This window comes from Argiope bruennichi, chromosome X2 (assembly GCF_947563725.1).
Source record: "Argiope bruennichi chromosome X2, qqArgBrue1.1, whole genome shotgun sequence".
Lineage (NCBI taxonomy): Eukaryota > Metazoa > Arthropoda > Arachnida > Araneae > Araneidae > Argiope > Argiope bruennichi.
Window position 1 is genome coordinate 132775671 of NC_079163.1, and position 72089 is coordinate 132847759.

A 72089-nucleotide genomic window follows, 5' to 3' on the forward strand; every position below is an offset into this window, starting at 1 on the left:
TTCAATCATATTTTTAATTAAAAATTATTACTTAGTATTAAATATAAAATTTATTAATTGTAATTAATACTTAATTTACTAATTTAAGTAACGTGTGATTTAATTAAATTATGTATTTCAGCTTACTTCTTAAATTTGATGTTTATTCAAAACTATTTATTTAATTTCTTTATTGGAGTAAACGAATTTCTGAAAATTTTGATATAAATATATATGTCAATTTTTTAAATTGTACTTTTTAGTTCTATATTCTACCAGTAGATGGCGCCAACAGAAAACTGTATATATGCAAAGTCATGTCGCAAGCAATTAAAAATGATTTGTATGGAATAGTGCATCATCATATACGAATATGGAAATTCAAGGTCACTTTCATGAAGTGGAGCGGCAACTTCACACTGTCCATTGAAGTTACCGCTCCGATAATTTTCAGTGATATGCAATTCAATGATACGATAATTCCAAGAATAACCGTCCATTCACTTTTCATTCACATATTTCTAGGGATGACGAATATTTTAAGAGCGGTTATTACGTAACCAATATCAAAAAGTCACAAATACAAGTGATCAATACTTTTCAAAGAGGGGTGTGATTCAAATCCTTGATACGATCTTACTGATGATATTTCGATTACAGGTTTTGGATCACGATAGAAAGTAACAATCGATACGATATCACTGAAATTTGCCGCAGAGGTCACTTTACTGGAAAGTAACACTCGATACGATCTGTCCAATGGAAGCTGTCGAAAGAAATCTGAGATTGGATTGAAAACTGAACGGACCGGTTATTGGAATTATCGTATCGTATCATTGAATTGCATATCACTGAAATTTATCGGAGCGGTGATTTCACCGGAAAGTGCGAAGTCGCCGCTCCACTTTACGGGAGTGACCGATATTCGTATTTGATGATGCACTATTCCATAAAGATCATTTTTAATTGCTCGTGACATAATTGACTTTGATTAAATGTATTCTGTTTACTGCTGGTGACATCTATTGTTAGAATATAGGACTAAAGTAAACATTTTAAAGAAATGACATATATTTTTAACTCACCTTTTCCAGAAAATGGTTCACTCTAATAAATAAATTAAATAAATAGTTTTGAGAAAAAAAAATAAAATTTAAGAAGTAAGCTGAAACAGATAAATTAATTCAATCCCACGTTAATTAAATTAGTAAATTAAGTATTAATTACAATTAATAAATTTTATATTTAATATTAAGTAATAATTTTTAATTAATAATATGATTGAAATAATTCAAAAAATCGTGGATTATGCATCTCTACAGATTTCTCCTTTTCTGTTTTGTTCGAGAGCTTCCATTGGACAGATTGTATGGATTGTTACTTTCTATTGTGATTCAAAACCTGTAATCGAAATATCACCAGAAAGATCGTATCAAGGATTTGAATCACACCCCTCTTTGAAAAGTACTGATCACTAGTATTTGTGACTTTGTGATATTGATTACGTAATAACCGCTCGAAAAATATTCGTCATTTCTATGTAGGACAACTCCATCAGTTTTGGCAGTGTGCCAAAATTTCTACTTCCGACCGGTAGTAAACTCTTTCAGACACCCGGCGAATAAAATGCAGAATATCTTTTTTGTTTATGTTTCGTGTAATTATGCTATTGGAAGCTTCTAGCTTTTTATGTTTTGAAATTATCGTGTGCACCTGTACCTTTCGGTGAAATCAGTTTTATTTCCGGTCAATTCAGGATTTTAATGTTATAGTAATACTTATTATTACTTCAGCCATTTTATTTGTTTTCAGGCACTTAGTGACTATAATAAATACATTTATTTTCGTACATATTCATTGCTATTTATTTTAATTAGAAGAAAATTTCCAAAATAATAACTAATCAAATTTAATACATTGTCATGCACTGAGTTTTTGAATTGGAAGTATGAATATTCTTTAAATTTTTTAAGCATTGCTTGTGACAATTCTTTAGAATACTCATGATGGTTATATTCTCTCACATCTTCTTTCATTTTCGAAGCTCTATTTTTATAAAGTTGGTGGAAAGTAATGGAAGAGCTGTAATTTTTATTACTTTATTGCTTAATAAACAAAATTTTTCAACGCCTTCCGGTTTAATGACTGAAATTTTTCAAAACCAAAGATGAGAAAATTAAGAAAATTTGCAAATTTTATCTTTATAACCTGTCAAATGGAAAGTGAAATTTTTTTCTGTAGAGACAAATATTTGCATGAAAGTCAATTTAAAGTATTAATATAAATTCTTATCAGTGGTTTTGGAGAATTACGATTTCTTCAAATTTCCACATCATATCAATGGAGATATTTTATTGTAATTCGAGGAATTTTATCGATCTTCACTTTAATATTCATACTAATCAAAATATTTTTTCAATTCTCTATCTTAAAAAATCGCAGCTAAACTTAATGTTAACAGAAATAGGGATGGCGAATATTTTACGAGCGGTTATTACGTAACCAATATCAAAAAGTCACAAATACCAGTGATCAATACTTTTCAAATAGGGGTGTAATTCAAATCCTTTATACGATCTTACTGGTGATATTTCGATTTCAGGTTTTGGATCACGATAGAGAGTAACAATCGATACGATATCACTGAAATTTACTGGAGCGGTGACTTCACTGGAAGTAACAATCGATACGATCTGTCCAATGGATGCTCTCCAGCAAAACAGAAAAGGAGAAAATCTGTGAATGGATGGAAAAGTGAACGGACCGGTTATTGGAATTATGGTATCGTTGAATTGCATATCACTAAAATTTATTGGAGCGGTGACTTCACTGGAAAGTGTGAAGTCGCCACTCCACTTCATGAGAGTATCCTTGACTTTTCGATATTCGCATTTGATGATGCACTATTCCATACAAATCCTTTTTAATTGCTTGTGACTTGAATTTGCATATATTCCGTTTACTTCTGGCGCAATCTATTGGTAGAATACAGAACTAAAGTAAACAATTTAAAGAAATAACATATATATTTAATTGAAATTTTTCAGAAAATAGTTTATTCCAATAAAGAAATTAAATAAATAGTTTTGAAAAAAAATCAAATTTAAGAATTAAGCTGAAATAGATAAATTAATTCAATCACACGTTACTTAAATTAGTAAATTAAGTATTAATTACAATTAATAAATTTTATATTTAATATTAAGTAATAATTTTTAATTAATAATATGATTGAAATAATTCAAAAAATCGTGGATTATGCATCTCTACAGATTTCTCCTTTTCTGTTTTGTTCGAGAGCTTCCATTGGACAGATTGTATGGATTGTTACTTTCTATTGTGATTCAAAACCTGTAATCGAAATATCACCAGAAAGATCGTATCAAGGATTTGAATCACACCCCTCTTTGAAAAGTACTGATCACTAGTATTTGTGACTTTGTGATATTGATTACGTAATAACCGCTCGAAAAATATTCGTCATTTCTATGTAGGACAACTCCATCAGTTTTGGCAGTGTGCCAAAATTTCTACTTCCTACCGGTAGTAAACTCTTTCAGACACCCGGCGAATAAAATGCAGAATATCTTTTTTGTTTATGTTTCGTGTAATTATGCTATTGGAAGCTTGGATGGCAGATATTCGTATTTCTCGAGAAAGAAGTAAATGAGCATGTTTCGTACAACACGTCACTTTGAGGGATTGAATGAAAATTGTTATGAATACTTTAGAATTTAAATATATAAAAATACGTGTGTTCTTCTTTAGTTGATGTTTTAGGTATGATTTGCATATAATATTTTCTTTTATATGTTTCCATATTAATTTTTTTTTTGATAGAAATCCATTAATGATCGTTGAAAGAAAGTTCCAGGAAATGTCCCTTCCACCACGCAAAAGAATTACTTAAATTGTTCATTACATGGTATTGATTAGTATATAGTATCATATTAGAATAAGAATATATTTTAAGAATTTTTTATCGTATTAAGTCTTTTTCTATTTTATTACGAATAATATTTTGAAATTGCATTATAAGTACAGCTTATCAATTCTTTGCATTAAAATCTGTTTCGTTTTCAAACTTTTGATAAATTCACCACTTAAACACTTTCATGCGACTAGTTATTTCAAATTTATTTTATAAAATGCAAATATATGTTACGTCAGAAGTAAATGTTGTTATAGTCTAAACAATTAGTAGCAATCTTTTATGATGCATGTGAAATGAGAAACTTAATTTATTTTGAGACTTATAAAGAACAAAGTGTTAGGTAGTTTAAATAAACCAGACATAAAACATTACCGAGGGTATCAGTGTTTTCGGAATTGAATTTTATCATTTTTGCAATTGATTAATTTTCTTTTATTTAATAAATTTACAATACATGTATTATCTCAAGCCCTTTTTGCATAAATTTATTCATTTTATTGTTCAATTAATTATACTTATTTTACTTCATGATGTTTATTTTTGATATAATTCATTATTTCATGTTTAAGTCTTTTCATTCCAAGTCTGTGTCATGTCTGATAGAAGCTTGGATAATTTCAAAGTATATATTTGGGTCTTATATAAATTTATATTTATAAATTTATTTTAAGTGGATAACTATGGATTTTTGTCATGAATCGGATTATTTCAATCATTTTTATTACCTTTTGATGTTAATAATAATAGTAATGCTTGGCTGGAGGCATTTTTATTAAAAAATCATGTGTTGAGAAAAGGAACACTGGTTAAGCATCTTTAAAATATTCAGAAATGAAATATTTTTAACTCTGAAAGTTTAAATTTCCTTTGTTATTTTGATAAGTGGATTTTTCAATTAGTAAACAAATTTTCTTGGAACATTTGAAGTTTTTTATTTTTGAGTGTATACATATAGTTTTTGCATTTATGAAAGACAGTTGAGAATTAATGAAAATTATGTGCAAACATAAATAAAAAAATTATGTTATAACAAATTACTAATAGTATTATTTTGTTTTATGAATAATTCAAGTTTAAAAATCATGTATACAGTATGTTTTATTTTAGAAGATAGTATGTTTATACTGACTGAAATCTAAAAATTTTATTTACTTCTCCTGTGGCATTTAGAAATATTTGTACTTTCCTAAATGGTGTATAGATGAATGAGAGATGCAGTTTTTGAGAACTATTTAAAATTGAATTTTGATTTCTTCTTCTTATTTTCCTAAAGTCTTATATCAATTTTAATTAAACATTTTGAACCATACCATCTGTAATGTTAGAGGTTAACCTTCTACTTTTTGGATTGGTAAATTCTGGATTAATAATGCTTTTTTCATGTTACTGGAGTAGAAGTGAAAATGAAAATACAATTAACATTTTTTTGTTTATAAAACTTCTAAAAAATGCCATTTATATGATGATGATTCTGCTTGTGTAATTTTGAAACTTCTGAGGCTCATTCCTCTCTTTGCATTATAGTAGATATGATTGTGAAGGGGAGTGGGAGAGAAAGCTTTAGAACTTCTTTCTGGTCTCGGTAAATTTAAATAAAAAGTGCCATTAGAAAAGAAAATTCTCTGAAAAGTGTTTAGAAAAAAAAAAAAAAAAAGCACCTATAAACTTATTGAAATATGCTCTAACTTCTATATTTTTAATAGTTTTTGATGTCATTTATTGATACAACTTGACTGAACATAAATTTTGGTATAATTGCTATAATTATATGATATATTTGAATTTTTTGCATTTTCTCATAAAATGGGTTTATTTGTAGATTCAGTTAGATATGTCCTGTGCTAAGGAATCATAGGATTTACATGGTTTATTTGTGATGAATAATCTGAAATTTTGAAATTCTGCATTTAAAAAAATGAATGTTTTAATACGAGTTTATTGCCAGTTCTTTTTCCGTTTCATATAAATGAGAGTTTTCATAATGTGGAATTTTTTTTAAAGGTTTAAAAGACATCTTTAAATATTTTTGAATCATCAAATTTTCAGTTTTCAGATTAGAACAAAGATTTGAAGACTGATATAGGCTGTCTTCGCGAAGTTAATAATGAACATTTTAATGGAGTTTTAGAAAACAGTTTATGTTAAAACTTTATAAAATTGGTTCAATAAAAGTGATGAAAAGTGAAGAAAATATTTAGTGAGTATTAGTATATTAGTTATTGTTATTTCATTTCCTGATCCACAAAAAAAATTTAAATGGAACATTTCTTTTTATTTTGTAATAATTGTTTTTCAGGACACTAGTCTACAATGATCATTTCAGATGTTTTATTTGGATTCCTTGTATTTATTTATTTTAAAGTTACAGCATCAGAATTACCACCTATAAATATGGATAGTTTGGGAAGCTTACCTTCGTTTAAAGATAAAACAGTGTCATCCTGTAGTGTATGCAGAAATCTTGCAATATCATTTCTAAAGGTATGAATAAATTATATTTCCAACTGTTAAAATTTTAGGTTGCTGTTAATAGTAGATTAAAATTTTCTGTTTATCTGTCGAAATATGTATTTCTGTATGTTGTAACTTGTATTTATTCAAGTACTTTCTTCCATTTTAAAAAGGTGTCATATTTTCATATTTTACATTTAGATTATTTTCCCTGAATTTTTTTCCAGGGAAAATTGACATTAAATATATTTGCTGAAAAATGTTTTTTCTCGTTTTGATTTCTTTTTAATGCATTGAATTATGAATATATAATAGTTTTTTTAAATATTATAAAAGCAGAATGAAAGATAGAATTGAATGTGAAATAATTATTATACTGAAGGATATAATTTTTAATTTATTGTTAGATTTCTATATTTTACATTTAATTGCTGTTATTAAAATAGTATCTAGCTTTCTTATGGTGTATATATAAGAAAACTTATCTTATTGAGACTAACTTGCTCAGTCTATGAAAAACTTTTTTTTCAGTGGTTTATAAGAGTTAAAGATGACTGGTCTCTAGTCATTGCATATAGATCAAAATGAATATTTTTTTTGTTTTAGACTGGCTGAAAAATGTTTCTGCAATGTCGTTTGTAAATGTAATATTCATTGTACTTCAGCCAAATTATTTATTTATATGCACTTTAATAGCTCATTATTTTTAAAATAATCCAACAGTTGAGTTTTAATTCCTTTTCTTTTGTAAGTTTGATCCTTTTTGTCGATGATAAATTAAATCAATTACTGGAGCTAAACCGTTTAAGAATTTCATTTCATTTTGAAAGTTTATATATGTTACTGTGTTATCAAATATCATGGAAATTTCATTCCTCACACTCGTATAGTTTTCACTTTGGTGGATAGAGTATGGCAGGGTTTTATATGGCATTAAAATTTTTTTTCTTGTTTTAAATTTAAAAATATTATGAATTTTTTGAATAAAAAAACATTGATGAATATTCTTTTAAAAAGAGTTTATCATACATATTGTAAAATTGGGAAAAAGTCTGCATATCTCTGTACTAGTATTATTTGTTTATTAAATGCTTTTGTCATCATTGTGATCAAAACTATTTTTGACAATGTATTTGTTTCATTTTGATATTTTATATTGAATTCAGCTTAACTGGAAAGACATCTCATTTGTATTCAAAGTAACACATTATATAACATGTAACTTTCTGTACTTAATGAAGCATGTTAGAGCTTTGTTAGAATGAAAATTTTTACTCCAACTTCAACTTCTTTCAAAAAGGCAACAAAATTATATACAGTAAAGTTTTCAGTGCAGTTTAAAATGAATAAATATGTAAAGAAATGCTACACAATTTTTTTTTTATTTAGACATTAGTTTATGCATTAAATTGCATAATATTTTGGGAAAAGTAAAAGTAGACTTATTGTTCTTGCTGTTTTCTTCAGTATTCATTCATGTGTGGCATATTATTCATTTTTTGCTATACTAATTGCAAATATTTGATGTTCAAATTTAAGTTTTTAATTAGAAGTTTATTCAGTTTGAATTAATACAATTTGTCATTCTAATACTTCAGAAAAAAAAAATAATCTGAATTTAAAATTTTTTTTTCAAATTTGTTAGTAGTGAAACAGAATCTGAATCTAAATGGAAATACTGGAATTATTAATCTTACGAGAATTATGACAGTATGTCTGTTTCATTTTTATCACAATATGAAAGATGTTTCTGTGTTTAAAACATATATTATTTTGTCTTCCAAATTTTTTGCATTTTTTAAAGCTAAATTCCCTGGATTTTTATTCTAGGCAGTTGATGAAACTACTAGACAAAGTTTTGCAGGAGGTGATGCTGATTGGGAAAGAGAAAAACTTGGTGCTTATGAAAATAGGTAAACTTTAAAAGAGTGAATGAAAAAGATTTTGTGGGGTGTTGAATTTTCAAATCTTAATGTCAGTAATTTTTACTCATTATAAATATGTTTATTTTCGTATAGTGAATTACGGTTTATTGAAATTCAAGAAAAGTTATGCAGTGATATTACATCAGGAAAAGACCAGGTATGCAGTTCAATGCCTATTAAAAACTTTCATTTTCTTTCGATTATGTAGGTGAAATTTTTTCTGAGTTGTAGTTTCTTCCTTTGTAAGAAACAGAACATTTTACACTTTTTTTTTTCTTTTAGCTGTGAATAAGTTTAGTGACAGTTCTGTGTTTGTCACATGGAATTGAAATGACCACAGACTTCTTTATATATTGATCGAATATCGGTAGTAGGGAGTTTAATTAAAAAAAATGTTGAAATTATATTTAATCGTCGAATTCATTTATTTTTTGAAAGTGTGCGAATATGAAATTGTTTTAGTTTTGCAATGTATTGTTACGAAATTTCCGGGGTTCGTTTGGATAGTGGGAGTTATATGGTGTGGAGCAGCAGGTGGCAGTAGAAAAAGAAACAACGACGTTTATTTACACGAAGACACACAGGACAGCACAAGACGACAACTATACACAGCACAGAGTTGACAATTATCTTCAGCCGGGAGACGTGCAAACAGCAGCACACAACAAGACTCTACTGCAGATAGTAGCGCACAGCTTAGTTCAGCTCTAGCTTGACTCCGTCGCTGCTCCGCTAATCCTTGGAAGACCAGTTCTTCACCGTTGATCCCGACTACTCTTCTCTGTCGCTTCCGACTATTCTTCTCTGTCGCTTCCGACTATTCTTCTCTGTCGCTTCCGACTATTCTTCTCTGTCGCTTCCGACTACCACTACTCTGGCAGCTGCGGCTGCCTCCTTTTATAGGTCTCAGGAGGCGGGGACTTCAGTCAGTCTATACAAAAATGTAAATCCAGACTTCTTCAGTCAGTCTATATGTAGATATGTAGATCCTGAAGTTAGTATTCTTAAAAGTTGTCACTATTCAATACATCTAATATCTATGTGTAAGAAGCAAATTTTATCGCCATTATTCTTTAAACTGAAGATTGTTAACATTTTTTTTTTTTACGAAGATGCTTCTTAGGTATTCTTTATAACTGATAATGATTTATACTTGAGCCTAAAATACATACTCATGATGTATTTACTTGTGGCAGATTGCCACAAGTAGTACATCCGTAGTAGCTCCGTAGCCACATAATATAACCACTAGACAAGAGTAATCACCCTTGTCCAGAGACTGTTAGTTGGCTTATGAAGCTGGCACCACATACTAAACATTTAGATGAATGTAGATTACTCTACTCTCTCTGAACTTATTTTTTCTTGTGCTCTATGAAAGAACCATGTGCTTTTCTAAATTATTATAGCTTTTTATTTAATTCTTTCTCTTTGTTATAAATCTACACTATCAAAAGACAATAAACTCTTTTATTGCTCTAAATTGTTGTAATTAAATATCAAAAACATCTTAACTTTTTTGAAAAAAAAATGAAGTACAAAATGTTATTTATGTGTTTTAAAAAAATATTATGTGGTTCGCAGAGAAAGATAAAGTGTTAAGGCTTTTCTAATATGAATAATGGATCTGTATAATAATTCATTAATTTAACTTTTTTGTTAATAAGCAATGATTATGAAAATGTATTACCTTTTTAATTTTGATTTGGTTAATATTGTATAAAAGTTTTAATCAAATTTTTGTATCTTAACTACTAATAAAATATTAGTTATGATGAAAAAAAGTTGGTAAATTGCTTTAAAAAGGAAGCAAATTACTTTTACTTATTGCTCCTTGCCTTCTAAGGCTTGGATATTTTAAGAGATGTACACTTTATCATTGTCTAGCGATTGCTTACTGAACAATAATTATTGCTTTATCTATGTAAAGGAGAGGAAGTTGTGGAGCTTCCTCTCCTCCTTTACAGAAACATTTTTGTTACCTATTAATAACTTTCCTGGGAGAAAAAAAAAGGGGGGGAGGATTTTGATTTATTTTAGGCAATGATAAAAAGGTAATTTTCTAAGTAAATTGTATGTATTGTAAGTAGACCATATAATCATTAGGAAAATGCCTTTTTTATATTTTGATGAAGAAACCACAGTATGTTTTGATTCTAGTCATGAAAATATAAGAAACTAGACTAATTGCACTAAAAAGTAATAAAAAATATCCAGCACAATTTTATAGAAAAGATTTTTAAACAAAATACGAGTACATAATGAAAGCAATTGACTACACTACAGTTTGATTTTAAATTTTTACCTCATCCTCTGTTTTTAACGAATATTGTTCTTTCAGCAGATATAACAATGGAATGATACGATTTATTTTTTGAGCGAGTGTCATTTTTTTGTAACACTTTTTAACCATTCAATGAAACATTTTTCTAAATTTCAAATTTAAAAAAGTTTTTGGCACACAGTAGAATTTTGACAAATGAAAAATACTTCGATTTAAAAAAAATGTCTAATCATTATTTGCATGAAAAATAAATTGAGTATCCAGTTTGATTCAGTAAGCAATGAAGTGTTAATTTGGAGTCATGATATAGAAATTGATGGTTATTTTGAAAGTTAAATGAATATTTTTAACTTCAGTTTTTATGATAAATGACTATTCTTAATAATCGAGATTCTCTTCATGAGTTAAATGTAACTTTTTGTTTTGTTTTGATATGAAATTGATTATACTGTCAATGCTCAGCTTGTTTAAGAGCATACAAGATAAGAACTTTATCAAATAAGGGATTTCAAATTTGTGCCTTAATTTTTTCAGTGCTATAATCTTGCTGAACTGCATGAAGAAGTACTAGAAGACTGGTTTTATAAAAAAAGAGCACAAAATCTTGATTTATTCCAATATTTATGTATAAATGAGTTAAAATGTAAGTAGTATGGCTTTTTAAAAATATGCATGTTTTTTCTTATAGAAACTTGAATGTATTTATGCAAGCCCCTTTTTTTCTCTTTAAAATGGGTTGGAAGATGGATACATAGTTGCAGAAATTCTGTCCCAATTTCCACATATACTACAAAAAATCTCAAGTTTTCATTTGAAAATTAAAAATTGTCAAGTAAAGATGAAATAAACTTTGCAATGTATATGAGAAAATAATACAAGGGATCAAAATGTTACAATCAGATCAAACCAGAATAATTATTTTAAAATTATAGATGGATGTTGTTTTGGTTTAGCTGACAAGTACATATCCATAAAAATAATTCTTTTTATGTTTCAATAACCTTAAGTTTTACTATTCTGTTATTAAGTGGTATTTGTAATTAAAACATGATATTTTTGTTTCTTGGATAAATTAGCCGTAAAAATTGTTAATATAATTAAAATAAATTCTGTAAAATTATTTTCAAGAATGCATGTTATGTAAGTGATTTCTTTTGACAAATCTTAATACTGAAGCGAAACAAACGGCCCATAGTGCGATTTGACATAAAAAATAAGTCAAATAATAAGATTAAAAAGAAAAGAGTGAAAGCTTATTTGAATTTTGAGGCCTGTGCGTAAAATATTTAATGAACAGAAAAGATGAAATTTTCAAATAATCATAAGCGTACAAAGTTTTCATTTCTTACGTTTAAATTTAATTAAATCATTTCTTAAATTGTCGGAATTTAATTGAATTAATGTAAATAATCTAACTTGGAATATACTTTGAGTCATAATGTTTGAAGATAGTATAATTTTGTGGACTTTTTTTTTATGCAAATATGTAAAAAGGACTTATTTATCCTTTTATATTCCACATTAATTTGTTGTATGTACAGTACTGTGCAAATTAATTGGGACAAACAGATTTTTTTAAGAAAATTGTTCCTTTCTCGGGGATTTTCTGCCTCAAACCGTTTTCAACTATATTTTCTTAAAACGTGTGACTGCCCTTGATTAATCTAAACCGGTTTGACCACGTGATCATGACATGTTGAAAATTTTTTCCCTTCAGTTGCTGTAAAAAGTGGTCGCTTGTGCGAATTGTCTCCTTCTGAAGTGTATTAAAAAAATGGATATCACTCCCAGGGAAAGGGCTAGAATTGTTACCCTTAGTCAGCATACTTCTATGGCTGTGAGAGATATTGCTGCAGTAATTGGAGTTGGAAAATCCAGTGTTTCTAGGATTATTTATCAGCAAAAGAATTTTGGGGTAGTGTCTCCAAAATGAAAGAGTAAATGTGGACGCAGACGCAAGGCACACTTCGAACAGACACATTTCTTGTACGAAGTAGTACAATGCATCCTTACAAAACAAGTAGAGATCTTCAGAGAGAATTTTTAGCTACTGGTGTGAGCGTGGATTCATCGACAGTTCGATGAAGGCTTAGTGAAGCTGGGAGATTTGCAAGAAAACCAATAGAAAAACAGTTATTAACACCTGCAATGAAGAAACAACATTTGGATTGGGATAGGAAATATCAATTTTAGACTGCACAAGAGTGGAAGAAGGTTGTATTCAGCTACAAAACGCATTTTCTTGTGCAAGGGTTTCCACCAAGATTTGTCAGGCGAAGTGGTGGAGAACCCATCAGGGAACAACATCTTATTCAAACAGTTAAGCACCCTCAGAAACAGATGTTTTATGGTTGTTTTACTTCTGGAAGACCTGGCAGCTTAGTACTAGTTGAAGGGATGATGAACTCTAAACAATACATTTCTATAATAAAAAGTAAAATTGTGCCTATGATGCAAACGTTTGCTGGTAGTGTTGGTATCTTTCAACAAGATTTTGCTCCATGCCATCCTTCTAAGCTAACAACGAATTTTTTTCAAAAACAGAAAATAATGGTTTTGGATTGGCCTGGTAATTCTCCTGATATAAATTCCATCGAGAATTTGTAGAGCAATGTAAAGAGACATCTGAGTAAAATGGACTGCTCAACAAAGAAAACAATGATTGAGAATGGTATAAAAGTTTGGTTTCGTGATGAGGATATCAAAAATTTATGTTCTAATTTAGTGGAATCCATGCCAAACCGTGTACAGGATCTCATTCAAGCTAGAGGAGGACATATTTTGTATTAGATTGCTATACTGTGCATGTAAGTTTACCTATACTAATTAAACAACATTTGTGAAAATTTTTATGTTTGTCCCAATTAATTTGCACAGTACTGTAAATATTACTGACACGTTTGTAAAATTGTTAATTGCTTTAGTATTATTTGCTGAAAACATCCATATATGAACTCAAATTTGAAGTAGTTAGTGATTAAAGAAATGTATTTTATAGTATGAGAAAAATCAAATTCCCCAATTTTTCTTAGGATTGCTTCGAAATAGGTAGATTTTATTACTTCCATACAATTTAAGAATGTGTACATAATTGGAAAAAGCTTTTAGTTGCTTCTTTCCCATGACACTTTATTAATAATAAGGGCCTATTTGCACTTCACCGATTTGATTAATTTTTATTGCCTGTGTAGACCAATAGTAGGACTTCAAAAGAAAAAATTTTGAGATGCGCTTTGCCGACAGTTGTTAAGAAAATCTGAATTTGAAAGATTCACACAATTTATGCATTCTGTTTGTTTCACCTTTTTCATACAGCTTGTGGTCAGTGATAAGGGCTCTGTTGTATTAGTTTGAAATCTTTGGATCAAATCTCATTGCTGTAAATTTTGTATTTCATCTAGGGTTTGACGGTTTTCAAACCCGGTTTTAAAAAACCGGTTTTTTAAAGTAAATTTATCACATTCAGAAATCGGTTTTTAAATCAAGAAAACCGGTTTTAAGAATTCATATTATGTAAAAATTAATTTTGAACTTATTTGATTTGCTATTCATTCTATGCAACGGGCAGCAAACACATTTTTTCAACGTTGCAAGTTGCGTTGGCCAGTGCTTGTGCACTGCACAGTTGCGCCTCGAATTCTTCAATTTATGTTTTTCATGAACATCCCTTTTCACTTTTTTTTTCTATGTGAAACAAAAGTTTGATAAAGTTCATCGCTTGGTTCTCGTCTATCTTGCTTATGTTTTGTCTATCGGTATGAAGTCGGTGCTAATAGAAACGTCAGCAATTTGACTGGCTCGTTTCGAAGAACGTGTGAAAGGAATAAATAATTCCCCGTTTTCTGCTTCCTGATCACAGTATTTAATGATATCGTATAAAATTTACTTCGTACCACTCTTGAAAGTTTTTTTACTACACCACTTGAACTAGCCATATCAATACGAAATATTCAATTAAAATAAAATTGGAATTTTAAATAAAACACAGGGTGTTAAAATATTCCATATTTTCTTTCGCAATGTTTTAACATAAATTATGTCTTAAGCAAGCATCATAATTAGATTAAGAAGTGTTTTTTTCAAAATTCCTAGAAAATGTATAGATTAGATTATTTTAAATTGCATTAATATTAATAGTTAAAATAATAAAATTGTAAAATAAACGTCGAAAATATTTATTCAATAACTTTAATTTAATTTTTAGATAAAGTTTGAGAAGTTAGTCGGAAGTTTGGGATAATTTCAAAAAGTTCGGGATAGACAAGGCAATCTGAAATCATTGTAATGAAATGTTGAGCTGCAAAGGACCATCTACGAGCAATCTACATAATCATTTGAAAGCAGTTCATAAAATAATTGTCGGATATTATATAATTGTTTAATTTCTTGAAGACCCTGAAGAAAAACTTACAAATCCAAAGACACTGAAAGCTGAATTTTCATTATTTGAACAAACGAATAAAAGAACAAAAAACTTAGATTTGTAATTTGATGCCAAACTCAGTAACTAGTGAACGAGTATTTTCAATTTCAAGCAATATTGCGTCCAAAATAAGAATGAGACTTAGCCACCTTTCAGTGGATATTTTGTTTTTTTTAAATCTTATTTTTGTAGGAGAAATTAAAATTAGTAAAAATAATATAAATATTATTTGAAATTTTTGTTTGAGTTTTCGTTATTTTGTGTAAGAAATATGTATATGTAATCTTTAATTTTGTTTTTTATATTTTGACTTTGATATTGAATTCTTTTTTTGTTATTTTATATAAATTAAAATAAAATAAAAAAAATAGAATAGGGAAAAATATTTTATTTTTCCTTATTCAATTTTTTTTTGACAAAAATTCGAAAACCGGCTGAAACCGGGTTTTTTAGAAATATCGAATTCGAAAACCGGTTTTTCAAAAAGTCGGTTTTTTGTATAAACCCTAATTTCATCCTCTGCAAAATTCTAAAAATATATGCATTGTGATGTTGCAATTTTTTTGTACTGAATAATCGGTTTTGATCGTAAAAATCAATGTGTTATTTTCATATTCTCTTTCCGAAAAAATTGACTATCAGTGTACTTTTTAGTGAGCCAGTTGGCATTGTTCCTATTGTTACGTCATGGCATGCAAGAGCGCCACCTACAACAAACGTGATCTTGTACATTCGAATGCTGTAACCCGTTGAAAGCGGTTGCACAAAATAAAGCCTGAATAACTACATAACATCATCCGTATTTTCTTCTAATACATCCATTTTTAATCGACGATAACATTGGTCAAAAGCGAGCCGGAGCAAATACCATGGATAAAAAAGTTGAAAAAAGCGATGACCAAGAAGCGGTTTCAGAAAAGAAACTAAATAAACTGAAAGGCTCGATAAAAACTACTCTGAAAAGAATCGATAGTTTTAGTGCCGAAAAGTCAGCTTCGAAAGACATTAACGCAATGGAATTAGAAGTGAAATTAAGGAAACTTGGACAATTGCAAGCACAGTTGGACAAGATATCCGAACAATATAGCGGTATTGAAACGTCGGAAGATATAGAAACCATCCTAGAAGATATTGATCAAATAAATATACGGATTGAAGAAACAGAGGTAGGTCTGAAATTGCTATTAAATTCAATTAAAGATGAATTTAAAATTAACCCTGTTTCAAAGGATAATGCAGTAACTAAAATCCGACTACCGGAAATTCCATTACCAGAATTTTCTGGAAAAATAGCTGATTTTGCAAATTTTAAAAATTTATTTGTTAATTTAATTAGCAACAATGAGCAATTAAATGATTCTCAAAAGCTGTATTATCTCCGTGCATGCTTAAGAGGAGAAGCTAAATTATTAGAATCGTCTAGTGATAACTTTCAATCACTCTTTAAAGCATTATCAGATCGTTATGAAAATCAACGTCAATTGATAGACTCTCATATATTAGAAATTATAAATTTTGAGAAAATTCGTAGCGAATCTGCTAAAGAACTGTGTGCCTTAATAGACTGCGTTAATAAAAACATCAGAGCGTTAAAGGTTCTAACATTCGAACAAAATAAGCTATCTGATTTAATGCTTGTAAACATCATTCTACAGAAAGTAGATAAAGAGACAAGGAAGCAATTCGAGCTTTCTCTAAATACAGCAGAAATTCCTACATTTGAAAATTTGATGAAATTTCTAGAAAAGCGAAGTTCTTTGTTAGAAAGTATTAACCGTATTCCAAGTAAATACGAACGTCCACAAAATACGAGCATATTTAAAAGAGCGGAAACACTTATAGTTAATAATAAAAAATCCAATTCTAAAGCTTGTATTTTATGCAAAAACTATCACGCACTATTTAGATGCGTTACTTTTCAAAATATGTCTATCGATGACAGAAAGAACTTTGTTAGGAATAACAAATTATGCATTAATTGTCTTAAACCTCACCCGGGGATCTGCAAATCAAAATATTCTTGCAACATTCCAAGTTGCGGTAAAAGGCATAACTCACTCATACATGATGAGTCAGCTGAAAATCGCGCTACCACTTCAGATTCAAGGGCACGGGCGAGCGAAAGCCAAACTAAACGTACTAACCGAAGTATCTGCTTTGACGTTGAATCCGAGAGAGACTAAACAGGCGATAGAAGGGAATAAATCAGTTATATTAAACACTTCTTATTTATGTGAAAACTGCAGATGGTCGGAGAGTTCAATTAAGAGGGCTCTTAGACAATGCTTCGACTTTATGTATTCTTCGAGAAGATGTAGCTAGAAAATTGGGAATCAAACTAAAATCAATAAAACAAGGTATAACTGGTATAAATGGAATCACGCAGTTTATTAAACACGCTGCTAACATTGAAGTATCAAATCGAGATTATTCATTTTCACACATGGTGAAATGTTCTATTCTTCCTAAAATAACCGATGAGATTCCTGTATCGAAATTAAATATATCTGCATTAAATATTCCCTGTTCAATTTCACTAGCTGATTTCAATTTCCACACACCAGGTCAAATTGATATACTATTAGGAAGTGAGCTATTTTTTGAGATTTTAAAACCTGAGCAACTTCGTCTGCAAAATGGAGATGTAATATTACAAAATACTAAGTTTGGTTATTTAGTTACAGGCATTCTTCCCCAGTTACCTCAAAAAGCCAATTGTTATCTTGTAAGTGAACCAAATTTAGATGAAGCAGTTAAACAATTTTTTGAATTGGAATCATTGCCGGATAATGTTAAAGAAATAAAGAGTGAAGAAGAAATTTATTGTGAGGAGCATTTTGTTAAAACCTATAAAAGAGATAAAACGGGAAGATTTATAGTTCAGTTACCCATAAAGGAAAATGCCGAATCATTACTAGGAAATTCCAAAGAAAATGCAATCAAGCGCCTAAATGGTATCTGGAATAAATTAAACAAAAATAATACTATGGAAATCTTATATAAGGAATTTATGCGAGAATATGAGAGTTTAGAACACATGGAGGAGATTAAAATTGAAGCTGATAGCAATGTGAACTATTACATTCCCCACCATGCGATATATAAACCTGAGAAAACGTCAACTCCCTTAAGAGTGGTTTTTGATGCAAGTGCAAAAACAACAAGTGGATATTCTCTGAATTCCATTTTACTAAATGGAGGTATTATTCAGCAAGATCTTTTTTCCATAGTAAGTAGATTCAGAAGGCACAGATATGCATTTAGTGCAGATATTAAAAAAATGTACAGACAAATACTGATCGATCCCACTCAAAGAGACTTACAGCGTATTGTCTGGAAATCAAGTGCTGATGGTCCAGTGAATATTTACAAACTGTCTACAGTAACCTATGGAACAGTTTCTGTGCCATTTTTGGCTACCAGGACCTTAAGAGCTTTAGCAGATGAGGAAAAAAAAGGACTTTCCTAAGGCTGCAGATGTGATTTGTTCTGATTTCTACATGGATGACATTCTGTCAGGTGATGCAACGCTAGAAGATACTAAAAATCTTCAAACCCAGATTTCTGAACTCCTCGGAAGAGCTGGATTTGAACTTCACAAATGGGTCGCTAATAACTCTAATTTACTACAAAACCTGTCTACCACATCCTATTCATTTTCGAAAGAACAAGGTGCCAGTTCTGTAAAAACATTAGGTATGTTTTGGGATCCAAAAGAAGATTGCTTTACATATAAGGTAAAGATCAAGCCTAAGGACTCCTTTTCAAAAAGGGAAGTGCTGTCAGAAATAGCGAGTCTTTATGATCCACTTGGACTTTTAGGCCCTCTCATTACAAAGGCAAAAATATTTATCCAAGGACTTTGGAAGATAAAATTGGACTGGAATGAAAAATTACCATCTGATGCAATGACAGAATGGAAAAGGTTCTACATAAAGCTCTCGGCAGTAAACAACTTCAGAATTCAAAGGTTTATTCTACTTCCTGATGCAGTTCGCATTGAGATTCATGGATTTTCTGTTGCATCAGAACGTGCCTATGCTGCTGTTGTCTATTTAAAGTGCTTCACCCAATCTGGACAGTTTAAAACTAGTCTAGTGTGCAGCAAATCCAGAGTGGCTCCATTAAAGTCACTTACCATTCCCCGACTTGAACTGTGTGCTGCGTTGCTGTTATCTAGATTAGTGAAAAAGATAGTTCCAATTCTGCAATTACCCATTGATGTTATCTCATTGTGGACAGACTCTACTATTGTTTTGGCGTGGATCAAGACTGGGCCCTATAAGCTAAAAACATTCGTCAGCAATAGGGTTGCGGAGATCCAAACGCTCACATCAGATTGTCATTGGAAACATGTAAGCAGCAAAAACAATCCTGCTGACATTATTTCTAAAGGATGCAGTGCAGATGAACTCATAAGAAATAAAATGTGGTTTGCTGGTCCAGATGAACTTACTGATGAACCAGTGGACAATCAATCCATGCAGGATTTTGCCTTTGCTGATGAACTAAAATGTGTTGTGACTCTGAACATTAATGACTCTAATTCAAATTTTTATGATGAACTCTTTAATCATACAAATAATTTCATAAAACTAATTAGAATAGTTAGCTTTATTTTCGGATTTATTAACAACACTAAAGCTAAGGAGTCTCGTAATAAGTAAATATTTAACTACTGAGGAGCTGCAAAGAAGTACTGAATATTTAGCTAGTGTAGCTCAGTTGAGTGAATTTAAATCAGAAATAGATGCACTAAATAAAGGTAAAAATATTTCTAAAACAAGTAAGTTAAGATCTTTAGATCCATTCCTAGATGAAAAAGGATTACTTAGAGTTGGCGGTAGACTTAAAAATTCTGACTTGCCATTTGAATCTAAACATCAAATAATTTTACCCAGTAAGCATACATTCACTAAGTTACTTTTTGAGCATGTACATAAAAAATGTCTACATATTGGTGCACAAGGTTTGTTACATCAAATTAGACTACAATACTGGCCCTTAAATGGTAAAGGTATTGCAAGAAAAATTGTCCATGATTGTATTAGATGTTTTAGGCAAAGGCCTATGGTGTTAGACCAGTTAATGGGAAATTTACCTTCAGAAAGAGTAACTCCTAGTTCTCCATTTTTAAATTCTGGGGTAGATTTTTGTGGTCCTTTTCAAATAAAGTTTAAAAACCAAAGAAAGGGAATATATTCAAAAGTTTATGTAGCGATTATTGTACGTTTGTCAACTAAAGCTATTCACCTAGAAACGGTAACAGATTTGACGACTGAAGCTTTCATTGCATCTTTAAAGAGACTCTGCGCCCGTAGAGGCCGCATTGCAACATTGATGTCGGATAATGCATCTAATTTCAAGGGTTCAGCTTCAGAATTAAATCGCTTAAAAAAACTAGTTTGTCAGACTAATGAGACTTTAGCCAATTACCTATCCGCAGAATCAATCCAATGGAAATTTATTCCCCCTTCTCCCAATTTTGGAGGCTTATGGGAAGCAGGAGTAAAATCATTTAAACACCATCTTTATAGAACTTTAGCTAACAGTAAAATAACTATTGAAGAATTTGAAACAATAGTAATTCAGATTGAAGGTATACTTAACTCACGTCCATTAATTCCATTATCAGATAATATTAATGAATATGAAGTTTTAACTCCTGGACACTTTATCATTGGACGCCCAATAACTTCAATACCTGAACCGGAAATTGTAGACATTTCTGACAGTAGGTTGTCGCGTTGGCAATATACTACCAAATGTGTTCAAACAATTTGGAAACGCTGGAAAATTGACTATTTGAACCACTTACAGCAAAGAAATAAGTAGCAATTCAAAAAAAATAATGTTAAGGTCGGATGTTTAGTATTGTTAAAGGAAAATGATTTGCCTCCTTGCAAATGGGCAATGGCTAGAATTTTAGAGATAATTTATGGAAATGAAGGCAGAGTAAGAGTTGTTAAATTAAAAACTAACACAGGTATTTTTACACGCCCTATTTCAAAAATTTGTCTCTTACCAATAAGGGATAACTTTGAAAATTAAAATAGTTAAGATAGTTGTATATATTGTATGTACATAATAATTGTATTTATATCATGTTTAATATATAAATTTAATATAAATAAATTAATATAAATTTAATATATATTTTGCAATTTTGTTGTTCACTTGTAAATATTTCATCTGAATAGTTTATTTATTTGGTTTTAGAAAATGTAAGCTAATTGTATAATTAAAAGTGTTTTGAAATCTTGCATATTTCAACGCCGGGCGGAATGTTACGTCATGGCATGCAAGAGCGCCACCTACAAAAAAGGTGATCTTGTACATTCGAATGCTGTAACCCGTTGAAAGCGGTTGCACAAAATAAAGCCTGAATAACTACATAACGTCATCCGTATTTTCTTCTAATACATCCATTTTTAATCGACGATAACACCTATGGATGCCTTAAGATGGAAATCTATTTTAATGAATGCCAAAGTCTGTTTTTTTTTGGACAAAGATTATGATAGTAAAAGGATTTTTTTTCCCAATCAGAATTGATTATTCAATATTGATAACTAGCAAAATTATGATGCATATATTTTTAAAATTATAGAGAGGTGGAGATACAGTTTCCAGTAGAAGAATACGATCCAAAGACCTCGTTGCAGGATGCTTAGCCACTAGACCCTTGTCTGCATGGAAAAGGTGTAAAATATAGAAGTTAGAAACGTGCCTGAATTCTAATCCGTTTTTCTTGGAATTCTTTAGACAATGCTTCACAAATTGTAACTGTTGAAGTCCTAGCCATAGATTAATCAGGTGATGAAAATCGATTCGTGAGTGAATATAAATAGATCCCTTTTATAAGACAGAATTAAGGAAATGCATTATATTCCACTGAATTTAAAGGTTTAATTTAAAAATATGTCTAACTTTAAGAAGTTTGCTTTTATTAACTTTTGATCAATATTAAGTAAAAATATGTCGAATTTAATAATGGGGATAAATCTGAAGCAATGTGTTGGATTTAAAAAAGTGCATTTTTATTTTCGAGTCCCCCCCCCTCCACCACAGTATTACTGGATTTGTCGAAAGTTTTGAAGAAATTCAAAGCTGGTTTCTTAAATTTGAGCATTGAATGATGATGCTCAATATTATTTTTCTCATTATTATTTTTTGTATTTTCTTTGTTCATTTTAAAATTTGTTACCCAAATTTCAGTTTGCTGCCCTAATAATACATATGGGCCGAATTGCATTCCATGTCCTGGAGGTGTTGAAGAACCTTGTGGTGGTCATGGCAGATGTATGGTACTGAAATTATTAGTATTTTTTATTGCAACATTTGTTCGAGTAAATTAGTTTACTATAGCAGTTACATTACTAGAAGTTTTATATTGAGGGCCAAACTGAAAACCATTTCTTTCACTTTTGCACAAGCGCAAATTTAGACACATAACCACGGTTTTCTAAAAATTTGCCTCTATTAATTGTATAAGATTTGGAAGTTTTAAAGTTTTATTTTTAAATTTGTTTACTTGTTGGATTTTTCCTCAAATCGTGAGAAAATTCATAAATATAAAAATTATTATGAGATTTTATCTTATAATTTTACTGCCTATTTTTTTTACATATGCCTTTAAATTCCTTTTTCATAATCTTAGTGGTGAATTTTAATTTTCTTTCATATTAGCTTGTAATCCGATTATTTATTTTGAACTGCAGTATTTTTGTGTTAAATCTTTATATGTATTATGAATTTTTTTAAAGGCAATTTTTGTGGAGAATATTTTAAAACTTCTGAATACTACTTATTATTTTCTTTACTTTTTTTTTAATAGAATGGTGGAACAAGAGAACAACCTGGAAATTGCATTTGTAATACTGGATATACTGGAGTTCTTTGTGATGAATGTAAGCATGGATATTACCAAGATAAAAGCAGTTCTTCATTTTCTTGCAAGATGTGTGATAAAGCTTGTAAAGATTATTGTAGAGGACCAGGGCCAAAAAATTGTGAAGTTTGCTCCGATGGATATTATTTTCATGAAGATGAAGGTTGCATAAGTAAGTACGTGGTACAGAATTAAAAATTTGTAATATTTTGGGCATTACAACAAGTAAGACGTTACGTCTCGAAATTAAAATACTGTGATCGTTCTTAGTATTGTAGTATTGTCTAAAAAAATCTTAAGCAATTCTTTTCTTGCTCAAATTTGAAAACAAATAATAATGGTTGGTGAGTTTGAAAACTGCAGTAACTCTTGATTAGTAAGATTCATAATACATCAGGCTTGAGTAAAAGCTGTCTGCTTTTTTTTTTTCATTCAGTTTGATTTGCATGTGCTAATACCAACAACATGACATGCCATAGCTTCTAAGGTTTGTATGTGTTTAACTAGGAGTCACTTCTTATTTTATTGTATTCTATGACCTTCTTTTTTCTCTTGAAATCTATATAAAATGTTCTCTATATAAATTTTTGAAATTCTTGATATATATTCTATTCTATAAATTCTTGATAATATATATTCTTGAAATCTATATAAATTTTTCAAAATTAAATCCGATTCTGCTAGTGATATGGAAAAAAAAATAATTTTTTTAAATTTTGAGAAAGTTTGAAAAATTTTGGGAATTAATCATGTTGTCCTAAATAAAATTTTTTATTTCTCTCAAAATTTCATATTTTGTTGTATAGTGCTTTAGAGAAAAACGTTAATATATGAGACTTCTGAGAAGGTTATTTTTACACGTTAATATATGAGACTTCCGAGAAGGTTATTTTTTCTTTCGAATTCGCATACGGTGCCAAAAATTGTGAGATTTATCTCTAAGAATCTTCCATGATTCCTCTTTTGTACTCAACAGAAAAATCCCTTTCTTCTTGTGCATATCGTCTGATTTGATGATTAAAATATTATTTCCTTTAAATCTGTTGAAAGCTATAAGTTCTAATTGATTGCAGCCATGTTCGCTATTTTTCAAATTTACATGTATTATATAATGCATTTTGATTGATTATTTAGCTGTAATCAGTGTACCCATAAAGCTGAAGATTTTTCCTTGGGCTTATTTCGCCAACAGAGCTTATATTGTGCTTATTCAGAGGAATCATGCAAGGATTTATTTGTCATCTAGGTCATATTTTTAGAGAAACAAATGTGTTCCAAACTTTCAAACAGAAACAAAGTGTCTGCAAAAATAAGCGAACATAAATTTAAATTTTATCAAAACTAATTTTTTTATTTATTACAAACTCATATGCATGGAAAATTGTATAATTTAATATGTTATCTCTTTCAACAGTGAAATTGTAATTTGAAATTTTCATTTATTAGTTATTGTTGCTTTATCTTGACATTTAAAATGATGCCATGATTTGGGTTACATAATATTTTTGGTGGCAATTGAATTATGGTAAAATAATTGTATTACTTTCTGATTTAATAGATGGGAATTAACAAGATTTGTTAGAAGAAAACATGTTTCATTTTGTAGATAGCCTTGTTTTGTTTCATTTTCTAGATTTTATACCAGAATGAATTGTACATTTTATACAACACCAAAGACATTTAGTTTCTATAACGCTTTATTTTTATATGATGAAATCAACTATCTTTTTATTAAGTCATTGGGTTTCTAGAACATTTTTTAAATCCAAGTTTTGCATAAATTTTTGAAACTGTTTATTGTAATCTGTATGCATTATCTGATATATGTCATGCTTGAATTATGAAGTTTATAAATAAAAAATCTTCATTTTATTCAGGTGAATTTGATTTGAATTCATCAAAGGCAACTGGAGACTCGTTAAATGATACGGAGAATACAAAAATCGGATTAGATGGCCGAAAAGAGGATGTTGTACCTACTGCAACACAATCTGAACATTCAGAATTATAGTAGTATTCCTTAGATTTAAGGAAATAATCTGTAAATATATTTTGTTATAAAAAAATTTTTTTTTATCGCCTTTCAGTTATCATTCAATTTTTTTTATCCCAACATTTTTCAAAGTATCGGTTTACAAGATGTAAATGCGTTTTGAAATTTTATACTATTTTCTTATATTTAGATACGTGTAGAAAGAGCAATGATTTCCATGGCTTATATGGACTATAGTAAAATTGGTACATTTTCTGTGTGCGTTTTACCTTTACTTGGAAAATGAAATCCTACTTTAGCCAAAGATTTATTATTTATTTTACTTGTAGCATTGTAGATAACTGTGTTCAAGATATCCAGTTGGCAATTATTTTTCTTTTGTCATGATTGTTAGGTAATAATTTGTTTAGTGTTGAGATAATTTTAAGAGTGATTCACATTATAGGAAATAATTTTTTTCTTTTATTTAATATTAATTTCCATCGTTTCAAGGTATAACAACCTTAATTGAATCACAATTCATTTGGATTAAAAGAGGTTGCACAAGCAGGATTTATCGAAGTACCTAATATAATAGTTGATCTTGTTGGATTATTATATGTGTGAAAGGCTGATAAATAATTTTAGTCTATTAGATGATTTTAGAAATGAGATTTATTCATATTTTTTTGAAATTTCCATGCATTTGCCCAAAAAATAACCTTGTTTTGCTTCTAGTTCCATCCTTGAACATTGAGTGCTTATTTAAAAATCAAAGTTTTAAATAAAAAAAAAAGTTAAGCATTTTCATTAATCCTTTGAAAACTTTAATGTTTCAAAGTATCTCTGCAAAGCAAAATACAAGAATTATGTATAAACTTTAAAAAAATGAATTTGTTAAATGCTTATAAATGTGTATTTCTTAGAAGTTTAGAAGAGACTGAAAATATTTAAAGAAGTCTTTGCAGTGTAGTATTCAAAAATACACCATTGAAAAACAAACTGTTGAAAAATGTTTAGAGTTAAAGAGCATCCGAGGTAATATATCCCTCTCTCCTTAATATACAAATTTTGTCTTACTAAATTCTATGTAATAAATAAAGATGAAATTTTTGTATGTAAATATAAACCTTCTTTTAGTATGCTGTTATTTCGAATAATGTTAAATTGTTACTTCCTTTCCTTGCGTTTTCCATGCCTTAAAATCAGGATTTTTTCCCCTCCAGATTTTAGTGGCAACCCTGTTGAATAACCTATATTTATTCTTTATGTTGGAATGGAAATATACGCAATGAATGAAAGAGTCCGCATGGAATACAAAGTTATAAACAAATTACCATATTTTCCAATCGTTGCTTTTTACTTTCGTGAAGTATTGAAATAAGCATAATTTCAGTCTTTAGGAGAAGTTTATAATGTCTGTCTTTTTACAATGCCCTGGAAATGGTTTGATTGAAATATCAGAAAGATATTACAAGATATCATGTAAAGAAATGTTTCTGTGTGCAGTATTAAAATTATTCCTGAAACTTTTTATACCTGACCCAGTGGATATTTTTGGAACAGGAGCATATATCAGCGTTACGAAGGCATGGTATCAATATTTAAATCTAGTTTGTAACTGATTACATTAAAATGGAAGTTTCTAAATTTATGAGTTGGTAGTTCTGTTACGGGTTGATGGATGATCTATGAATAAAATTGGTGTAACAATTAATAAATCGAAATCTGTAGTACTATGTTATTGAAAAATACCATGAACTTCAAACTTTTGAAGATTAAGATCCATTCGAAAGACTCGTGAATATAAGCCGTTTGCATTAAAAAAAATTCACGTATAAAGTTTAAGATAATCTACGAATAAGTACATTTCAAATCGCTGCTGAGTTAACGAAATAATTACCATGACCCTTTAGATAGTGAGAAATATCATTAATAAAACAGTTATAATATGGCGCTTAAACTGTTAACTAAGTATGATGAAGTATTCGATACGAATTATATAAATTATTTACCCATTAAAAAGATAAGAAGCCTTGTTTAAGTATCAGAAAAACAAGCCTCGAGTTTCGAAAAAAGCGTGCAAGTAATGCTTTATCTTTTTGAGAACAGGTCCTTTTAGTGAAGAGTCAAACTTTAATATTCATATGCCAAACAGTTGCCTTATGATCTATAAAAAATCGAATCGATAGATGTTTACTAAGAATTTGCATAGAACTTATCAAATTCATGATGTGAGGGTATATGAATGTTATTAGTGTTGGCAATTTATGTTTCATAGAGATATGGATAGATATATTTATCTTGATATTCTAAAGCAAAACGCCTGAATAAGGGCATAAAAATTTTCTTTTAGAACTGTATTTACTCTCTAGTAGGATAACGATTCTAAACGCTTCTTCTATCGTGTTACATAGTAGCTTCATTTTCGATTTCCTTGTTCCAATTTAAACTTCATCGAACATTAACAGAAGAAATCATTTGTGAATAAAATAAAAATGACTTTCAGAACAACTTAAAGGGAACTTTAGGTGATTTGGAATACTGTTTCACTTGAAATATCTGTAAAATTCTTGGAAACTAAGCAACTAGTATTAAGAGAAGTTGTAAAGGCCCAAGGAGGGCTAACCGAAAATTAAATATAATTTGATTAACATGAAATGATCTTTATTATACTAGGAAAATACCGTACCGAAACTCTTTTTTTTTTTTTGCTCCTCATTACTGGCATTTTCTGTTTTTTTTTAAATTTATTATTTAATTATCTCAATATTTTCTTTATAAGTATTTATAAATATATGCAGTTGTTTGGAATCTGTTTAATTTCCATTTTCTGCTCAAAAGGTTTTGTGTGGCAAATTAAGCATTTATTTACGATCATAGCTGCATATGGAAACATTTTTTACCCATTGTATACAGGGTGTCTCAAAAACCTTGACCGCGGCTTTTATTCCTTAAATATTGGTCACAGTCATATACTGTAAATTATAAATTTGTTTAAAAAAAGGTGCAAAATGTGATGAAATCGATTAAAATTTTCAAGGGATTAAACTTCAAAAAATACAAAATTTAAATTTTTATGCGGACGCCGTACAAAAAAATTCCTAGAGAGTAAAATGCGCCCCATCCTCTAATAAGGCCATGTACAAAATTTTAGAATTTTATTATGAAAACTCTCAAAGATATGTTAAAACAAAGTAGGTGAAGGGTCAATCACAAATTAAAATGCAAATGTTTACAGCTTCAGTGCAGATGACGCGACGCAGGAATGCATCATAAGGAAATAAAATATGCTTTATATCTTTAGTTTTAAATACAAATTGTATAATCTATGCTTCCTGAAAAATACTGTAAAATTTTATATCATGAACTACAGAATATAGCTTAAAAATAGCACAGTCAATGAGATTGTAAAAAACTTGTGTAATCTTTCCTTTAAGTACTTTTTCCTTTAAGTTATGTAATTTTTCCTTTATGTAATCTTTCCTTTAAGTTATTATTTCTACACATTTTTAATACTTTTGAACCAATAAATAGCAAAATTATTATTTATTTATTCAATCATTACTTTCTTTGTTAATTTGTGCACGACCCCTAAAACACGAACATCCGACATGATTTTTCCTCTTTGCGAACTCGTATCCAGCCATCGAAAAGTGGTTTAAGCATTTATGTAGTTTCATATCTTTGAGACTTTTTGTGATAAATTGCCGAAATTTTGTACATGACCTTATTAGAGGATGGGGCACATTTTATTCAGTGGGAATTTTTTTTTTTTGTACAGAGTCCGTATATAAATTAAAATTTTGTATTATTTGAAGTTTAATCCCCTGAAACTTTTAATCGATTTCATAACATTTTACACCTTTTTTACGCAACTTTGTAATTTACAGTATATGTCTATGATCAATATCGAAGGAATAAAAGCCGCGGTCAAGGTTTTTGAGACACCCTGTATATAGCATATTATGAGTTTGACCTATTTGATTCAGGCCTATGTGACATTATAACAATCCTCCAAATCGCTTATTTTACATGTCGCTCATTCAAAAGAGTTTGATAAAAGCTTTTGCTATATTCTACAGGGTCTGCAGGTATTGTCATGAAAAGTTATTAAAAACTACTTATTTTTTATGGTTCATATAAGCGTCTTAAAAGTTTTTTTACAAAGGTGCTTATTTTTTTTCTGGGAATAATATAAAATTTTCCGGAAGTTAGATTTGCCCTGGTATAGGGATAAATTTTCTTTGTTTTGTCTCATCCTTCAATGAAAAATACTGACCATGAAGAGAGAAGTGATGCTGGTTGCTGATTCATTTGCATTAATGAGTTCAAAGGTTGGAAAAAGTTTCATCTATAATAGTATATGGTATGTCTGTACGTATGCATGAAAAAAAAAATATTTCATTGGTTTAATTTTTTTTATCTTCTATTTGTTTGCATTGATAATAATAATAATAAAGCTGCATTTCGGGGATAATTTATGTGACGGAAATACGTATGTACAGCTGGTTTAACTTTGACTTAACCTGAATTGTTTCATTTTTGTTCCGTGGTTACTTCTTTGCAGAATATTTATTATACACTCATGTCCAAAATTAAGGTCACAAAAATGTTTTTCAAAGTAATTCTAAATGGCTACCAGTAAAATTTAAACAAATCATATTTTATATATTGTGAAGGACCGGCAACACGATATTAACCTTTATTGAGGGAAAAAATATTGTTTAGCATTAGTTTTTGAGGAACTACTGAAATTAGACCGTTTAGGCATCTGGGATTTTTGTCTGCAATTTCGTGAATATTGAATTAAAACAAAAAAAAAAATTAACATGTTTCTAATGAGAATGAATTCTCATAATCGTTTAGACGATTCATTGAGATGGAGAGCCATTGGCAGGCATGAAGCTGGGCAGTCTCAAGCGGAGGTGGCTCGATGATTACAAGTGGCATCGAAAGTGGTGTCCAGGTTGCGGAATCAATTCCAAACAAGTGGTACTGGAACCAGGAAGGCCGGCCAAGGCCGTCACAAAACAAAGACGCCTGCACAGGATCGCTATTTGGTACTAAGCATACGACGGCATAGGCTGACAACGGCTCCTCAACTTGCTCTTGACCTTGCTGCTGCGTCTGGAATAAGAATTTCCAGACAAACAGTATACAGATAACTAGCAGAGAGGGCCCTTTATGCCCGGTGACCAGTTGAGTGCGTCCCTTTGACTTCACCCAACAGAAAAGCCCGGTTGTTCTGGTGCCGAACACACCAGTCTTGGGCAACACAGCGAATAGTTTTTCATTTTTCGCAGATTTTATGTTTGTGACCTTAATTTTGGACATGAGTGTATTTTAACATTTTTATCAATAAATTATTTATATATTTTTACTGCATATAACTTTAATGCAAATTTTTACAATGTGATGGAAAGATGTGTACTCAATTCACTGTGGACTTATTGTATGGTTGAAGACTTCCAAAAATAAATATAAAAAGAAATGTTCATGGTGTTCCACAGAATTTGACATTTCTAATGTGGGAGGAGTAGCTGTAAAAGCACATATGAAAGATAAGATTTTATATTAATCATATATTTTCTGTCTCATAATTTAAATTAGAAAGCTATTGACTTATTATGGGTTCTGTTCAGGAAGTTAAACTCTCCTTTGGATTCACAATCTATCGCTTCTATATATTTGACGTTACTTTGCTTTTAATATATATATATATATATATATATATATATATATATATATATATATATATATATATATGATATTTTAAACTCTTAATTTCAATTTAATTAATTTCCAATATTTTATCTTAATTTAGTCCATAGTAACTTCATTTAAAAAATATTCTCTTATTTCGTGATCCAATTCCACTTTCTCTACTTAATTCATTCAAGAGTAGCTTTGTAAAATAGCTGAATCGGCTAAATGCCTAAATTTCCCACACTCCGTGTACAGGGACAAATACCGCTGACGAGACAATTTCTTTTTTAAAATCTCCCTCTGTTTCCCCTACCTTGTCCACGCTTGTAGCGGAAATCCCTATCGAAATCTCATTATACAGTTGACAAAATGTTTATTTGTACACTTCAATTTTGGAATATTATAGCAAAATATAATAAGGTAACTAAGTTAAAATTGCAGAAATATATTCTAGTGAGGTAAAATAATAATAAAATATCAACAAAAAAACAATTTAATAAACTTTAGTTGATTAATGAATATAAAAACTATACAAAAAAAGTATTTGTACACTTACTTAGTGACAAATTTTAAACATAATTATTTTATAGAAATTTAAGATTTAATGCTTCAAGACGTCTTGGCATTGATTCTATTAACTTTTTGGTGGTTTCTTGATCTATTTCTTCCCAAGCTGCCATGAGTGCTTCTTTCAAACTCTTTTTACTTGTAATATTTTTTTTTCGGACTTGAGCATCCAATAGCATCCACAAATTTTCAATTGGATTTATATCCGGGGATTGTGGTGGAGTTTCAAGGCGTCTTGGCGCATTATAAAGCTACCATGTTTTAGTAACTATCGCAGTGTGTTTTGGATCGTTATCCAAAACACATGGATCGCGTAACTCGGTTCCTACTGGACGGTCGGTAAAATTCTCGATGTTTCGGGTATAATCTATTTTGGCGCCAAAGTCGCCAAATGGTCGCCAAGCTCCGGGACCCTCCGACGCGACACCGGACTCCGCCCAATACCGATGACTGTAAAACATTCTTTCCGATGGTGGAACCAACTATGCTGGGAAGCAGCATTACAGACTTTGCCCCCCTCTTAAGGACTGCACGTCCCTGGCAGTACAATATCTGAGTAAGAGGCATCTACTTACAGGATTACCATATTCATACAAGCAAGTATAAATAACAAATACTCAAAATGATATACAGCGTAAATATTTACAAAATACATGAGCAATACAGAAATAAATTGCAATACTAAAATAACAAAATTAAGAAGATAAAGGATTTACATTATTTATCATATAATGGTCCACCATGGTCTGAATTGAAAAGATCTTAATCGCCTTGGCCAAGGTAAGGGGCTAGCCTGTTACAATGTATCACCTTCGGTTTTGAATGTGGTGATTTCTGTATCCGTACTACAACGTCATTCAGTCTTTTAAGGACTGTATAAGGACCCTCTCAGTTGGTCTGCAACTTCGGAGAAAGTCCTTTGCGACGTTTCGGATTCCTTAACCACACTTGGTCTCCTTCGTGGAAATTGTGTCCCTTTGCTCTAGCATCGTATCGGGTCTTCATCTTCTCTGAAGCCATGCCGATCCTATCTCTGGCCAGATGATGCACCTCCTCCATCCGTGTCCGGAGATTCTCGACATATTCCTCAGGCACCAAGGGAGCATCTGGAGGCCGGCTGAACAGTAGATCCGCAGGCAGACGAAGGTCACGTCCGAAGAGCATTTGGGATGGGGAATAGCCAGTAGTCTTGTGAACGGCACTTCTATAGACGATTAGGAAAAGGGGCAGTTTCTTGTCCCAGTCCTGTTGATTGCTAGACACCAGGAGAGAGACTGTTCAGAATGGTCCTATTGAATCTCTCTACCATGCCATCTGACTGAGGATGTAAAGCCGTAGTTCGAGTTTTGTCGATGCCGAGTATTTCACACAGTCTCCTGCAAACAGCCAAATCGAAGTTTCTTCCTTGATCAGAGTGCAGCTGTAGAGGAACTCCGTATCTTTAAATCCAGTTTTGAACTAGAATCTCTGCAACAGTTGGGGCTTCTTGATAGGGAATGGGATAAGCTTCAGGCCATTCGGTGAAGTAGTCCATGACAACCAGGATGTTGTTGTTGCCATCTGATGACCTAGGAAGAGGGCCTAGGATGTCAAAAGCTATTCGTTCGAAAGGTGCCCCCACATTATACAGCTGCAGTCTTCCTTTAATGCGTTTCCCAGGATGTAGGATGGAAAGGGGCGATGTCTTGCCAGCTAGGCTTCCCGCCTATTGACTCTTTAAATTCAATTATTGGTTTTATTTCAGGATCAGCTAGTTGGTTTTTCCGGACACTCTCGTCACCCCATGGATCTGATTCTGACGTTGATGGTGTTGTAACTTGGCGAACTACAGGCTCTACCATGCCAAATTTCTTTTCAACTCTAGAGCAGTAATTGCAGTTCTCCGAACATGGTCTTCTCGAAAGAGCATCTGCGTTTCCATGCGCTGATCCTTTTCGGTGGCGAATTTCCATGCCATATTCCTGTTGTCTCTGTATCCATCTGGCTATTTGAACTTCTGGCTTTTTAAAATTCAATAGCCAGGTTAATGAAGCATGATCTGTACGAAGCAGAAACCTTCGACCGTAGAGGTAAGGGTGGAAGCTCTCTATGGCCTTTACGATAGCCAGAAGTTCCTTCCTGGTCACACAATAATTCCTTTCCTGTTTGGACAGACACTTACTGAAATAGGCGATGACACGCTCCTGTCCATCTATTTCTTGGGACAACACAGCTCCGATGCATTCATGGCTTGCATCCGAATCCAGAATAAATTGCTTTCCAATTTCAGGATAGGCCAGGACGGGAGCAGATGTTAGGGCGTCTTTGAGCTTGTTGAAGGCGTTGTCACATTCGTCCGTCCAGATGAATTTCTGTTTCGCTTCGGTCAGCTTATGGAGTGGTCTGGCGATTGTTGAGAAGTTTTTCACGAATTTCCGGTAATACGTATTTAAGCCTAAGAAACTCCGGAGCTGGTGAACATCCGTCGGGCAGGTCCAGTGTCTTACAACCGATATTTTATCCGGGTGTGTTCGAACACCTTCTGCCGAAATGATATGCCCAAGATAGGTGACTTCAAGCCTGAATAGGTGGCACTTGGACGGGCTTAATTTCAGGTTAGCTTCCTTCAGTTTTTGCAGTACACGTCCAACATTTTGAAGATGTTCTTCAAAGGAACGCCCCATGATGATGATGTCATCGAGGTAAACCAGACTGGCTTCATAAGAAAGCCCTCCGAGAACTGTTTCCATAAGGCGTTCAAATGTTGCTGGCGCATTACACAAGCCGAAAGGCATAACCTTAAACTGCCATAGCCCCTGTCCTGTGGTGAAAGCCGTCTTCTCTTTATCTTCCGGATGGATTTCTACTTGCCAATACCCACTCTTGAGGTCCAGGGTGGAAAACCAGGTATTGCCGGCAAGTGTATCAAACGTGTCATCTATCATTGGCAAAGGGTAGCTGTCCTTCTTAGTGACATCATTCAACCGGCGATAATCCACACAAAATCTAGTAGAGCCATCTTTCTTCCTTACTAAGACGATGGGGGATGCCCAAGAACTTGATGACGGCTCAATTACATCATTATCTTGCATTTCTTTAATTAGTGTTTGGACTTCTTCTTGTTTAGCGAATGGTAGTCGTCTGGGGTGCTGCCTAATAGGAGGATGCTCTCCTGTATCAATTCGATGTTTTACTAGTTGAGTCCTTCCAGAGTCCTCAGATGTTCGAGAAAATAAGTTTTGGAATTCTTTTATCAACTCTCTAGCAGCACACCTCTGTTTTTCATCTAAATCTGTATCCTGCAGCAAATTTTGGACTAGATCGTCTGAAGAAACGTCCTGGCTATTACACTTCCGGTCTATACAAGTGACAGGAGTGCAAGTTGCTAGCACCTCTCCTTTCTGTATAATCTTTGTCTTATCACTGATGTTAGCCACTCTCACTGGGAAGACTGACTTTGAGAGGTCCACTACGGACGAAGCTACCAACACTCCTGCTCTGGCATGGTCTGTATCAGGATAATCCATTACACCAAATCGGAATTTTCGGTTATGTGCTATCAAACCGGGTATTACACATTCAGTCCTAGGCGATAAGAAGATGTCAGTTTTAGCTATTATTTTCTGGCTGGATTCCAGTTCAGCGTGTAGTCCAAAAAGAGTGATGTCTTCAAATTTTGAATTCATTCTACTATTTCCGAAGTCCAGTTTAAAGTCGTATTTCCGTAGAAAATCTAGTACGAGAATGCAAGGGTCGGTAATTTCTGCTACAAATGCCGTATGGTGGTAGTTTATATTTCCAAAGCGTATAGCGAGGTTGACTTTCCCATGATCATAAATCTTATCTCCCGTCACTGCCTGTAAAGTAATGCAGGGCGGCGTCCAGATTATGTTAAATTTTAATTTCCGTGCCAGATCTTCTCTTATTATGGTCACATTGGCTCCAGTGTCGACAACCATATTGCATGAGATGTCACCAATTTGTCCTATCACGTAAAGTCCATTGTCACCGCCACTTATGGATGAGATATGAAATACTTTGAAACGGGGCTGTTGACTATTTCCACCACTTCTAGAAACCCGGCAGTTCCTACGGACGTACCCGGCTGTACCACAAGTCCAACACCGAATTTCCGTACTTCTGCCACCTTTGCGCTCTTTTAACCTCCAAATTTCTCTTCGCAGATCTTCAATCTGTTTTACGAAATCAAAGTCCGAATCCGCAGCAGTGACAGCTCTGATTGGGTGTCGGTCCTTGCGTGTGGCCTGCTGTTCAGCCTCTATTTTGTGTGCAAAGACTAAAGCAGATCCTATATACTTGACATCTGCTAGTCTAAGAGCCTTCTGCGTTTCCGGGTCCCGCACACTATCGATGAAGTGCTGGAGAGCCAGATCTTGACGTGTCTCAACTGGGCAATCGGAAAATGCTAAATGTGAAAGTCGCTGAATATCGGCAGCTAATTCCTGCAGACTTTCACCCGATTTTTGATAGCGGGACTTTAACTGCAATCGGCTGTATTCTTTAGTGCACTTCTCTCCAAACCTCAGCTCAAGTGCACTCGATAGAGCTTGGAAATCATGTCTTTGCTCCTCCGTAAGAGTCTCAAGGATGTCGGCAGTATCTCCTTTTAACGAAGCTGCCAAGTGAAACGCTTTGGCTTGAGGATTCCATCCATTAGCTTCCGCTACCATAGTAAACTGTGTTTTGTATACTTGCCAGGATATTTTTCCGTCGAATGTCGAGAGTTTAATCGTCGCTAGGGAAGGTGTAAATATCACTTTGGAATCCTCATGTTCATGGGAAATATGCTTCTTCAGGCTTTCAATCTCCTTCCCAAATTTCTGTTCAAATTCCTTTCCGATGTCTTCTCGAACCTTGTCAATACTTTCTTCCATCTTCAAAACTTTAGTTTCCACTGAAACTACCTTATTCTCAAATGAAGTCACCTTATCTTCAATTGCATTCATCTTCTCCTGAATGATATTGGAGAATTCCTCTTTAACACTTGCGATGCCCTTCTTAAGCTCCTGCTCCATTCTTTCTTGACCGGAACGTATCTCTTTCTCCAATCCGGCTTCCATCTCCTCCATTCTTTCTCGACCGGAACGCATCTCTTTCTCCAATCCGTCTTTCATCTCCTCCATTCTTTCTTGTCCAGCTTCGATAGATTTCTTCATCTTAGCCAACAGAGCCAGTAAATCACCATTACCGCTATCAGCCATCGTAGCCTGAGATCTCGTTTTCACCATATACGGTTGATCACTACCCCACTCCTGACACCAAATGTTCCGAAATTTCCGGGGTTCGTTTGGATAGTGGGAGTTATGTGGTGTGGATAACGTTCAATCAGCAGGTGGCAGTAGAAAATAAAACAACGACGTTTATTTACACGAAGACACACAGGACAGCACAAGGATGACAACTATATACAGCACACAATTATCTTCAGCCGAGACGTGCAGACAACACACAACAGACTCGAATGCAGACCGTAGCGCACAACTTAATTCAGCACTCACTTGACTCCGTTGCTACTCTGCTAATCTCTGGAAAGCCAGTTCTTGCTGTCGATTCCGACTACACTTCGACTCCAATTCACGACGACCCAGCAGCGGCAGGACTGCTTCCTTTTATAGGCATTAGGAGGCGGGGCTAGAAGCCTCTCAACCAATCAGGAACGTTCGAGGCGCAACTCGGTTCCTACTGGACGGTCGGGAAAATTCTCGATGTTTCGGGTATAATCTATTTTGGAGCCAAAGTCGCCAAATTCGTCGCCAAGCTCCGGGACCTTCCGACGCGACACCGGACTCCGCCCAATACCGATGACTGTAAAACATTCTTTCCGATGGTGGAACCAACTATGCTGGGAAGCAGCATTACAGATTCGTAACATTATATTTTGTATTTCAATTTGAATAAATTTGCATTTCTGAAATAAATATCATCATCTAAATTTGGAAATAATCATATTCATTCGAATTTTGTAGATAGAAGCGTGAAACTTGTTTGCTTATTGATGCATTTAAGAAAATGTTATATTTTTACTCTATAAAAATTGAATGTTTGTTACTTATTATCAACATCTACAGAAACCAAAGCATTTTTTATATTTGCCTGCTTATTTAAAGAAACTTAGGAGGTCTATATATTAAGATTTTGGCGAGCAAATCTAAAGTTATTGAAGCATAATTTCCCACTCTGCTTGATGCATTATGAATATTATAATGATATTAGAATTGTTTGTTTGTTTCTTATGGCACTTGCCACTGACAAGCCCGTTGTTACGAAGACAGCGATTTAAGCCTGAGGGGAACGTCTCTTATTTTTTATAGCAGCGCCAACTAGGGCCAAGAGTACGACTTTGCCACTCACGCATCATTCATTCGCTTGCACAACCCCTTTTTACAGGAGGGCACATTCACACATCTCACAGATAGCACAACAGAAGAACAACCATGCCCAAACCGGGACTCGAACCCGGGACGCCCAGATCACGGGGAAGACGCGCTACCCCTATGCCAGGACGCCGGCTGATATTAGAATGAAATACCTTATTAGATTTAAGCTAATTATTTCAATAATACCATCATGTCTTGCCCTTGAAAATTGTTCCATTAATATTTTAATGGAACAATTTTCCATTATATGTATAGTGAATTTTGCTATAACAGCTCGATTCTTTTTGCGATGTCCTTTTTTTGCATATATATGTAATATAAGCACAATTTTGACTGATTGGTGGAAAGAAGAAACTTTTTGAATGAACAGTTTATTTTAACACGGGAGGCATAGATTTTACACTAGAACAAAAGCAGGATATGTTCATTCTCACAAGAATACAAGAGTTAAAATAACCGAGTTTTCCCCTTTAGTGGTTTTATTATGAGATTGCGATAGGGATTTCTTTGACATATGTCGACTTAGGATAGGGAATCTGGTATTTTTGTAACAACTGCGTAGGTGCCAGGGATATTTATTTCTTCTCTTGCAACGTGTTAAACAAAGAAAAGGCAATTTTTAGAGTACGTGTTGGCAATAAAAAAAGTTATGGATTCCCCTTTTTTTTAATTAAGATTTGGATCAGGAAGTAAGAGAAAACTTTAGAATAAAGTAACGGACTAATTTAGGATTAAAAAAAAAGAAAATTAATTAAAAATAAATTAAGTGATATATATATAAACATAATTTTTTAAAGCAGAGGTCGACGAGAGAGATGACACTTTCGAATTTCACTTCGTTTTCTTATTCCATCCCGGGAGGCATAATGTATGTGCAAGAGGCACGGGCGGACTTGCGTCCGCTCACAGCGCGCACAAGAGCGAAAGAACAGCGTAAAAAAGAGACAGAAAATATTTCCCCCCATGTTTAAATACCATGAGATTTTGATAAGGATTTCTTTACGCGTATCGATTTAAGTAGGGGGAATTTAGGTATCTTTTAAAAAGAATTCGCTTGGCTTGACAGTTTTTTATCTCTTCACTCGGAGTGTGGGAACTTCTCGATTTCAGCAATTTTAGATTTCGTGTTGAATTAATTAAATAAAAAAGGCGGAATTGGATCAGGAAATAAGAGAATATTTTAGAATGAAGTTAATATGGACTGAATTAAGATAAAACTTTGGAAATTAATTAGGGTTTAATTTAGATTTTAAAATTTCCTTATATATATATATGTGTGTGTGTGTAAACACATTTTTTAAGCAGTTTCGTAGCCGAAGAGCGAAGACATTTTTGAATTTTTAAACTCGATTTATTTCATCCCGGGAGGCATAATACGTACAAGATAGAAGCAACGAGATACGTCAATCTATAGAGCGACACAAGAGCAAAAGAGAGCGAAATATTTCTCTTCGGTGATATTATACTATGATTTTCTGATGTGGATTTCTTTGACATGTGTCGATTTAGGAAAGAGAAATATAGGCATCTTTTAAGAGAATTTGCTAAGCAAGTCAGATTTTTGTCCCTTCACTCGGAGGGTGAGAACTTGCTGATTAAAGCAGTTTTACAGAACTCGTCTAGGATTAATTAAATAAAATAAGTGGAATTTTATCAGGAAATAAGAGAACATTTTAGCATGAAGTTAATATGGGTGAAATTATTTAAAAGTTGGATATTAATTAGGATTTGAATTAGATTAAGAAATACCATTATATATATATTAGTCATTTATTCTATTCTTCTCCCAACAAATTTAAAGATAAATTAAAAGTTATTTGAAAAGGAATAAACGCAAGATTGTTCTACCAATTTATAAATGTATTTTTATGAAAGGATTTTTTTTTTGAATTTTATTGATAAAAATTGAGATTATCAGCATCGGCAGCCCATTCAAAATATCACCTATTTTTGAAGGAACAAAAAGCTAAAGAAATTGCTGCCAGTCGCATACAGAAAAGACTGAATCTGATCAGTCTCTTTATGGAAAAAGAAATCTCTTTTAGAAAAGGAAATTGCTGAAAGTGAATGTAATGCTATTGTTCAACAAATTGAACAAGCCAGAGACTTTTTACTCCTAAAAATCTAATGAGTTGCAAAAAATTTCTAATGAGAAAATTGAACAGTTGGAAGCGTTAGATAGTGAAATTTCTAAAAAGAAAGGGAGAACTTTTTTTTGCATAGTTAATAAAATTTTACTTGTTTTTTTTTTAAATTCCAGATTTGTTTACTTATGTTCTTAACCCATTTTTTATATTAATTCTTTGTAAGGCCGTGGGAAGTATGCTTCCCACCAAATTTATCAATCTTTGTCTGAAATTATGTAGGTTGGCATAAGTTCTGACAAATTTTTTTAGAAAGACAAACTTAAATGCTTCAGTTCTTTATCTCACACAAAATGATGTGTCTTGGTATGTCACTTAATTATTAATTAACCAAATTAATGAATTAATCAAATTAAATTTATGTAATAAGCTAAATGAATCCCTTTTCTTATTCTAATCTCAAGCCTAAAAATATTTAAACATAATACGACTAGAAAAAAATGGCCCTTTAAAGGGTTTAGTAATTGAAATGTTAATGAAGTGGCAATGTAGTATTTTTCTTCTTCTTAATGCAGATTGTGGGTTGAATTAGATTTTAATGAGAAACTTGCAGAAAAACAGTTACTTAGTGGTTACTTTAAAAGTTACTTAGCTTTAATGTTCATGAAAAATATTCAATAGTTATTGGTGGTATTGTCTATTTTTTCTTTAAAAAATTGAATAGTATTTTTTGGTCATCTTAGCGAATTTCATCGTAACCTAGTTTCGTAATCAAAGCTACTACGTTAATGTTGGTCCTTAATTTTTTCCTCAAAGGTGCTTAAAAAGTTCTTATAAACTGCTTATTTTTTAAGAAAAATTTGGACTACTCGCCCTTTGCTATATTAACACAGTTTTTTTCTTTAAATTACGGAGAACAAATGTTATTTTAAAAGTTGTTTTATATAGGAGAAATTTAGCGCGTGGATCGCGATAGGAGAAAATGATTTTAAAACTTCAGATATGTAGAATAAATTTTAAAATTTCATATTGAACGAATATCATTAAATAGTAAAATACTTCCGAACATTTATAAACTTTTTGTTTTATTTATTTAATTTTAAATTGAGGGTAATGTATTTATATTGGCATAAAAGGCAAGTAGATTAAAAAAAATGAAATTAATTGTTAGACATGCATTTAGTTTGTTGAGTTAGAAACTTTATATATATATATATATATAGTCAATTCCTATTTTCGCTAGAATTGAACTCGCATTCTTCACCTTCACGTGAAAAATACTGAAATCTTTGCATATTACCGATTGACCTACTGCCTGTTGATTTCAATTTTCCTTACAAACTGCTACAACTCTATTTAAAGTATTAAAAATTAATTAAATTTAATAATTAATGAATTGATATTTGAAAAAATTGTATTAACATCAAGTGTCATCCACTACAAGTTTAAAAAAAATGTATTTGAACTAGAGTGGATGAATAAAAAATATTTTATTAACGATTGAAAATTTTAACAAGATATATAAATATATCTAGGGATAGTGTGAACTAATAGTAGGAATTGAAAAAGCAGTTACGAAAGATGTAAAAGAATTCAATATGTTTTGATTAACTTCTATATTTTTGATTAATTTTTAGCTTCTCTCTGTGTTATAAATATTTTCAACTAGAATGGATTATAACAAAAGTTGTTACAGTATAATATTTTATGGAGAGAGAAATCTAGGTTTTGATGATGTTTTATCTGTGTATTACAACTTTTGCAAGTTAATATTGTTCGAATATATAGCTGAAAGATATTCTTTACAATCTATCTATTGATGGTTTTCAAGCGTCAACATGATTGTGTCTTGCAAGTACTTCTGGTTATGTTAAAAACGCTCGTATAACTATCAAATATGTTTATTCATGAATGCTACAAATAATCTTGAATCATATTATAAAGATATCTTGACATGTAAATATAGTTGGTACTCTCAACTAATCTTCATGGCGAACTATTTGAAATTCTGAAACAAATCCAATTTAATATCAACTTTCATTCCATTCTGAGAGTTTCTTCTGCTTATGGTTTTATTTGCAGAAATCAACTACTTTTTCATCTTGATTTATAATAGAATAAAATCGTAATCTATTTCAGGACATTACTCTTATTGGAGTTTGTTCTATTTCATCAGTAATTATTTAACATTGACATGATTTTGCCTTTCCTAACATTATTGCTCAACCAGATAAAAATATTCATTTTTCCCTTCAGATTCTTCTTTGTCCGTGTTTATTTGGGAATGTCCAGAACCTTCATTTTCATCTTGAATAGTATTGTAAGGTGAATCATAAAATGTAAATCTATTTCTGGATGGTACTCTTAAAAGAGCTTCGTGCTTGAATTCATCTTTGGATTCTTCCTTTAAACTTTCGTTTAATACATTAGAATTAGCTTTTAAAGTTTGTTGAGAAACTGTATTTGAAACTGGAGAGAGGCTATCTCTGTGAATTGTCATCTTGAACCCAAAACAAGTGTTATATTTGTGTGGGTGAAATGGATCTATTTGAGGTGCTCTCGACCTGTGATCTTCATCTTCCAAGAGAGCACTAACATTTAGAACTGTATTATTACCAATTTTTACTCGTGCTTTTTGAAAAGTCACCGTCAGTTTCTCTCCTATAACATTAATGCACATGGATGTTAACATCAAACCGAGTACAAGATATGCAAAAGCTCCTAACATATATTCTTCATGTTTTGGTACATAGTCTCCAAATCCAATAGTTGTCATAGAGATAAAAACGAAATAAAATCCTTCAAAAAATGACCATTTTTCCCATAATGAAAAGAGAAAGCCCCCGACTATCATGTAAACTAAAACTAAAAAAATTGCGATGCTTACTGGAAGGTAAAAGTCATCTTTGACTTCTATGTGTTTATGGTTTTTTTCATCTGGATTTTGGAAATCTAAATTTTTATAAAGATCATCATTGTGTATCGTTAAGGTTGTTACTTGATTGTTTTGAAAAATAGGAAATGCTTGTTTTTTCTCATAGTTTATATTTTTGCGTTCTTCTGGCATCCTTTCTTGGCTAACCGTCCTCCATGACACAGTCATATACTAAAAAAGAAAAAAAAAAAAATGAATTGATGCTATTTTTTTTAAAAAAAGAAAACTACAATTATAGTAAGTTATCGTTTTATAAGTACAAATATTGTAAAGCTAAGTAGTGTTTTTTATTTGATTTATAATGATTCTGGGCTAGAAATGAATAAAAAATTTCATAAATGAGTCATGGAACTACATGGTAAGTGAAATCGCTTATTCTTCTAAATACAGAATGGAGCTCTATGAAGCTTATTAGGAATTTCAGTCTGTAAAACTTTATTACATTTAGGATAATTAACATCTTTAGATTTGTGAAAGAGTTTGTCTTGTGTTATTGAACTTGGAAATGTAAGAAAGTGATTTATTTATTTTCACAAATCTTGTTCTATTTTTATTGAAAAAATTCAAGATCACCGCGCCTAAAACAGGACCAGTCTATCTAGAAACTAGGAATGGGAGAGAATTCCGGAAGATCGGGAAAAATTAGGAAAATTTATTCAAAAACTAGAAATTTTGTATATATCGGTAATTTAGATCAAATTTGAGAGTTTGCTGGTATTTTTTCATAAGTAGAATGAAACATCTTTGGCAATCAATGAAAATCAATCATTCGTTGATAGTCAAAAACGTTACCCATCCACGTTTCTGAAGGACCGAAATTTCAGCTATGTAGCATCGTCATTGATATATTTGGGAAGTTCCTTCAATTCTGAAGAAAAACTGTCGACCATCTAGTTTAAATGGATTCTGGTTCAAACTGTGCTGGCTGTTTTGCAATAATTACCTTGATCATTTATATGTTTTATATTCTATATGCTTATCTAAAAAATTTTTACTCCTTCACTCTGTTCGCTTGTATTATATATGGTATTGAAATAATTATCTGATGGCATTATAATTTGTTAATTCATCGGTTTTAGATTGAGTCGTGATTGAGGCTGGGTTTAGCATTAGCCGAAACTCTTTGGATACAGTAAAATTGATTAAATGAACATTAAGAACTACAATGGAGAAGAGAGATTAACCACAATATCTGATTTATTGCACACACACACACGCGCGCGCATACACACGCACACACATACATAGATACACGCACTATATTCCCCGAAAGTTTGGTTTGCTTTTTATAATTTTTTTTTCTGTTTTATTTCAGAACTTTGAGATATCGACATAATTAGCGAAAATACTTTCTATTGGAAAAGACATTGTAACTAAGGCTCAACTCCATTACTGTTATTGTCCACAATCCTTAAAGCCTTATTGGAATTTTAAGTTTGACCCTGATCGAATTCATTTCCATACTGATCTCTTGGCCAAGATTTGCAAAAAGTCAGAATTACCTGAATTTATTAGACAAATGTCTCTGGAAGCAATTCATAGCATTCCATCTTCGGCTCTGAAAATGCACACTGGTGGCAGTAAAGGAGATAGTGGCGTTTCTGGTAGTGGCGTGCACATTGAGACTCCTGAAGTAGCTACTGATAATTTGATTAGAAATTCTGTCAACTGTTTTGTATTCAGGTCCGAACTCATTGCAATCTATAAGGGACTTCAATATATTGACATGTCCTCTGAAATTGTCTTCGAGGATATTTGGATTCTAATGGACAGTCGTGCCTCTATACAGCACCTTTCTCATTAGAGGAAGGTGGGGAACAAGATTAGCATGAATATCTTAGACCTTATTGCCAGGCTCTCCGCTGAACACTCTATACGCTTTCAATGGGTCCCCTCACATGTTGGTTTAAACGGTAATGAGATAGCGGTTAACTTAGCTAAGACTGCCTCAGCTGACATATTTCATGGTGATGCAACACTAACTTATTCTGAAATCTCCTCTATCAAAAAGATGGAGTCGAGTGCACTTTGAAGAGTCCCACCTGCTCACCCTTGGTACTTTGGTAAGAGCCCCGGTTGGTGTCACCGTCTGAATATCTCTAGAAAACCGCAAACGGCTCTCTCTCGTTTTTTAAGTGGACACACCAAATCCCTCACCTTCCAACAGGGACGGAAAATCTTTGCTGAATGTCCTTGGTGCAAGGCAGATCAAGCCTTCCCCAATCCTATTCTTAAAGGTTTAAATTTTACGATTTTTGAGATTTTAAGGTATCCGCTATTGTTTTTGGACTTTTTAGAGATCTTTGGTTTCATGGAGGTGGTATAGCGCAGCTATACCACCTGGGATCAAAAACAACAACAACTGTTACTGTTTTTAAGCTTTAAGGGCTCGCATTTATTTTAAAGAGATTTTTGCTTTTATTTATTTATTTTTTTAATATATACATATTTTTTTTCTTTTTCTTTCCTTCGAACATCAATCGTACCACGTGTTACGAAACCGGAAGTATGAATTTTGACTATTAATATTCAAAGCTATTTTAAATTTGATGTAAAATGTTGATCTTTTATTATAATTTCAGAAACAATTTATAGTAACTAAATAAATATTGTAATAGAATTAATTTTTTCCTCTTTTTGGGTGTTTTTTGTGTTGAAGTTCCGGACGTTATTGCTAATAAAGTACTTTTTCCTTCTTATTTTTAAACTTTCACGTTATTCTTCAAATGGATGGAACGAAATGGAATGGACGATAATGCTAATATCTTCTTTCAACATTCCCAATACATTTAACAAAATACTGTATATTTTAAAAATAAGTCTAAAGACAAGAAATTAATTGGTTTAGTACATTATAAGTTCAAGTAATTTTCTTTAAAAAATAGAAAAGGAAAAAGCAATGTTTTATATATATATTTTGATGCAATAAAACCAAGGGCTAAAAAATTTTGCAAAATTCATTCATGCCATTTTTTAAAAATTTATTTCTGTAAAATATTTTTCTTTTCTATACTTATAATAAAGCTCAATGTGTGTGTGTGTGTGTTGGCGCTCTAGAGGACATACCATTCAGCCTACAGCTACCAAATTTGGCACGTGTATACCTTGGAGGCCGGGAATGTGCACCTGGGGGTTATGCTTTCGAATTTTTAATTAGAATTTTATTTATTAAAAAAATTAAGCGAAATTTTGGCGTGTTTCTGCTATAACTTCCGAAAATATTACCACATAAAAAAGATTTTTACATGAAGTTAAAGATCAAAAATTTATCTTTTAAATGATACCAATGTTTTAACCTTAAAATTAAATTTCTATTTTTAATGAATTTTTAAATAAATATTTTAACTATATTTTTCAACAATTTTTTTCGTACAAAATAAAAATAAAATTTAAGCTGCACGAGCACGTTTCGCATTCATGGGAAAAAATTACCTTTTTTGAAAGTGTTGCCATCACATTGATTAAAGCTCCAACTAAAAATAAATTAATTCTTTTTGGAAATGAAATCTGCAAAAATATAATTTTCGGCACGTGTCTGTAGAAAATTAAACAAATATGAATTATTATTTTTTTTTAAAAATAAATTCCAGAAAAATTATTTTATGATCTTTTACACTCTCTATATTATTAATCCAATAAATCAGTTTTATTTTAAGGCAAATTTTGTTTAATATGAACAGGATATCCATTCAAATCAGAGCCACGCAGCTAATTTGTAAACCTTTAGTAAGACACAGATCTGCTAAAATGGTCTAAATGGAAAATGATTATATTTTATGTAACTTGATTCAATAAATGCTCTAATAAATAACGAATTTTTGATTTTACATAAAGCTTCTGCGGTGGAAATAACGAATAACAAAATGTTCTTGAAACACTAATATTTTAAATAAAAAAGAGTTAATTTCCAATCAACTAAATCAATCACTTAAACTGACTGATTTATGAAAATTTGAATATCACTATTCAATAAAAAAAGGATAATTTTAGATTTTCCATCGATCGTTTCAAAGAAAATACGCCAATTGGCGCGCAGGTTTCTCAAGATTAATTGGCCTAAGATTATGAAAATGTTGAGTTTTTCTAAATTTGTAACATTCAAAACTTCATAAATAAGTCTTAGTTGATCGTTGAAAATAGAAACATTCATTCATTTATTTAAAATTTGGTGTGTCCAGAATATTTCTCAGAATCTGATACCTTACTGCATTAAATTTAGACTTCATAATTTTTGAAATATATTTATAGGCCGGAACAAAATAATTTTATTGATTTCATTTCAATCCTTTTGAAAGCAAAACTAAAAACTGAATTTTATGCTGAATCTGAGAAATTTTTGTTGAATTATTGTTTGAGATATTACATAAATTATGAAAAATATTTTGTAGTTCACATAAGACTTAAATACCGAGCGATTCTGTTTGCAATACTCATATTCAATAATAATAATAATAAAAAAATAACAATAAAAATGATAAATAAAATAAAAAGCTTGGTTTCATTAAAAAATATTTTTATACTAATTGCAATTTCAGCATTTCCAATTTAAATTAAAGTTGAAGTTTTACCGGAAATGACAACAAATTAGCAAAATATATATAGTAAATTGAACGAAACGATCTAAACAACAGTATAAGTTTGGTATGACTATCAACATTTGAAGATTAAAAATGTTTTGTTTGAGAATCTATTAAGAGACTAGTTACTTAAAATATTTAATTGAAAATTGTAGCGAGCGGTAATACTGGCGAACCGGCTGGTCGCCAATGGCGGCTAGTTATGCAATAAAGAAAAAGAATTGATTAGAATCCATTTTCCATCCCCCTCTCCGTATTTAGCAATCTGCCAGAGTGCAAGGGATTCTTTTACTGTGATTGGTGGTCTAAAAGTTAATATAATTGTCATTAAATAATTTTTTTTAATGTTGATCTTTTTGTGTTTGTAAACGACTTTTTTTTCTCTTAGTAGAATTATTGTTCAGTTCTGATTGTGTGTTGGTAAACAATATGGGTAGGTGAGACCCCACTGGAAGGAAACAAATCATTTCATTCTAATGTGAATGTTTTTTTGTCCTGCATCTTTCATGGGGAAATGTGACCAACAGTTCTGAGATATGACTGTTCAGTCTAGATGGTCATCATATTTTAGTGTTGGTTAATATATTTGCAAAAAATTGGAAGTGTTTGCATAATTGCAATTTAAATGAAATCCAATAAGTGATAATAATATTTTTTGTTTTGTTTTCGAAGCATTAAATTTTATTTTGAATTCTTTCTAATTAAAAGAGTAGAACGGTTTTTCAATACAATTAAGAATGCATTGTACAATAAATAAATAAAACATAATAAAGCAACATTCTGAAGATATTAGATACATCCTTAAAAAGTAAAGGAAACTTGTTCTAAAACCTGGAAATATCAACGAAAATCAAACAGCGGAAATGATGACCACCTGTAAAAGCTTTGAGGCAAAGTTAAAAATTTCTAAAGCTTAATAAAGTTAAAATGAGAAGGTAGAAATGGTGTTTGAGGAAATGGACATAATGTAAGTGTTTTTGAAGATTTGGAACAGTTATCAAATGTTAAAGATAGGTATTGGAAAAAAAATTCACTGGAGGTCACCTAAAGCCTTATCACTTGAGAGATGGAAGAGTTTTGAAATTAGCACCTGCTAGAATATCTTCAAATAAAGAAACTGTAAGAAGATCTAGTTTAAATGTTCGAAAAAACAAAAACAACGCAGTATTGTTACTCCATTGAGGAATTTCTTGTTCAAAATCTCTTACTAATTAGAAGATACAAAATGTAGTATTTAGGATTGCCTGGAAAATGTTTGATTGGAATGACCAATGGTTATAGACTACTTTCTTTGCTGAGAAAAAAAGAAAGACTTTTATAGTCTCATTGGTTGCAAGAATTATTGTCGTGATTTAAAATGTGAAAAGGTTTTTCTCAAATGTTATTGAATGGATCTGTTATGATATTAGTTCAGAAGTCTGAGATCTCTTGGATTTGTTTCTGGAAAAATAAGGAAATAAAAGGCTTATTATTAATCATATTTTTCTAACTGAAACTTTTTTGGAAAAGGAAAGGTGCACTTACTAACAAAATATTGGGTCTATCGATACAAAGTGTACAATAAAATTGTTTTCAGACTAAAAATGTTGAAACCCTGTTGAGAGTTTGCGAGGTAATTCAACAAGAAAAATTTATCACGATTTAACTTCTGCGTTAGAATTATGATCCATTAGTGCTGATGCATGGTACACAACATGTCTTGAACTGAGGCAAATAGATTGCTCAAGATAATTTGAGTTCATTAAGACTAAGAGTTTTGTGAGGAGAGAAGATTGTTAAATATTGGTTTCTGTATTATTATTATTGTTGTTTTTATCTTGATGGCCTTTTAATTACAGGCCGAAAGTGTGTTTTTTTTTCTTGTATAACTTTAGTTTTTGTAATAGAATAATCATAATTATATTTTGTTGACTTTTTTATTAGCATTTCAGGAAGATATTTACAATTTATTATAGATGCTTAAAAACAGCTTGCACGAATTTTCAACTCGTATAAAGCTCTAAAATATCCAGTTTCTTGAAAAAGTGAACTTTTGATTACTTTTATTTAGTTTATAGTTGTTTCATTTCGTAGGTACACGTGGAATTTTCTAGAAAAACATCATAATTTTGATTCGTGGTCAGATGTCGAGAGTGACACCTCTGTATACTAGCCATCGATAGGAACTATTATATAAAAAGACATTTGATCCCGGAACATTCCATGCGCTCTAGTTTTGAGCATATGGCAGATCGTTAGTGGAAGAAGGTCTCAAGCTCGTGATGTTCCGACCTCGGGAATCTGAAATTAGGCCATCGCCTAGTGGTAGAGAATATAGAAAGTATTTATTAAAAATCCCAGGTAGAAGCACGTGGAATTTTTAGTAAGCGTTTTTCTTTATTCTCTGGTTTATGCGTTTTCTCATTGTTATTTGCTCATTCTTTTATAGCATGAGTGGAAGGAACTGGATTTTAATGTGAGATTAGAATAAGCTTGAAATGCGCGCAATGCTGCGAACTTCATGTTTATCATTGATTTTGTAACATGTATGCACCATGAATGTTTCAACCGGTAAATATTGTCTTCATGCAATTGTAATGTTATGCCACAAAACAGCAAAGAACGAGGAAGACAGATTATGGCCAAATTCTTCTGTTGTACGAATTTCATTCCAATTTTTTTTGCTTAAAAATTTATTTTAGAAGATGGCAGAGTGATAAATAAAGCAAAGTATATACTAATCTGCATTATCTACTTATTGTATTCTTTTCAGAGAATTTTTTTTTTCTTTTGAAGTTAACAGGATTTCACTATTTTAATTATCAGCTATATATTTCTGTATTAATGAGTTTTAAAATAGTTATAAAGAACAGCTAACGTGTATATTAAAAAAAATCCACAGTAGCATTTCACATTCATTTAGGAAATTAATGACTAGAAAAATTGTTAAAATCACATATATAAACCATGGATTTCAACAAAAATGAGCTTTAAAGTTAATAGGAAGTTCCTATTCATTATGTCAGCTGAATACTTCCATTTTTAAGAGTTCTTTTACATTTGCATAATTATTCGATTTGTTATGTTGTTTGTGTTATTTCTTTATAATTGTGTGCGAGTGTTAATTTATGATAAGATGGCTAGAGATTTTATTCAATTCCTATGTATAGTTTTATTTAATGACTTGAGCTAACCGCTTTTTAACTCTTTCAACACCAGTTTTTTTTTTCCAAAACTAAGAAAATTTAGAGCTCTAATGGGTCAAATAAAGTATAAATAGCTATATTCTGCAAAAATAAAAACAAAAATGAACTATATGTGTAATTATGGAAGTGGGACATATGTGTCTCAGTGGTCTTTTTAAATGGGACACATGTGTCTGTTTGGGATTGAGGTGACCATATAAAGTGCAGTGGATACGAAAAAAAAATTGCCCTAACATATGAATGCAATCACAGAAAGCCATTAGGACATGCACTTCGATAATTTCTCCACTCTGGGTGATTAAAAAGTATCAATGGGGCATATATGGGTCCCAAGGGTTAATAAACTGTTTTAAATCTTTTTGCTTGTTTACTGTATGGCCTTTACAGCTTTAATCAGCAAAAAATTGAAGTATTCTTATCCTTTGTTATTATTTTATCCTTTTCCTATTAACTATAGGAAAACAATACATGATATGGTGAAAGTACATTATGCAATAAAATTTATGCATTATGCAAAAAAACTTTTTACTACACAAATATACCTTTCGAAAACAAATGTAACTTCGAATTCATTAAGAATCTTTTTTTACATCGAATGAGAATAATATATGAATCAGACATTAATGCTTATCATGGAAACTGTTAAAAATAAAGTGTCAAAACGTCTTGCATCAACCGGGGCTTCCTACCCTGGCTTGAAATATTGTGTCGGATTTGCCTCATTTCAAATAAAATGGCGAAGATCGTTATTTTTTTAAAATTCATTGTGAGTAATGGTAGTTGATATACGAAATATCTTTATAAGTAGTTTCATGTTAACTAGTGTTAATGGTAAAGGAACCAGATGCCACGTATTAACCAAGATGGTACTGATTGATTTTTGATTCTTTGTTCCGACTTAAAATCCCACAATATGATAGACTGAAGTTCAGAAAATTTGATCACTTTAATTCTGAAGCCATATTCTGAGTGTTGCATAAATGAGTTATTTAAGATTATATGAAGTTGCTCATGCAAAGCTGTAAATAAGGCACCTGGGTTCCTCTTTTATTGTTTCTCCCAACTTTCAAAACATTTTTACTAATTATGGTTTATTCGAAATAATCTAAATCGCTTTATACTCAAATCGAATGAAATTGTTTCTGATTAAGATATGCTATCGTATGTTATTTTTTATTTCATGTCCAATGGAAGAAGCTTTTTGATGCCATGAAGAGCAAACATATGCAATTTAATTAAGGTAACATTTTTACTGACAAATTATTCAATAGAATTTATTTTTACTTTTGGATTGTTTTCTAACTGTAAGTTAACTGATTAGTTATCAATGCATTCGCTGGTATATATAATTTTTATTGAACTGGAAAGAAAGTTTTCTAATTAGATAATTTCTCGCTTTGAAAAGTGAAAATAAAATTCATTAGCGAAATTTAATTTCTCAGTTTAAAAATATAATTTTCAGTATGAAAAAACTCTCATTCCCCCCCTTTTTTTGGAACCCCCCCCATAAGCTCTGACCCCGGCGATAGTTACGGCTCTATGCTCGTAAGAAGAAGGAGAGAAAAAAAAAATCCATCCCTTTATTTTGTTTTGTATTTACTTACTTGCAATTGCTTGTTTTCTGTTATCACTGATTCTTTCTTTAGATTAAATGTTCCTGTTTTATAAAACCTTTTACTGTGAAAAAAGATGAACTTCATTCCTCTAGTGAACAACTTTCCAAGGTCAGCCAATACCAAAATCATTAAAGGTACTCCCAAACATGCATAGATAGTTGTTACACCTCTAGACATATTCGTGCATGGAACAATGTTTCCATATCCTAAAATAAAAGAAATAATTATTCAGAAAGCACCTTTTCAAAATTTTTGACTGATGATTAATAAAGTATAACAGTCATGATTAACCTCTTCAAAAATATTTTTATGAAAAATGTGATTTCTCATTTAATTGTATTATATTCATTTTATTTCGGTATGAATTTAATAAGGTAGTAAAAACTACTAATTCTTTTGAATTTTTATTTAACACATTTTTTTATAATTCTTTGAATAGTTTTAATATAAAGAAAAATTAACTCATATTTGTGAGGTTAAAAAGATATTAATTGAGCAAGAGATTTAAAAATACAATTTGAGTTCAATTTATTTAGTTTTTACTTTATCGTTTTGGAGACAAAATAATTCAACTTGAAATATTTTGAATTTGATTTCAAGTGTTCTCAACATAAAGCTATTCATCACTAAAGATTAATCTCAAATATAATATCACGTCTTCAATGAATATATTGAAAGATATGAAGATTAAAACGAGTCTCCATAAATTGTATAACCTTCTCTTTACACAAATAAATTCTTGAAACAATATGCAATAATTCTGAGGCTAAATTTTTTTAAAAACAAAAGCATTTCTTTTTATATCTATTTCTGGATCGAAACATGAAATGGTAAATGTGAACAAAGGACAAGCGAAGTGGTTCATGCGAATCTCTAAAACAACTATTGCATGATATGTTCTATTTAAAACATATATATATCAAATATCATATAAATAAATTTAACTCGGAAAGAATTCTTAAAAGCTCCCATATTTTTTTTGTTTAGTTATCGATGAATGGACTGAAATTTTCTAATGTTTGTGAATGCCAGTCCTCGCCTAATGAAGTAAGCATTAACGACAATGGTAGATGCTTAGTGTAGTGCATATAGACTATTGATATTTGTGAAAACTTAAGCGTCATATGATAATGGGCAGCTGATTGACTCTTAAATATTTATAACGATAACAGTTCTGTAATATGTTTGAATATATTATAGGTGATAAAATTTCATTGTACCTTATTCATACAGATAGATCATGCGTGTCAAACTCGTATGCCAAACAGGAAAGGTCGAAATTTATGTAGCAAAAAGAGAAAAAACATCCAAACGAAATTTTGCTCAAACATGAAAAATACAATAGGGATACTAAGAGTATTAAGGTAAAACAGCTATTTTTCTCATACTTGGCATCTCTTTACTACTATATCATTCTTAGGAGTAAAAGACACTTGCATTCTTCCGTGAATATTTCGTTGCTTTCACCGATAAATACTTTTAAACATAAAAATAGTTTCAATTTTCTCTTGTTTTCCAATCTGACTGGCCGATTCAGTGGTATAAAGAGATAATTGCACTGTATGAGGATCCAGTAATTTCTTAGAGTGGGTATGTATTTGATTAAATTCAACAGTACCAAATAAGAATTAATTCCTTTTTTCAAATGTTTAATAACTTTTTTGAAATAATTTTAATTGATTTTAAAGGCGATTATAATTAAAATTGGAGATAAATTAAATATAACTTTTATTTGGCACAATTCACTGTAACGATTTTTTAGGGAGTAATAATTTAATTATATTTTATTCAACCAGTTGTGAATTTATTAATACATTAATTTATTTTCCATTTCTGTCGTTTATGACAGTAACAGTGTCTATGTACCTATGTTGTAACACCTTAGGTCGGGGTAGCACGGTATTCTGGTACCAGAATTTTGCCAGTCCTTCTACTCTGCCACTGGGATGATTGTCATAAAACAGATTTGACACCTAAATTGATTTTCATAATTAATAGACAGTAAAAAAACTTTGATAATTACTTTCGTGTTATTTTTTTATTTAGTATTTAACAGATTGGTTACATTCTTTTATTAAGTGCTATGATTGGAATATTAGTATTGAGCAGCAGAAATTTTTTCAGTGCATGAACTTTTTATTTTGTAAAGCATGCCGATAATTTTCAGACCTATTAAAGTTAAATTATTATTAAAAAGTATTCAGCTTAAAATTAAATTTTTTTAAACGAATGATGTCCAACTGGAATTTTAAGTAGTAGTTGGAATTTAAGGGAAAAATATGTATAGAAATAGATAAATATATACACATGTTTTGTGTTTGTGGCTACGAAAGTGGATTGAATTGACATATCGTTGGCCGTGTATGTGATTCTGGTGTACGTTGAAATTGCTATCTTGAGTCAAACCTGCTGACGTGCATTGATGTGGAAATCTGGAGAGACGAGTCAGGTGTTGACTTCGTTACTTGATCTCTGATCAAAATGACATTAAAATAGCCCTTGTATAGCTTCAGAACGGGACATAGACATACTAACTGTAACTTGATGGTTCCGCATGTGATACTTTGATTTTTTCAAGATTAACGAAATCAGATATCGGCATAAGAATCGTTATATTGTATGGAAATGATTTAATCCCATTAAGACAAGTAGAAAAGTTTGAAATTACATTTGAATTAATAAATTTTGGAAGTCTGTCCGTTTTCAAATGTTTTGTGAAAAAGAATGAAATTTTGTTGGTGCCGATTTTAACTTAAAGTAATTCCAAGAAAATTAGTAGACAAACCTTAGTAAGCAATGCCATAAAATGGGTATTTGACCGCCGCGTAGTAATTTTGTCGTCTTCTGGTCAAATTGGGCTTTGAAAATATAAAAATAAGCGGCAATTTGTCTGCAGAATATCCTCTTACCCTAAGATGGCGCTCTGCCATTTAAGGAAAAGGGAACTACTGGTACTATATAGAATCAGATTAACCTTAAGTAATGCAAGATTGAAAGCATCCTTTTCCCTTCCAAATCTCCACAAACAGATTCTTATGGATTTTTATTTGCTATCCATTTAAGCCGTTATTAAATAATAAATATTATAGAAAATCAAAATAACAAAACATTTCAATGCCTTCAAGGGAACTGATTTCGTTATCTCATGTATACAAAAGCAAAAAAAAGTATAAATACATAAAAGCAAAAAAGGTGGAAGGGAAGGCTGTCTAACGCATTATAAATATCAGCCTGCCAGAATTGTTAATGTATGAGTAAATAAACAAACTGCAAAAAAAAACAAAACAAAAAAACAACTTTGATTTGCAGACAAATTTGAGTTCAGAGAGCAACTCTTATCAGCAAACAAAATTGAATTCATGAAGGAGAGGGGGGGGGGGGAGAAATTCCGAGAATAATGTTCTGAAATTTAAACGATATTTGGTATTAATTCGATTAAAAGTATGTTCTAATAAATTGTATTAAACATAGAAATAGGTTACCCTGAAAATACGAGAAAAAAAATTACGAAGCATCTAGGCAGTTGTCTATTTTGTCTGTTCCGAGTTTTCGATTCTGCTAAGTTCTGAGGTCACTACTGGTACTCTTACAAAGTTTCATAAGTATTTATAATTTGCTAATAATTTTTTCAAATGAGGCGTTATTGAAGCAGAAAGAAATGAATGAAGTTGCAATATACTCGTGATTAAATAAAAAATTCCTTTGGATCTTAGTCAGTGACAGCCTGGATTGTCAATTATTAACTATTTGAAATTTTTCAGTGTTTAGTAAAATATCAGTAGAATTTTGTGATATCGCAGCATATTTTAGAATAACACTGTGCATTAAAATGATTTAAATTTAAAGACTCGTTTCTTTTACTTAGGCATTTTATAAATTAATAGATTTGTTTTAATAAAAAAAATGTAACATTTCTTCTCTACCATGTTTGAATTTTACTGTATTTATTTTGCAATAAATACTAAATGGTGCTTTTGGAAGTATCCTCTCATGATTGTGAAATCACTTTTAAGGATGTAAGCAATCAAATTATCATGTAAGTGCAACAATTAAATAGAAATAAACAAGAAAATAAAAAGTATGCAATCTCTCATAAAAGGTTAAACTTAGTAAGAACAATCGTATACTAATATTTAGGTTGTAAATGATTTTTTTCAGTAGTGGAATTTCATTATTTAAATGAATATAGACAAATATAAATGAATTATGTAATATCATCCATTTATATTCTAAATTCATAGTGTACATTGTAGTTATTCTAGATAGAAGTAGCCATTTTGGATAATAGAATCTTTAGTGTTTACTTTTTTGATAATTTTTAGGTTAGTAACTGCTGCATTTTGTAATTCTTTTAAGGTAATTTACTACATCTGAAAATTAAATTACATTAGATAAGTTTCGAACTTTAGTTGAGTGAATTTTTATTATGAGCTCCATAAAAAAGTAAGAAAGATGAATGCAAAAAATTTACAAATCAATAAAGCACAAAATTTCTTTGAAAACTCTGTACAGCTTAAACGAAAATGATTTTTTTTTAAAAGTAAGTTTTCAGAAAATGTTTGGACACCGAATGGGGTTACCTGTAAGATATTTGGGATAAAAGATGGCCTTCACACACACACAAAAAAAAAAGATAATTTTTGTTTCTATGAGCTTCTACATATGAATTTTGTATAATATTTATGGTCGAGAAATGTATGTGTTAAACGGGATCAGATTTTTTCCCCAGCAAAACGGACTTGTATTTGGAATGTGCTGAAAGTTTATTCTTTTAAATAAATAAATGAATTCCTTTGTTAATATCTGCTGCTCATCTTTTTGAAAAGTAAGAAAAGATGCGATGGACAACATCTTTATAACTTTCAATAACGAACAATATGTGACAAAAGCCTTTAAATTCCATGAAAAAAAAAAAGAAAGTGAGTGAGTGTGTGTGAGAGAGAGAGACTACAGAATAAACATAAAAAACAAACAAAAACATTTTTTATGCTGATATTTTTAAAAATATATATTTCATTAATCCCTTTTACACTTAAAATAAAGTTCCCATTATTTGTTGAAAGTAATAAGTTATGAAATTTATCTGTTAGAAGCATGCTAGAGTACTTACCAATGGTCGTAATAACGGTGAAGCAAAAAAACACTGCCGATTCGATACTCAATCCTTTATGCTCCCTTGTGGCAATATCAGGTCCATACCCAGCATCATTATATTGTATGACAGTGATTTCATGTATCCTCACAGCTTCTCTTACATTTTCCAACCAGTCAGATATCTCAGTATTGTTATTGGACAAGTTATATAGATAATTTACTAAAGTTTCTCTCTTTTCTGTTACATTCAAAGTATTTACTTCTTGGCATTGTGAGTTTAAGTACTGGAATAACAGAGCACCAGCGTACAGATAAAGCGATATGGCTGCAATTAATATCCAATGGTGCAGTTTGCGCTTGGTGAGAGCTTTCAGCTTATGTACTAGAAAATGGTCTTCCTCATAAGTCGCTGGAAGACGCAATGTACCTAGTTCTCGAAGATCTCGAGGTATGAAGACCTTGCAGGTTCGTCTTAGTGTTGGACGTCTACCTCTTACTTTCCATATACTGTTAATAGTAAGGGAGCTTCTGGAGACACCGTAGATACCCATTTCAGCGTGATGGTGTTGTAGATCAATACACAATTAGCACCTCTGCTTCTTATCAATTAAATGGTAAAAATCAATTAATCAGTAATTTACTTTTATAACGCGCAAAGTATTTCATATACTGCGCTTAAAGTCATATTGCAAAGAAGTGGGTAGAAAAGATAAGCTGGCTTTAGCAGAAGTTGATGGCCTATAGTTATTGAGTGAAAACACTCCTTATCTCCGGCAAACATCTTATCCTTTTGATGAAATCATTAATTAAAAACTCTAAACGAAATTTCAGCTAATGACTGCAAGTGAAGTAAAGAAATTTTGGTTAATTGTAAAATTTAATTTTGGTTAGAGTTGTAAAAGCAAGTTATAACTCTAGTATGATTAAAGTTAAAATTAGTTATTTAGCCAAAGGCGCTCGTAACATCGTCTGTTAGAAGAAGATATGTTCGAAGAGCACTTTTTAGATACAATTTTATCCTTTTGGAAGTTTAAATTTATACACTCTGAACTGCAATTACAGCAGAATAATAAAATTTTATTGGCAGTAATCAAGATAAGAGTTTAGAAGTTGAACAGTTCTAGACTAATCCTATTAAAGCATACGGGGAAAAGTTTTTATTTGTTCGAAAACAATGAATGGAGAAGAAAAATGCCGAAAATGACATAATAATCAAATACTTCCAACGATGCTGTCCGAAGTCTAAGAATCTCACCATATTTCTTCACAGCAAATAAAATACATCTACCTATGAAGGAAATATCGCTGATTAGATTATATAAGACATTTTTAAGAGGTAGAATTTAAAATTAAATTCGTCTTTGTTACGAATGATTTACATATCTCACAAAATGTTTTTTTCTTATGGTAGTTAAATTTTATGAATACATTTATAACAAAGCAATATATAATGATTCTTTTACGTAAATTCTAATTTTTTTCGGCAAAAAATTATCTTTATGATTAGTTCCAAAGTTTTCGCTTTTCTTCTTTCTTTTTCTTGCTTTAGAAAGAAAAGATTTACATTGTTGCGATGGCAAAAATAAACACTTTAAACCTTGGTACTGTTTGATATTTGGAATAATAATTTGTCAATGATTATTTTGAAAATGAGATTTATTGAGTTTTTTCAAATCTGAAGGCATATATTTTGATCGTATTCTCTGGTGAAAATATTTGTATAAAACTCCATTTTGGGTTTTTCGAAGCTGAATAATCTTCAATTGAACATTCAATATGGACGTTTCAGGCTGTTTAATGATGTAATGAACACGAGATTGCAGTCGTAAGTGAGATTTCATGAAAATAAAAGGAAAAAGGATAAGAAAACATTCAATGCAGTCTTGAAGATGATAAAAAATGAAATTACTAAAAACTTTCTTTTTCAGTCAGTGTATTTGGGATAATTATAGAAATGAAACTACAAAGGTTTTCTATTGCAATGTGTAAAACTGTTTCATCAAGTTCAGATTGCAAACAATTTAGATTTTAAAGTATTATAAAATAGGAATGATTGGTGCTTAAAAAAATTGCTAATATTTTTAAATGCATAAACGATTCCTTGATTTTTACTCTTTTTTTTTATAGCTTGACTATTCACAAATGATATGCATTAAAAAACATTCGACCAGAACTATTTTTTCAAAATCTCTCGGCTGTCACAACTTGCCATATCCAGGGCAAATTGTAATAATAATAGCAATAATATTTTAAATCATTTTTTCGGTACCATTATTTTATTAATAAAAGTGAATAAAACATTTAACAATTATTATCATTTAGCGTAAAGTAAGCGATATCAAGGTATTTTCAATAAAATAAAGATAAAATTATTTAATCAACCAACATAAAAGTAATTCTGTATCAGAATTGCGGTTAATACAAGTAAAGGAAAGACTACTTCCTATCGTACATTTTATACCCATGTTTTGCAAATTGAGCATTGAAACCATTCTCCTACATCAGAATTGCGGGTTGCAGTAGACTTTTCATATTGTTTTGGTTTCGGGGCCGGAGTGTTACTGGCTTAAAACATGATTTTGTCGAAGAACTGCCTTGTAAGCGAATTAGTTGTACAATAAATCGGTAGGTGTTGAACAGCCTCCCCTCCATGTGGCACAGTAAGAGGAAAGGCTAGCTTAAGAGCGATTTTTGTCATCTGATTGCTGCTCAAAATTACTTGGTCTATCCTACAATAACGTTAACGTTGCTTCATACAGGGATGTTAATGCAATATACTGAAATCTAATATATCGCCAGAAATGGTGAACGCGTCTCCGTATGATAGTTAAAAAACCCTTTCTGGCATCTCCTTTTTCTTTATTGCCTCTTTTGGATTCTTTTTTTCTTAAGCTATTCCATTTCTCGTCCCCTTTCTTTTTGTTTTCATTTCTTATCGATTATATCTCAATTTCATTATCCATTGCTTCTTTATCATAAATTGGAATAATTAAGGATTCATAAGTTTAGGATAAGTTAGAAATTTAATTTTTGTTCATTATGTTAACCTTTGTTAGACTTTTTCAGAGGTGAATACTTAGGCAAAGATCTAATCTTCGAAGATGTATGCTAATATTTAAAGCAGAAAGTCTGACTATTTAAATCAAACACAATTGAAAATAAATCTTGCAAGCTCTTATATGTTACAACTTGCCCCAGAAAAGAGTTTCGGACACCCTTTTTCATTGATACAAAGTATTACAATTAGAAAAAAAAAATTAAAGCAGCCCTTTTAAAATTTGATACATAAGCAAAATAAATACGTAAAAAGACCAATTAATTTATCGTAAATCACAATTTATGAAATATTTTTTTCTCCATTTTTCTCCACTAAACAGGATCACGCGTTCATAATTTTAAACAACACGTTTCGGCTGAGTATTGACTATGATTATTTAATAGAACACATCATAAGAATCATGTTCAGCGAAATTTCTGTTTAAAAATTTTAGAAACAAAAGAAACTAAGCTTTATTTACGTGTTACAACTTACCCATATCACAATCAGTTCCTGGCTCACTGCTATATTTTCATATGTAGTTCATGCATAGAAAATTTTCTTCCATTTATTACATAAGCATAACGGTATGGTTACGTGGCCAGAGCGGACGTGGTTAGAGCGGACAGTGGCTACAGCGGACACGTGAGAGGAGATGGGTGGGCAGAGCGGACATTTTTGCACCTATTGTGTTGTTTCCCTAATCAGTCACATGTCATCTGTTGTGTAGTTTAGAGCTTTGCACCTGCTTTAGAGATAAGCCTATATTTTTGAGAGAGAAGGCCTTTCTCATTTTGATCCTTATGAAGTGTGTATGTCGTTATATATCGTCGAAAAAATTTGTGATGGAACCCATAGCCATTTCAATAAAATTACTCTCAACTAAAAAAAAAAAAAAAAAAAAATGTTTGGTTTTAGATGATTACCCACACCGAAAAAAATAAATTAGGAATGAGTTGGGTATGTGTAAAAGAAAAGACACATTGTTGTAAAGGAAATGTAAAGACACATTTTCAATACAAAGTACTGAAGAAAACTGAATATTCCTGCGTGCCCAAAGTTGCTGAGATCGAAATTAAAAGGAAGTTAGAGACTTGCAGAAAAAGAGTCCGAGAAGAGACATCAGTTCCCGTTCCCCAGATATTTCAAGAAGAACTTTCAGAATTATATCAGAAAGGTTATGATTTCGTTACTAAAATACCGACATTCTCCAATGCCAAGACTGTTTTATGTAAGGAGAGGAGAAAGGCTTTGGAAGCTACCCAAAATCTCCAAAATACGAATGACATTCAGTTTGCAAACGATACACTTATGCTTTTTAATGGAGAAAACTTTCTTCGTTTAGACTTTTAAAATGACCAAGATAACAGAATTTTAGTATTTAGAGGAGAAGAATCTCGGTACCTTTTGGAAAATGGAAAGATCTTTTCTTAGATGGAACATTTAAAAGTTGTCCGAAACAATTTGCTCAAATATATACAATACACGTCGATTTAAGGAATACAGCAACTGAGACCAACGTTTATCCAGCGCTTTTTGCATTTCTGCCTGATAAGAGGCAAGCAACTTACATTGCAATGTTTCAGGAAGTGAAACGTTGGTGCCCTAAGTGGAAGCCGGACATTATAAAATTGGATTTTGAAGCCGCAGCGATCAATAGTTGTATGTTAGAATTTCCCAGTTCGACTATTTCCGGTTGTAACTTTCATTTTAATCAATGTTTGTGGCGTAAGATACAAGAAATGGGTCTAGTAAAGGAATATAAAGAGAACGAAGATATAAGAAATGTCTGTAGAATGATTTCTGCGTTAGCTTACTTGCCAATTGAACACATAGATGATACTTGGAGCATTGTATGGGAAAAAACTTTTAACATTGACAAACGTACCACATTCATTGATTATTTTGTCGAGCAGTGGATGGACAATACAAATATGCTCATTAAAGTATGGAATGTATATGGACAGCGTCATAGGACAAAAAATTCTGTTGAAGGGTGGAATTCCAAATTAAATGCAATATCTAGCAGAAACCAGCCCAATGTCCACTTATTAGTTAAAATACTAAAAGAAGAAACACAAAAAAGTGTCTTTTAATTTGAAATCCAGAGAGTTTGGCGACCCTGGAATAAAAAGGAAAAAAAGCATATGTGAAATTGGATGAAAGAATTGAAAACATCCTAAAAGAATTCGAAACATCAAACCATTTAGAAAAATGTCTACAATCTTTAAGTTTTGTAACTAGGTTGGACTAAATTCAATGGTAAATGATATTTATGTCTTTATAATAAAGGTTAGGTAGTATTTATTTACTTGTATTTATTTTTCTTTTATTTACTTGTATCTGTTATATATATTTTATTTCTAGTATTTATTTTTACTTACATTAATGAAACTAATTAATTTTATGGCAATTGCACCTGTTCCAATATTTATTTGACTCTAAAATACAGTTTTCCACAAAATCCCCGAAATTCGTTCATACCCTTCATTATACTGTTACTTATCATTAATTTTTAAATATTTCTCTGAAAGTTTTTATTTTTATTACATTTCGCTATGTTTAAAATGCATTCGACTATAATATAATATAAATAATTAAATTTGATTGGCAAAAATGTATTTATCCTTGTAATTCCATAATCGAGTGCAAAAACAGAAAAATTCAATTAAAAAAAAACGTTATCCCACGTGAAAGAGATTTACCTCTTAAAATACTGTTTTAAATTATATTTGTGATTTTTAAAACTATTTATTTATTTATTTATCTGCACCCTTTATCTGTTCTAAGATGGGGAAAAATGTGTCCGCTCTAACCAGATGAGTTTCGGAGTGTCCGCTCTGCCCACGAAATCTTTTGTGTCCACTATAGCCACGTCCGCTGTAGCCACACCACCGTCAACACAGCTAGTGTTGAAACGGTAGTGGAACAAATGCGTACGGACATTTGCGTACGGGTCATAAAATGCCAATAAATCATGCGTAGCACTGTGAAAAAAAGGGGGTAGGGAGTGATTAGTCTAGGTTTGCTAAAACATATGTTATCTGTTGACAAAAATATTTGGCGAAAAAATGTATTGGTATTTTAACTAAATTTTGATGCTTAAACACGAGGAAAAAACTTTTGTCTCTATGTGTATATGTTGGATCTGTACACACCAGCCCGTCTGGTTATCAAATTTAGCAAATATATACGTCGGAGGGTAGGAAAGTGATTTTTTTAATTATTCCAAAATTAAGAGAAATATTGACCTTTTTCCGTGATAACTTTCTAAAAATTTACTGTAAAAATAGTTTTACTTGCAAATCATATCAATTCTCTGCATTATACATTCACAGTCAAAGTATGCTAAATATAGTTCTCAAATGAAAATCAATAAACTTTAAAAGAAAATCTGAAATAGAAATTCCATTCTAAAATATTACAACTGAACTTGACTATTACCATCACAAATGATTCCAATTGTTTAAAGATAAGTGGATTATTTAAATGCGCATTTCAGCTAATTAATAGCACACAAGTCAATAAGAGAATTTAACAGTTGATAAATTTCGTACTATTTGAAATTAAATCTGTTCAAAGCTTTTGAATTTCTGGTAATCAAATAAATAATTCATATGTACATGAAATAAATAACTTAACAAGCCTGATATAGTTATAAAAAGGCATCTTATTCAATATTTAAAAATATAGTATTCTCGTTTATATGAAAACTATCTTTTCATACGGAAAATCTTGACTATAAAACATACATGATATCTAAGATCTGTATTCTTTTTACAGAATAAAAATACACAAAGACTGATAAACCAATAAAATTAATGATTTTTTTTAAATTTTAAGATAATTTACTTTAGAGATAACATTATGTTTTGCATTAATATTTTTAAATGCACTGAATTGCATATTTCTTTCTCCCAAATATACGTGTGGTAAATTTAATATCTCTACGTACAATGGTCTATATTTTAAATAGACTGATAGACGCATATATATATATATTCAGCTTTATTCTTGGATGAAAATCGTATTTTGTTAATTAAAACTTTTAATTAAAATCTGAATATTGCACACTTTAATTTTTGAATAATTTTAAACGAAAAATTTGGGGATATCTGTAAAATTTAAAGTATATACTTCCGTGTTAAAAGTCAATTTTTTTCATCCCCCCCCCTCCTTTGTGTGTGTATGTTATCAGGTAGTTTATTATTGAAGTTCCTAAAACAGCCCTTACTTTATTTTATGAATTAAAAATAAAATTCGGGATATTTTAATGGAACATTACAACTGAAAATGGAATAATAATACGTAATAAAGCATTTTTTACTATTTTTAAACTTATCCCGCATTTACTATTTATTTGATTTTTATAATATTGCAATGTATTAAATATTATTTTAAAATATTCTCTGTGTGATTTCTTTTGTCTTTATTGACATTTTTACAAATTAGGTAATTTTGACTTGTGTACTTTGACTTTGTATGACTTGCGTACAGTACACTTTGCGCACTAGTTATAAAACTTTCAATCAATAGTCTCGTTTATAGTGCTCGTTCTGTTACTGATAAGAGTCAGTTCTAGAAGAGGTTACAACATTTTAAATGTTATCTAAAAGTGTCATATTTGGCAAGAGTTAGCATGATGTTTGACACAATTTTGAATACATAACGATACGTTCATTAATACAATTTTACGCGTTTTAATACTACATGAATAATTTCCATTTTGCTTTTTATGAAAGATGAATTGCTTTTCAATGCATTTATTCAAAAATGTATGATAAAAATCATTGAGGAATGATATTTCTTCTCATATAAATAGTGTATCCATTTCGAAATAATAATCATTTCTTCTTTATTTTAGATATAAATGCATTACTTTACTTATATGTAACGTTTTGCATTAAACGAAAGAGTTTGTGTTTCATTAGTTTTTGCTTTATTTCTTCTTGATTCGTATATTTAATTCAATAAGTTCGAACATTAAAATATATGTTATTTAAATATAGGCACTTAAAAAAAAGTTGTTTCTTTAATTTAAAGTACAATTAAATGAGGTTAGTGGTATTGGAATGATTTGTAAGTAGGGAAAAATTGCAAAAGCAATTCTTGAAATGCCGTAAGTAGTAAGAAAAGCTTCCACCTACGGATGTTAAGTTTCCATGCTATATCAGTTTTTAAAAAAATCAGTTTCCAGAGTAGAACGCCATTACAAATGCAAACTTTTCTGTTTATCATCGTAGATTTAATTTAAATGTTGTTACATTTTTTTAAAAAATCTGTACTCTGATAAAGATAAATTATTTGTTCATTATATGACTTTGCATTTTGTATATGAAATATTGTAAATATACGGTGCATAAAATAAGCAGCTTATTAAATCAGAAGTATATTAATATTTTGCTAACTGATCATTTGTATCTGCGAAAATTTGTAGGAGATATTAGCTGAATTCAAATTTAATTTTCTTCTAGTTGCCCTATTTATTAAACCATAATCCAAATCTACTCTAAAACAATAAAACAGAATTAAGAAAAATGATTTTTACATTAATATATGTAGTATATGTTCTTCAGAAACTTTAATTTTATTAAAGATCGTTCTTATATGTACAATAAGTCATTAAAAATATCGTTAAATGAAGTTCTGGAAATACACTCTTCAACGATATACATCTACTACTTGAAATGTTTACTGATTAGCTATACATATTTTTCCATATTTTAAACAATGTAATTATCTCTAATTTCAAAAAAATTCATGACCGTTTTAAACCTGCCAGGGGCTTTGAGATAATGCAAATCTCAAAGCCCCTTTTTCTTTCCAAATTTTTTATTGATTTTAATTTAATCAATACATATTTTATTGATTTTAATTTAATTTTTATTCAGTAATTTTAAGTAGTAAATTTTGAAAACTGAGGTCGTAAGTCCCTTTCCAAAATGTCCATTTCAATACTGTACAAATAAAAAACGCACACAGTCAAAACGTAAAATTAATTTTAAGCAAAATATCGAAAGCAAAAGATAATTTTTTATAACACTCTAAAATATATTGTAAAAGGAGGGAATATATATTTTTAAACTGTAAAGCTCCAGATTTTTTAGAATTATAAAATAGCATTACGAATAACTAGTAAATGGTAATTAGGAATATTACTAGACTAAAGTTCCAAAATTAATTTAATCAAACTTGATTATGACTTGAATAATTTTGACTGCAGGGCCATCTGTCACTAAATGAAAGTATAAAACTAAATGCCTTTCTACAACTACTAAACGTTATCAAGAGCTGAGGGTATTTTTCTTAGTTGCTTTTTTAAACTAATCGTTCTTTGTTAAGATTTTTCATTTAATCAGACTCGTCATATTTAAATACTTCTTCATCCAACTAGAATATTATGTTAACTTACCTGCATATGCATTTTGCGATTAATATTTATCATAAGTATTCTTTATAAGCTTCTTATGCATTCTACTTTCAACATTTACATCATCAATGGAAAAATATGAGAATACAGCGTTTCAAAATTACCTAAATTTGTAAAAATGTCAATAAAGACAAAAGAAATCACACAGAGAATATTTTAAAATAATATTTAATACATTGCAATATTTTAAAAATCAAAAAAATAGTAAATGAGGGATAAATTTAAAAATAGTAAAAAATGCTTTATTACGTATTATTTTTCCATTTTCAGTTGTAATGTTCCATTAAAATATCCCGAATTTTATTTTTAATTCATAAAATAAAGTAAGGGCTGTTTTAGGAACTTCAATAATAAACTACCTGATAACATACACACACAAAGGAGGTGGGGATGAAAAAAATTGACTTTTAACACGGAAGCATATACTTTAAATTTTTCGTTGAAAATTATTCAAAAAAAAGTGTGCAATATTCAGATTTTAATTTAAAAGTTTTAATTAACTAAATAAGATTTTCTTCCAAGAATAAAACTGAATGTATATATATGCGTCTATCAGTCTATTTAAAATATAGACCATTGTACATAGAGATAAAAAATTTACCGCACGTATATTTGGGAGAAAGAAATATGCAATTCAGTGCATTTAAAAATATTAATACAAAACATAATGTTATCTCTAAAGTAAATTATCTTAAAATTTAAAAAAAAATCATTAATTTTATTGGTTTATCAGTCTTTGTGTATTTTTATTCTGTAAAAAGAATACAGATCTTAGATATCATGTATGTTTTATAGTCAAGATTTTCCGTATGAAAAGATAGTTTTCATATAAACGAGAATACTATATTTTTAAATATAAAATAAGATGCCTTTTTATAACTATATCAGGCTTGTTAAGTTATTTATTTCATGTACATATGAATTATTTATTTGATTACCAGAAATTCAAAAGCTTTGAACAGATTTAATTTCAAATAGTACGAAATTTATCAACTGTTAAATTCTCTTATTGACTTGTGTGCTATTAATTAGCTGAAATGCGCATTTAAATAATCCACTTATCTTTAAACAATTGGAATCATTTGTGATGGTAATAGTCAAGTTCAGTTGTAATATTTTAGAATGGAATTTCTATTTCAGATTTTCTTTTAAAGTTTATTGATTTTCATTTGAGAACTATATTTAGCATACTTTGACTGTGAATGTATAATGCAGAGAATTGATATGATTTGCAAGTAAAACTATTTTTACAGTAAATTTTTAGAAAGTTATCACGGAAAAAGGTCAATATTTCTCTTAATTTTGGAATAATTAAAAAAATCACTTTCCTACCCTCCGACGTATATATTTGCTAAATTTGATAACCAGACGGGCTGGTGTGTACAGATCCAACATATACACATAGAGACAAAAGTTTTTTCCTCGTGTTTAAGCATCAAAATTTAGTTAAAATACCAATACATTTTTTCGCCAAATATTTTTGTCAACAGATAACATATGTTTTAGCAAACCTAGACTAATCACTCCCTACCCCCTTTTTTTCACAGTGCTACGCATGATTTATTGGCATTTTATGACCCGTACGCAAATGTCCGTACGCATTTGTTCCACTACCGTTTCAACACTAGCTGTGTTGACGGTGGTGTGGCTACAGCGGACGTGGCTATAGTGGACACAAAAGATTTCGTGGGCAGAGCGGACACTCCGAAACTCATCTGGTTAGAGCGGACACATTTTTCCCCATCTTAGAACAGATAAAGGGTGCAGATAAATAAATAAATAAATAGTTTTAAAAATCACAAATATAATTTAAAACAGTATTTTAAGAGGTAAATCTCTTTCACGTGGGATAACGTTTTTTTTTAATTGAATTTTTCTGTTTTTGCACTCGATTATGGAATTACAAGGATAAATACATTTTTGCCAATCAAATTTAATTATTTATATTATATTATAGTCGAATGCATTTTTAACATAGCAAAATGTAATAAAAATAAAAACTTTCAGAGAAATATTTAAAAATTAATGATAAGTAACAGTATAATGAAGGGTATGAACGAATTTCGGGGATTTTGTGGAAAACTGTATTTTAGAGTCAAATAAATATTGGAACAGGTGCAATTGCCATAAAATTAATTAGTTTCATTAATGTAAGTAAAAATAAATACTAGAAGTAAAATATATAAAACAGATACAAGTAAATAAAAGAAAAATAAATACAAGTAAATAAATACTACCTAACCTTTATTATAAAGACATAAATATCATTTACCATTGAATTTAGTCCAACCTAGTTACAAAACTTAAAGATTGTAGACATTTTTCTAAATGGTTTGATGTTTCGAATTCTTTTAGGATGTTTTCAATTCTTTCATCCAATTTCACATATGCTTTTTTTCCTTTTTATTCCAGGGTCGCCAAACTCTCTGGATTTCAAATTAAAAGACACTTTTTTGTGTTTCTTCTTTTAGTATTTTAACTAATAAGTGGACATTGGGCTGGTTTCTGCTAGATATTGCATTTAATTTGGAATTCCACCCTTCAACAGAATTTTTTGTCCTATGACGCTGTCCATATACATTCCATACTTTAATGAGCATATTTGTATTGTCCATCCACTGCTCGACAAAATAATCAATGAATGTGGTACGTTTGTCAATGTTAAAAGTTTTTTCCCATACAATGCTCCAAGTATCATCTATGTGTTCAATTGGCAAGTAAGCTAACGCAGAAATCATTCTACAGACATTTCTTATATCTTCGTTCTCTTTATATTCCTTTACTAGACCCATTTCTTGTATCTTACGCCACAAACATTGATTAAAATGAAAGTTACAACCGGAAATAGTCGAACTGGGAAATTCTAACATACAACTATTGATCGCTGCGGCTTCAAAATCCAATTTTATAATGTCCGGCTTCCACTTAGGGCACCAACGTTTCACTTCCTGAAACATTGCAATGTAAGTTGCTTGCCTCTTATCAGGCAGAAATGCAAAAAGCGCTGGATAAACGTTGGTCTCAGTTGCTGTATTCCTTAAATCGACGTGTATTGTATATATTTGAGCAAATTGTTTCGGACAACTTTTAAATGTTCCATCTAAGAAAAGATCTTTCCATTTTCCAAAAGGTACCGAGATTCTTCTCCTCTAAATACTAAAATCCTGTTATCTTGGTCATTTTAAAAGTCTAAACGAAGAAAGTTTTCTCCATTAAAAAGCATAAGTGTATCGTTTGCAAACTGAATGTCATTGGTATTTTGGAGATTTTGGGTAGCTTCCAAAGCCTTTCTCCTCTCCTTACATAAAACAGTCTTGGCATTGGAGAATGTCGGTATTTTAGTAACGAAATCATAACCTTTCTGATATAATTCTGAAAGTTCTTCTTGAAATATCTGGGGAACGGGAACTGATGTCTCTTCTCGGACTCTTTTTCTGCAAGTCTCTAACTTCCTTTTAATTTCGATCTCAGCAACTTTGGGCACGCAGGAATATTCAGTTTTCTTCAGTACTTTGTATTGAAAATGTGTCTTTACATTTCCTTTACAACAATGTGTCTTTTCTTTTACACATACCCAACTCATTCCTAATTTATTTTTTTCGGTGTGGGTAATCATCTAAAACCAAACATTCTTTTTTTTTTTTTTTTTTTTTTTTTAGTTGAGAGTAATTTTATTGAAATGGCTATGGGTTCCATCACAAATTTTTTCGACGATATATAACGACATACACACTTCATAAGGATCAAAATGAGAAAGGCCTTCTCTCTCAAAAATATAGGCTTATCTCTAAAGCAGGTGCAAAGCTCTAAACTACACAACAGATGACATGTGACTGATTAGGGAAACAACACAATAGGTGCAAAAATGTCCGCTCTGCCCACCCATCTCCTCTCACGTGTCCGCTGTAGCCACTGTCCGCTCTAACCACGTCCGCTCTGGCCACGTAACCATACCGTTATGCTTATGTAATAAATGGAAGAAAATTTTCTATGCATGAACTACATATGAAAATATAGCAGTGAGCCAGGAACTGATTGTGATATGGGTAAGTTGTAACACGTAAATAAAGCTTAGTTTCTTTTGTTTCTAAAATTTTTAAACAGAAATTTCGCTGAACATGATTCTTATGATGTGTTCTATTAAATAATCATAGTCAATACTCAGCCGAAACGTGTTGTTTAAAATTATGAACGCGTGATCCTGTTTAGCGGAGAAAAATGGAGAAAAAAATATTTCATAAATTGTGATTTACGATAAATTAATTGGTCTTTTTACGTATTTATTTTGCTTATGTATCAAATTTTAAAAGGGCTGCTTTAATTTTTTTTCTTATTGTAATACTTTGTCTCTATCTTCCTTTTAATTTCGATCTCAGCAACTTTGGGCACGCAGGAATATTCATTTTTCTTCAGTACTTCGTATTGGGCAGATTATATAAAAATGTGAGCAGGATACCGTCCAATTTAAGAATTATTGCATTGTAATGAGCTGAATTTTAGTTGCTCTCCAAGAGAATCTAAAAATGAGGAGTTTTCCACAAATTGATATTTTGGAATAATATTATTGTTGTGTATAAGACAGAAATATGGTAAAAATCATTGCATACTTAAAAATTATATTCATAATTGAAATTGCAATAAATTACTCACTGTAAATAATTGCTGAAACTTACAAATCATTATCCACTTTTTGTAAAACAAGTGAGCTCAAATCGTTTTCTTTCTCATCAGTGTTCCCTAAAGATCTTTGCGACCGAATCTTACTAGTGAAATACAATCTATAGCATTTTCTTTACAGAGTTGATGTTTAAGGACAGTTCGCTGAGTGGTCGAGAGAAATCCCGAAACTTTCCTATTCTTTTGATCACACTGTGTAAATGCATATAATCACTGAAAATGCTAGGATCCTTTTCTGAAAAGAAAAAAGCTGCTTTTAATATTTTTATATACAAATGTAATTTAATATTATTTTATTCGTATAAAATTGTTTCTTGAAGCGCTCATTTTGAAGTTTCGAATTTGCTATTCAGAATTAAGCTATAGACATGATAATGAGTGTACTGAATACTCCTAATCCTCTATTTCAGATTAGATCGAGGGCACTGTAAGAACACTGAAAACAATATATATTACGGAATGAAGATTTATTACATATACGTACTAAGTTTTTTAATAAATCTATATAAACAAAGTACATCCAATACATGTATGGAATTTTTTCATCATCATTTTTTTTACTTGCTTTGGATAATGAGACAAATGAGTAGTCTGCAGAAAATTCATTGAATTCTGCTGAATATTATGCTCCAAGTATGATAACATCAAGTATGTCAAGATTAGCAAGACCAAATGAAGAAGCTTTTAGTTTATACTGGTCTCCAACAATGTAAAAAAAAAAAAAAAAAAAGAAGAAGAAAAAATACATTAGTAGAATGTATCGGCATTTCGTAATATAAATTATTTACTAATACTGTAGAATCTTGTTATTCAGCATTAAAACATTCGATATTTCGTTTTTAACCGCCATCGGTTAACTATGATAAACTGAAAAATTGTTGTGATTTTTATTGTTGTTAGATGGGTGTGTGTTTTGCTAATTGTAGGATTGAAGGTCAGATG

The 72089-nt window shown here is 30.9% G+C and overlaps 2 protein-coding genes across 6 annotated transcripts; one reads left to right on the forward strand and one right to left on the reverse strand.

Annotated features, from left to right (window-relative positions):
- Positions 1–3337: 3337 nt before the first annotated feature.
- LOC129960228 (protein disulfide isomerase Creld1-like) lies at positions 3338–24968 on the forward strand. Of its 5 annotated transcripts, none has more exons than XM_056073480.1 (9): positions 3470–3759; positions 5960–6110; positions 6210–6394; positions 8195–8277; positions 8383–8446; positions 11108–11216; positions 22215–22303; positions 22834–23059; positions 24765–24968. In XM_056073480.1, the coding sequence occupies exons 3-9, from the start codon at positions 6224–6226 to the stop codon at positions 24896–24898; spliced, it is 876 nt and encodes a 291-aa protein (XP_055929455.1). In that variant the 5' UTR covers positions 3470–3759; positions 5960–6110; positions 6210–6223; the 3' UTR covers positions 24899–24968. The 5 variants fall into 5 exon arrangements, with proteins under 5 accessions (XP_055929458.1, XP_055929457.1, XP_055929455.1 ...); XM_056073481.1 differs by having other exon boundaries at positions 5967–6110; XM_056073482.1 differs by lacking the exon at positions 5960–6110 and having other exon boundaries at positions 3468–3759; positions 6276–6394.
- A 16589-nt stretch (positions 24969–41557) lies between these two features.
- LOC129960499 (potassium channel subfamily K member 2-like) lies at positions 41558–57983 on the reverse strand. Its single transcript, XM_056073967.1, has 3 exons — positions 57020–57983; positions 51898–52115; positions 41558–42702 (listed from the first exon to the last, which is right to left on the reverse strand). The coding sequence occupies exons 1-3, from the start codon at positions 57552–57554 to the stop codon at positions 41812–41814; spliced, it is 1644 nt and encodes a 547-aa protein (XP_055929942.1). The 5' UTR covers positions 57555–57983; the 3' UTR covers positions 41558–41811.
- Between the last annotated feature and the right edge of the window lie 14106 nt (positions 57984–72089).

What these genes read in the sequence shown, in the direction of transcription:
- LOC129960228 (XM_056073480.1), top strand. Translation starts at nt 6,224, where the DNA reads ATGATCATTTCAGATGTTTTATTTGGATTCCTTGTATTTATTTATTTT. An exon ending in ATGTATAAATGAGTTAAAAT is followed by an intron (nt 11,217 to 22,214) that starts GTAAGTAGTATG and finishes CCCAAATTTCAG; the next exon opens with TTTGCTGCCCTAATAATACA. An exon ending in GTGGTCATGGCAGATGTATG is followed by an intron (nt 22,304 to 22,833) that starts GTACTGAAATTA and finishes TTTTTTTAATAG; the next exon opens with AATGGTGGAACAAGAGAACA.
- LOC129960499 (XM_056073967.1), bottom strand. Translation starts at nt 57,554, where the DNA reads ATGGGTATCTACGGTGTCTCCAGAAGCTCCCTTACTATTAACAGTATA. An exon ending in CACCGTTATTACGACCATTG is followed by an intron (nt 52,116 to 57,019) that starts GTAAGTACTCTA and finishes CTTTTATTTTAG; the next exon opens with GATATGGAAACATTGTTCCA. An exon ending in CAGAAAACAAGCAATTGCAA is followed by an intron (nt 42,703 to 51,897) that starts GTAAGTAAATAC and finishes TTTCTTTTTTAG; the next exon opens with TATATGACTGTGTCATGGAG.